The 72,089-nt window shown below is 44.5% G+C and overlaps 1 protein-coding gene across 1 annotated transcript; it reads left to right on the forward strand.

The window, feature by feature from the left end:
- The first annotated feature begins 23,501 nt into the window (after positions 1 to 23,501).
- On the forward strand, positions 23,502 to 51,668 carry LOC136573412 (vomeronasal type-2 receptor 26-like). The gene is made up of 5 exons (XM_066574704.1): positions 23,502 to 23,522; positions 23,630 to 24,409; positions 41,895 to 42,128; positions 45,119 to 45,242; positions 50,770 to 51,668. Exons 1-5 carry the CDS (start codon positions 23,502 to 23,504, stop codon positions 51,666 to 51,668), a joined length of 2,058 nt encoding a protein of 685 aa, XP_066430801.1.
- The last annotated feature ends 20,421 nt before the right edge of the window (positions 51,669 to 72,089 follow it).

Here is a 72,089-nt window from a genome sequence, read left to right on the forward strand (position 1 = left end):
CTAACCTCCAAGTTCGACTTCACAGTCCACAGTTGTTGGATGGTAGAGCTTTTTTCATCTCCCCCACAAGCAAGCGCCTTTTCGTGCTCCCCCGATCAGGCGAAAACCAACCTTACAGTCTACTTTGCTAATCTCAGATCCACCCCACCTTTACGGTTGAGTTCCGGAACTTTCCGCAGAACTCTCCCGTAAATATTCTAACACCAGACGTTACTGGTGCTACAGCCTATTTGTGTTTCAAGCAATTTTGTTTAACCCTTCTCTTTCCACATCCCATTTTACCTAACTTTTCCCTCCCTCCCTCTTTCCGCTCCCCCCTGTCTTTCATACCCACTCTGACAACAACCGTTGGTGAGACAGACCGGACCACAGTGACTGCACTGCTTTAGATACTGTATCTAGATATAGATCCGATAAGTGGTAATTTGTCTTACACTTTCTTCCTTTTGACATTAAGGTAGTATCTAACGACCGGATTCTGAGATGGATGTCCAGAGGGTCGCGGAGCCGCTGAGAGTCACGTCATTCAACGCCCGGAGCCTGAATACTCCTCAAAAAAGGTATAGTGTATCCCAGTTGGTCAAAAAATTTAATACAAAAATTCTACTTCTCCAGGAAACACACTTTAAAGCAGACAAACACTACCTCCTCCCAGGGAAGATTTTTTTTCCCAGGGTTACCATAGCACACATCCTGCCTCAGCTTCAAAGGGGGTGTCCACCATGTTCCATAGATCCGTAGCGTTTACCCTAAAAGCTAAATATTCAGACCAGATGGGCAGAGTGTTGTTCCTAAAGGGGTCTATTGAGAACCAAAAATTAACAATAGCGAACTTATACGCGCCCAACTCAAATCAGGTGGGCTGGTTAACTGACCAACTCAGTATCTTAAAGGAATTCGCCGAGGGGCCAATTGTATTAGGAGTAGACTTTAATGTTTTTCTCAATCCCCTAATCGACTCGTCGAAAGGCAGATCTTGGATCGCCCAGAGACAGGTCAAAAAATTAAATAAGGCACTCCAAGACGTGAAAGTCGTGGACGCGTGGCGAACAATCAACCCCTCGACAAAAGATTTCACATTTTTCTCCCAAGTACACAACTCGTACCAGAGACTAGATCACATTTTCGTTTCCCAAGACATCCTTTCCAGAGTTAAGGGGGCCAGAATAGAACCAATCACAATCTCTGATCATGCCCCTATACACCTAGACCTGAGCCTCATCATGGAAGGACACAGAGAATGGGTCTGGAAGCTTAACACATCCCTGTTAGATTTAGATCTGGATAGAGAGCGCCTCACTAGTATGCTAGAGGAATTCTTCCAACTTAATGACACGGGGGACCTAGAGTTCCCAGTGATCTGGGAGGCCCACAAGGCTTACATGAGGGGCCTGTTCATTTCGCTGGGATCTAAAATCAAGAAACAACAACAATCCGAAATAGATCGACTCCTAGCCAGGATCTCGAAAGTTGAACAGCTTTCTAAATTATCCCAAGTAATAAACAGCTCAGAGGAACTAGCGGACTTAAGACGAGAGCTTAAACGCCTGCTTGAATCAAGATTTAACAAAAAACACTTGTATTTGAAATATAGATTCTACGCACACGGTAATAAAGGGAGCAAATTGCTTTCCTCTATGATCAAAAAAGCTAAAACTAGGAACCATATCTCTTCTATCAAAAACCATACAGGGAAATCCGCAACCTCATCAAAAGAAATAGCAGAGGCCTTCCAAAGATATTACGCTGACCTTTACAACCTAAAAAACTCAGAGGCCCCCACAAACCCAAATGACACTAAGGATCAAATAGACCACTTCTTAAACACGATTAACCTGCCCAGGTTGGAGGAATCTGACGCCAGATCCTTAACACTCCCCATCTCCTTGCAAGAGGTGGAGGACATCATAACCAATAGCCCCACTGGTAAGAGCCCCGGGCCGGACGGCTATCCAGTACTCTACTACAAGACCTTCAAAGAGACACTGGCCCCAAAACTGAAAGATTTAATGAACGCCCTTATGCGATGAAAATCACTTCCCAAGCAAGCACAGGAGGCGCACATAACACTCATTCACAAAGACAACAAAAACCCAGAGTTATGTGGTAGTTCTAGGCCCATCTCTCATTAATACAGATGTTAAGTTCTGGGCGAAGTTACTAGCTAAAAGGCTTGAAAACCTAATCCCCAAGCTGATCGATAGAGAACAAGCAGGGTTCGTCAAAAATAGAGAGGGCAGAGACAATTGCTATAGATTGCTCCATGCTATAAGATATGCACAAAACAATGATATAGAGCTGGCGCTTGTCGGAACAGACGCCGAGAAGGCGTTCAATAGGGTGAGCTGGACCTACATGGAAAGAGTCCTGACCCACTTCAACCTCCCGCCTCCCTTCGTAGCGGCAGTATTTTCCCTCTATAAAGAACCGTACGCTAGGCTGAAAGTAAATAACTTGCTTTCCCCACCCTTCGATATCAGAAATGGTACACGACAGGGCTGCCCGCTTTCCCCGTCCCTTTTTATCCTCACACTGGAACCACTATTGAGGAGCGTCATGTTGGACCCTAATATTAAGGGTTTGAGAGTAGGTCCAGTCAACTTAAACACAGCTGCCTTTGCAGATGATATTATGTTTGTAATATCTGAACCAGCAATAGGCATTCCCAACCTGATTACCCTTTTAAATTATTTTGGAAAAATTTCAAACTTCAAGATTAACTACACTAAATCTACCATTCTAAATGTTTCCATCCCACCTAACCGATGCTCCCACCTGAGGTCCAGCTCACCCTTCGAATGGTCGGACACCTCTATAGAGTACCTCGGCATAAGGATCACAAAAAAACTGGAGGATCTTTACAGCACCAACTTTGTACCGCTGTTATCCCTAGTCAAAACTTTACTACTGAAATACGACATACCACACGCCTCCTGGTTCGGCAGGAAAAATATCTTAAAGACATACATCCTACCGCAAATTCTTTATAAATTAAGAATGCTGCCTATTCACCTCCCACAGTCCTTTTTTAAAGCCCTACGTTCAGCCTTCATTGGCTATACTTGGAGGCAGAAAAGACCCCGCCTAGCCTTTCGACTTATGATTAAAAGGAAAACTGAGGGGGGGATTGGGTTGCCATGCATCCACGACTTTTATCAGGCGGTCCAGCTAAGATATTGGATGGACCTAACAACCCCCTTCTGGAGATCAACTGTTGCGCGCCCTAACTATAGGCAGAGATGGAGACACCCTCCTGGAGGACCTATGGTACCCCTCCAAAAGAAGGTATAGAGACAAAAATTTCAATCCACTACTGCGCGGCCCTTGCGAAGTATGGGATAAGCTCAAGCCGACTTTGGCCCCTGACACATCCCCTGCGGCTCCATTGAGTGCCTTAAGCAAATACCTGGGCCGAGCATCTGATAAAGATATTAGACACCTCTGGAGGAGGTTCGACCCCCTGAGGATGAGAGAGCTACAGGCATTGGCACACAAGCCAGATGAGATTCTAAGCACACTGGCTCCGCAACCTCCCCTCTCCTTCCTGCAGAGGGCCCATATACTCCAAACCTTCAGGGAATTCCAGAGATCCTCGAGGTCCACCAGACCAGAAACTCCATTCGAAAAAATATTAGTCAGCGATCTCCCAAGAAACAAATCTATTTCTATTATCCGCAATAAAATTCTAAACCCTGAGACACTTTACAAGCCAGCCTTTCTGGCCTCATGGGAAAGAGAACATAAAATTTCCCTCACTACTACAGATATGAAGCTGATCCTGCAAACCGCCTTTGGGCTATCGCCATGTATATTGCTCCAAGAAAGCCATTATAAGATCCTGGTCAGGTGGTACAAGACCCTGCAATGGCTATTCACTCACAAACTAACTGACCAGGACAAATGCTGGAGGTGCAATGCGGAAACAGGATCATATTGCCATATCTGGTGGGAGTGCACGGGATTAACCACATATTGGAAGGAAATAGAAGCAATATTACGTCTACTAAAACCCAACTTCCACATTACAGCGGAAATATTGTTCCTCTGGAAACCCTCGGCGAATTTCCACCCTTTAAAAGACAAACTGCTAGCCTTCCTCTTAGACGCTGCCAAAGCTTTAATTCCCTCTTTCTGGCTCCAGAATACCCCTCCCACTCTGGCACTATGGAAATCAAAGGTCGACTCCATATATAACATGGAGGAACTACATAGCTGGAACACGGGTACACACGAAGGATTTATAAAAACATGGCACCCTTGGAGACAGGTCAATTCAGTTAATCTCGGAGATACCCAAACTAACAACTGACAGCTCAGAAGGACCAACTGGGATAGACGGGGGGAGACCCCACTGTAGCACATGCCTTGGAGAGCTACCCCCGTCCTCACTACAAACCTATTGACATGCCTTTCCCCCTGTGTGGCCGGTCTCGGGCGTTGGTGACCATCTCCTCAGACCCTGTTTACGACCAACCGGAGTGGCGAAGCGACCCCTTGGGCTAAAACATAGAGAGTCTACATAGGTGACAGCATTGGCTTCCTGCATCTGAGTCAGAACGGACAGGTAACCATACTCAATGACACACCACGCCTTGTTGTCTAATTTTGCTTCCATTACACCCTTTCCCCACCCCCTCTCCCCTATATCCTTCTCCTCACCCCCCCCCTTCCCCCTCCCATGTCTTATATTGTTTGACGGTTATTTTGCATGCATCTCCTATCTGTTGGAGTTAGGGGCTGTCCTTAAGGGGACACATAGCGGGTCGAGGATTATGTGACTTAGTCATGGGACCCTCCCCCCCTCAATTCACACCGGCTTTACTGCCAACAAGTATATACCCCACTCTGTACCGTATATTTATCTCCGGAGATGTAAGAATGCTGTGTATTATCTTATTTGAAAAATTTTCAATAAAAACTTGTTATAATAAAAAAAAAAAAAAAGAAATAAAAAATGCCTTTCTAACGAAATCTAGCAGTGATAATGGAGACATTAGAAAAATAATTTTAAAAATGGAGTATATTGGAAAATGACCCCTACTTGGGCAAAATAATTGGCAAGGAACCGAGAATAATCTATAGAAAAAACAAAACCATAGGTAACATAATAGCACCATCAAATCCACAAAATAAAAAAATGAAAAATGAGGAAAAATAAAAAGCAGCATAAAGTTATTTACTAGAGATGAGCGAGCATACTCGTCCGAGCTTGATACTCGTTCGAGTATTAGGGTGTTCGAGATGCTCGTTACTCGTAACAAGCACCACGTGATGTTCGAGTTACTTTCACTTTCTTCCCTGAGAAATTTGCGCGCTTTTCTGGCCAATAGAAAGACAGGGAAGGCATTACAACTTCCCCCTGCAACGTTCAAGCCCTATACCACCCCCCTGCAGTGAGTGGCTGGCGAGATTAGGTGTCACCCGAGTATTGAAATCTGCCCCTCCCGCGGCTCGCCACAGATGCATTCTGACATTAGTTCAGGGAAAGTGCTATCGTGTTGGAGCTGCTATAGGGAGAGTGTTAGGAGTATTTTAGGTTTCAAGAACCCCAACGGTCCTTCTTAAGGCCATAAATCTTCTCTATATGCGCTCAATGGGGCCGGCGGCAGCAGCGCCGGCCCCATTGAGAACATATAGAAGACAAATCCTTCTTCTCTGCCACAGCTGTAACAGCTGTGGCAGAGAAGAACGATGTTTGCCCATTGAATTCAATGGAGCCAGCAATACAGCAGGTTCCACTGAAAGCAATGGGCTGCCGGCGATCGCAGGATGAATTGTCGGGAAGGGGTTAAATATATAACCCCTTCCCTGCAATTCATCCAGAAATGTGTTACAATAAAAATATATACCGACGTATAAGGTGACCGGGCGTATAAGACGACCCCCCAACTGTCACCTTATACGCCGGCAATACAGTGGAGCAAAGAATAAAAATCATTACTTACTTCTTCTGACATTCTGCGGCGCTCCTACAGGCTGTTGCTCCCTCCTGGTTCCCGGCAGAGCATTGATTTCTCTACGAAGGGCTTTAAATCCCCGCCTCCAGAAACACACGTGCCTTCAGCCAATCACAGCCAATGACAATGATGTCATTGAATGGCTGTGATTGGCTGTGTTTCTGGAGGCGGGGATTTCAAGCCCTGCCTCCAGAAAGCAATACTCTGCCGTGGACCAGGAGGGAGCAACAGCCTGCAGGAGCGCCGCAGAACGTCAGAAGAAGTAAGTAATGATTTTTATTCTTTGCTCCACTGTATTGCCGGCGTGTAAGGTGACAGTTGGGGGGTCGTCTTATACGCCCCGTCACCTTATACGCCGGTATATATTTTTATTGTAACACATTTCTGGATGAATTGCAGGGAAGGGGTTATATATTTAACCCCTTCCCGACAATTCATCCTGCGATCGCCGGCAGCCCATTGCTTTCAGTGGAACCTGCTGTATTGCTGGCTCCATTGAATTCAATGGGCAAACATCGTTCTTCTCTGCCACAGCTGTTACAGCTATGGCAGAGGAGAACGATCTTTACGCTGACAGTGCGGGGGGGGGGGGCACTCTTGCCGCTATTGTGGCTTAATAGTGGGACCTGGGAACTTGAGATGCAGCCCACCATGTAGCCCCTCGCCTGCCCTATCCGTTGCTGTGTCGTTCCCATCACTTTGTAGAATTGCCCAGATTTTCACAAACGAAAACCTTAGCGAGCATCGGCGATATACAAAAATGCTCGGGTCGCCCATTGACTTCAATGGGGTTTGTTACTGGAAACGAACCCTCGAGCATTGCGAAAATTTCTTCCCGAGTAACGAGCACCCGAGCATTTTGGTGCTCGCTCATCTCTATTATTTACTCATAGCTCAAATCCCATAAAAAATACAGATGCCTTTAAATGTTACAAGAAAAAATGCAAATGTTCCAAACATATAGTAGACAAAAAGAACACAATAGACTTAGATAAAGAAATAATTCACATTAAACAAAAAGTGACGTGCAGCAGCAGTAATGTAATATACATGCTTGAATGTTGGTAGAACATCTAATAGACTCAATTTGAGAGTAAATCAACTTAGACACAACATAAAAAAGGGATATAAAACACAGTATTTCAAGATATTTTGCAGAAAAACACAGTAAAAATTATAAAGCTCTAAAATTAATCCCACTAGAAGAAGTTAAACAGAAATCCATAGGGATCCTCCGAAAAAAAGAGATGGACTGGATATATCGATTAAATACATTGACACCAAACGGCTGTAATGAAGTTTTAGAAAAAATATAAAAACATAAAGAAACCACAAAATATTTAAAGGGGTTGTCCCGCGCCGAAACGTTTTTGTTTTTTTTTCAATAGCCCCCCTCCCCCGTTCGGCGCGAGACAAACCCGATGCAGGGGTTAAAAAAGAAAACCGGATAGTGCTTACCTGAATCCCCGCGCTCCGGTGACTTCTTACTTACCTGGTGAAGATGGCCGCCGGGATCTTCACCCTCGGTGGACCGCAGGTCTTCTGTGCGGTCCATTGCCGATTCCAGCCTCCTGATTGGCTGGAATCGGCACGTGACGGGGCAGAGCTACGAGGAGCCGCTCTCCGGCACGAGCGGCCCCATTCAGAAAAGAAGAAGACCGGACTGCGCAAGCGCGTCTAATCCGGCGATTAGACGCTGAAAATTAGACGGCACCATGGAGACGAGGACGCTAGCAACGGAACAGGTAAGTGAATAACTTCTGTATGGCTCATAATTAATGCACAATGTACATTACAAAGTGCATTAATATGGCCATACAGAAGTGTATACCCCCACTTTGTTTCGCGTGACAACCCCTTTAAGTGTACAGTAACATAACATTTTTAAGATTTCCATAATTTATGGTTAATAGGTTATTCATATTTTATAATGTTTGTGTATAATACGATTTTACATGTTATATAGTCGTTTGCCGATACTTTATCTAGACAGTAATACACTATTAGATTGTTCTAGGAAAGGTTTTATGAATGAATTTATAACAATGATAGAAAGAATTCTACTTTTAGTGTACGACTGAGAGTGGAGCTCACAAAAGCGTAGAGAAACCCTGTTTAGATCACAGGATGGTTAATAAAGTTGATAGAGAAACTGAGACGCTCGTTGCGTTCCAAACTAAGTAAGATGATGGGTTACATTAGAGAGAAGGGAACCCCTCCCACATCGATTACGTCACAAATTAGAACGCGGAGACCCCAAAATGCACCTCGTTGTAAGTAATTCGAATGATAGTGTATATATACAACTAGCTGATATACCCGCCTTCGCCCGAGTTAATTTGGTACTGGTGTTTATCTGGTGTTCACACGGAAAATCTTATGATGTAGTGGTTACTTTAGAGATACTGAGGAAAAACATATGTTCACCATTTTGCATAGTTCTCTGCGTTACCCAGGAAACACCACGTGGAGGCAACCATGCGACGTTTCCTTTATATAAAATGACATCAGGAAGTGAGAGAATTAGATTACGTACAAAAAAATTTGGGCACTAATTCTTTTGCGCTTAGAATTGAATAATCTTGTTGGGACCCATTAGCTTTTCCTATTTATGACATAATCAATGCTCGTGCCAAATTTCATGTTTCTATGACACTGGAAAGTAAAGAAATTACATTCCGCACGTAAAATTTTGACGCCAATTCTTTTGCGCTAGAATTGAATAATGGAGTTGGGACCTATTAACTTTTCCTATTTATGACATAATCAATGCTCGTGCCAAATTTCATGTTTCAATGACAACAGAAAGTGAGAAAATTAGATTCCGTACGTATAATTTGGACGCTAATTCTTTTGGCATAGAATTGAATAATCGAGTTGGGACCCATTCGCTTTTCATATTTATGACATAATCAATGCTCGTGCCAAATTTCCCGTTTCTATGACACCGGAAAGTGAGAAAATTACATTCCGCACGTAAAATTTGGACGCTAATTCTTTTGGCATAGAATTGAATAATTGAGTTGGGACCCATTAGCTTTTCCTTTTCATGACATAATCAATTCTCCTGCCAAATTTCACGTTTCTAAGGCATTGGGAAGTGACAGATTTAGATTATGTACATAAAATTTCGATGCCAATTCTTTTGCGCTAGAATTGAATAATCAAGTTGGGACCCAATTACTTTTCCTATTTTGGAGATAATCTATGCTTGTGCCAAATTTCATGTTTCTACGACATCGGGAAGTTGGAGAACTTTTGGCCAGTCAGTCAGTGAGGGCTTTCAGCTTTATATCTATAGACTAGCTGATATACCCGGCTTCGCCCGAGTTAATTTGGTACTGGTGTTTATCTGGTGTTCACACGGAAAATCTTATGAAGTCGTGGTTACTTTAGAGATACTGAGGAAAAACATATGTTCACCATTTTGCATAGTTCTCTGCGTTACCCAGGAAACACCATGTGGAGGTAACCATGCGACGTTTCCTTCATATAAAATGACATCAGGAAGTGAGAGAATTAGATTATGTACATAAAATTTGGACACATTCTTTTGCGCTTAGAATTGAATAATCGAGTTGGGACCCATTAACTTTTCATATTTATGACACAATCAATGCTTGTGCCAAATTTCATGTTTCTATGACATTGGGAAGTGAGAGATTTAGATTATGTACGTAAAATTTGGACGCTAATTCTTTTGCGCATATAATTGAATAATGGAGTTGGGACCCATTAGCTTTTCCTATTTATGACATAATCAATGCTCGTGCAAAATTTCCTATTTCTATGACACCGGAAAGTGAGAAAATTACATTCCGCACGTAAAATTTCGCCAATTCTTTTGCGCTAGAATTGAATAATCGAGTTGGGACCCATTCGCTTTTCCTATTTATGACATAATCAATGCTCATGCCAAATTTCCCGTTTCTATGACATCGGCAAGTGAGAAAATTACATTCCGCACGTAAAATTTGGACGCTAAATCTTTTGCGCATAGAATTGAATAATGGAGTTGGGACCCATTAGCTTTTACTATTTATGACATAATCAATGCTCGTGTATAATTTCCCGTTTCTATGACACCGGAAAGTGAGAAAATAACATTCCGCACGTAAAATTTCGCCAATTCTTTTGCGCATAGAATTGAATAATCGAGTTGGGACCCATTCGCTTTTCCTATTTATGACATAATCAATGCTCATGCCAAATTTCCCGTTTCTATGACATCGGCAAGTAAGAAAATTACATTCCGCACGTAAAATTTGGACGCTAAATCTTTTGCGCATAGAATTGAATAATCGAGTTGGGACCCATTAGCTTTTCCTATTTATGACATAATCAATGCTCGTGCAAAATTTCCTATTTCTATGACACCGGAAAGTGAAGAAATTACATTCTGCATGTAAAATTTCGACGCCAATTGCTTTGCGCTAGAATTGAATAATGGAGTTGGGACCCATTCACTTTTCCTATTTATGACATAATCAATGCTCGTGCAAAATTTCCTATTTCTATGACACCGGAAAGTGAGAAAATTACATTCCGCACGTAAAATTTCGACACCAACTCTTTTGCGCTAGAATTGAATAATCGAGTTGGGACCCATTAGCTTTTCCTATTTATGACATAATCAATGCTCGTGGCAAATTTCCCGTTTCTATGACACCGGAAAGTGAGAAAATTTGATTCCGTACGTAAAATTTGGACGCTAATTCTTTTGCGCATAGAATTGAATAATGGAGTTGGGACCCATTAACTTTTCCTATTTACGACATAATCAATGCTCGTGCCAAATTTCCCGTTTTGTATGACATTGGGAAGTGAGTGATTTAGATTATGTACGTTAAATTTCGACGCCAATTCTTTTGCGCTAGAATTGAATAATCGAGTTGGGACCCAATTTCTTTTCCTATTTTGTAGATAATCTATGCTTGCGCCAAATTTCATGTTTCTACGACATTGGGAAGTTGGAGAACTTTTGGCGAGTCAGTCAGTGAGTCAGTGAGTCAGTGACGGCTTTCAGCTTTATATATATACTAGCTTATATACCCGGCTTCGCCCGAGCTAATTTGGTACTGGTGTTTATCTGGTGTTCACATGGAAAATCTTATGAAGTCGTGGTTACTTTAGAGATACTGAGGTAAAAGTTATGTTCACCATTTTGCATAGTTCTCTGCATTACCCAGAAAACACCACGTGGAGGTAACCATGCGACGCTTCCTTTATATAAAATGACATCAGGAAGTGAGAGAATTAGATTACATACATAAAATTTGGACACTAATTCTTTTGCGCATAGAATTGAATAATCGAGTTGGGACCCATTAACTTTTCATACTTAGGACACAATCAATGCTCGTGCCAAATTTCATGTTTCTATGACATTGGGAAGTGAGAGATTTAGATTATGTACGTAAAATTTGGACGCTAATTCTTTTGCGCATAGAATTGAATAATCGAGTTGGGACCCATTAGCTTTTCCTATTTATGACATAATCAATGTTCGTGCCAAATTTCCTGTTTCTATGACACCGGAAAGTGAAGAAATTACATTCTGCACGTAAAATTTGGATGCTAATTCTTTTGCGCATAGAATTGAATAATCGAGTTGGGACCCATTAGCTTTTCCTATTTATGACATAAATAATGCTCGTGCCAAATTTCCCGTTTCTATGACACCAGAAAGGGAGAAACTTACATTCTGCACGTAAAATTTGGACGCTAGTTCTTTTGCGCATAGAATTGAATAATGGAGTTGGGACCCATTAGCGTTTCCTATTAATGACATAATCAATGCTCGTGCCAAATTTCACGTTTCTAAAACACCGGAAAGTGAAAAAATTATATTCCGCACGTAAACGTTCGACGCCAATTCTTTTGCGCTAGAATTGAATAATCGAGTTAGGACCTATAAACTTTTCCTATTTATGACATATCCAATGCGCGTGCCAAATTTGAAGTTTTTATGACATTGGGAACTGAGAGATTTAGATTATGTACGTTAAATTTCGACGCCAATTCTTTTGCGCTAGAATTGAATAATCGAGTTGGGACCCAATTACTTTTCCTATTTTGGAGATAATCTATGCTTGCGCCAAAATTCATGTTTCTACGACATCGGAAAGTTGGAGAACTTTTGGCGAGTGAGTCAGTCAGTGAGTCAGTGAGGGCTTTCAGCTTTATATATATAGATAGACTAGCTGATATACCCGGCTTCGCCCGAGTTAATTTGGTACTGGTGTTTATCTGGTGTTCACACGGAAAATCTTATGAAGTCGTGGTTACTTTAGAGATACTGAGGAAAAACATATGTTCACCATTTTGCATCGTTCTCTGCGTTACCCAGGAAACACCACGTGGAGGTAACCATGCGACGTTTTCTTCATATAAAATGACATCAGGAAGTGAGAGAATTAGATTACGTACATAAAATTTGGACACTAATTCTTTTGCGCTTAGAATTGAATAATCGAGTTGGGACCCATTAGCTTTTACTATTTATGACATAATCAATGCTCGTGCCAAATTTCCCGTTTCTATGACATCGGCAAGTGAGAAAATTACATTCCGCACGTAAAATTTCGCCAATTCTTTTGCGCTAGAATTGAATAATCGAGTTGGGACCCATTCACTTTTCCTATTTATGACATGATCAATGCTCATGCCAAATTTCCCGTTTCTATGACATCGGCAAGTGAGAAAATTACATTCCGCACGTAAAATTTGGACGCTAAATCTTTTGCGCATAGAATTGAATTAATGGAGTTGGGACCCATTAGCTTTTACTATTTATGACATAATCAATGCTCGTGCATAATTTCCCGTTTCTATGACACCGGAAAGTGAGAAAATTACATTCCGCACGTAAAATTTCGCCAATTCTTTTGCGCATAGAATTGAATAATGGAGTTGGGACCCATTAGCTTTTCCTATTTATGACATAATCAATGCTCGTGCCAAATTTCACGTTTCTATGACACCGGAATGTGAGAAAATTAGATTCCGTACGTAAAATTTGGACGCTAAATCTTTTGCGCATAGAATTGAATAATGGAGTTGGGACCCATTAGCTTTTACTATTTATGACATAATCAATGCTTGTGCCAAATTTCCTGTTTCTATGACACTGGAAAGTAAAGAAATTACATTCCGCACGTAAAATTTTGACGCCAATTCTTTTGCGCTAGAATTGAATAATCGAGTTAGGACTCATTAGCTTTTCCTACTTATGACATAACCAATGCTCGTGCCAAATTTCCCGTTTCTATGACACCGGAAAGTGAGAAAATTACATTCCGCACGTAACATTTGGACGCTAATTCTTTTGCGCATAGAATTGAAAAATGGAGTTGGGACCCTTTAGCTTTTACTATTTATGACATAATTAATGCTCCTGCCAAATTTCACGTTTCTATGACATTGGGAAGTGAGAGATTTAGATTATGTACGTAAAATTTTGACGCCAATTCTTTTGCGCTAGAATTGAATCGAGTTGGGACCCAATTTCTTTTCCTATTTTGGAGATAATCTATGCTTGCGCCACATTTCTTGTTTCTACGACATCGGGAAGTTGGAGAACTTTTGGCAAGTGAGTGAGTGAGTGAGTCAGTCAGTCAGTCAGTGAGTCAGTGAGTCAGTGAGGGCTTTCAGCTTTATATATATAGATGTAATTGTGTAACTATGTATTAAGCTTGACAAAGGCACAGTAATAGTTCTGAAACGCGTAGCGAAATAAAAGATTTTATTAATAGAAGTTTATAGTCCATTATGGTGCCGGTATGTTTTAAATAGTATATAGTGATATTTACACACTTCTGGTATTTGTTATTTTGTAATGCCTTTTAACCCTTTATTGACAAAGCCTTTCATCAATATCCCCATATAAAGGCTTGGTTTTGCGGAATAAGCTGTATTTTTAAGATTTGTTTTGCAACATTCCAAAAGTCATATAATTTTTTGATGGAGCTTTATGGGGGCTTGCTTTTTGTGGGATTAACTCCAGTCTTCATTTATTTGATTTTTGGGAACATTTAACATTTTGAATGCTTTATATTCCATTTTATTCTACAGACAAGGTTAACAAAATCTGCAATTCTGGCCTGTTTTCAATTTTACTTTTAACAGCATAGTGTAGTATAAATAATATGTTAAAATAATTCTGCAAGCCAGTATGATTATGTCAATAATACATTTTTTATAGGTTTTTTTGCACCCTTTTTACAGTTGTTTTAAAAAAATGTATTGTCAAATATGCAGTGAAAGGTTTTTCTCGAGGATAAGTTTTACTATTTAAGGCCTCAGTCAGATAGGCGTTTTTATGTTTGCATGTTACCTGCATTTACGATCCACATGTATTAAGAACCAATGCTTTTAAATGGCAGCGGTTAGATGCCCGATATTTACCTGCACGCAAAAATGCGCAGCGGTAAATATAAGGCAGCGGATTTTAAAACACAGGTAATTGCGGCATTCATATTTTTTGGATGTGAAACCCTTAGATGCTGTCGCATCTAGGGGCTTTACCTTGTGCTCAATGAGGCCGGCGGCAGCAGAGCCATCACCATGGAGAACATACAGTGAAGATCGCTATCCTCTTGCATAATCCCAAATCCCAAAAAGCCTGAAGAAAAATCAAAATGGTGGTGGATTATGTCCAAGACATGATGGTGTTTGCAAATCTGCTGTATATAGTGGATATGGTGTATATTGTGTATAGTGGACATGGTGTATATAGTATATGGTGGACACAGTGAATGTGCTCATCTGTACCTCCCATTCATCTCTATTTACCTGTATGTGTAAGTGAAAGTCATTGCATGTCACCTCATCCAATACTGTAGTTACTCTGTTACATTTTTCTCATCCTGACTCTTATCCTGAAAATCTTTCTAGTGTTCGAACTGAAAAATATAGAAGCATCTTGTCCTTCATCTTTGCTGTTGATGAGATTAATAAGGATCCCGACCTTCTGCCCAATATTACTTTGGGGTATCATATAGTGGATACTTGTGGAGATCCACTGCAAACCGCACATGCTGTATTCAGAATCCTGTCCAGAAGACACAAGGAGGCTCCCAATTACTCCTGTATGGATCGTGGTGAAGTGGCCGCTCTTGTGGTGGATTCTAACTATCACACCACCCACACGATGCTTCCCATACTCAGCCTGTATAGGTACATACAGGTAAGTGACATCTACATGCCGTCAAACAGAACTATCTAGCAGAGATGAAGCATCACAATGACACCTAGCACTGCACATTCTGCTTTATATGTGTGTTCTGGCACATTCAGGGCCCTGGTGATAAAAGATGTAAGTGGCGGCCTAATTTCTCTTTGTGGAAAAAGATAATTTATAGATTGAAAATGTAAGGGACTCCCCTAAGGGGTTAAAAGGTTACTGTTGAGATGAACTGTAAGCTGCACCAAAATCACTGCATGTGCCAAAATTTGTGCTAAATATTTGGCCATAAAAGGGATAATTCTTGCTGTTCAGCAAGATCACAGGGGCTGGAAGCAAGCTTAGAGGAGCTGCTGCCTGACTGAGGAGAGAGAGGACACCAGATAGGGTGACAAGGGGCTGCTGGCTGACAAGACACAGGTGCTGGACTGCATCATTCTGGAGAGCAGGAGGCCAGAGTGCAGTGCTCCTCAAGCCTAGGCAACATTGAAAGATCAATGGGATTGGTAGAAGCTGCTGCTCTCGCATGACAAACTGTAAGTGAGGCTGGGCTCAACACAAACACTAGAGAGGGGAGGAGCTGCTCCAAGGAAATTAAACTAGCTCACAATTCATGCTACCTCTGTTGGACTGAAGTAATATTAAAAGAGGATCGGGGGCGAACAGAAGGTAAAAGAGACACTTCTGAGGAATTTCACATGTTGTATTTTTAATAGACCTTACTAGAGATGAGCGAGCGTACTCGGATAAGCACTACTCGCTCGAGTAATTGGCTTTATCCGAGTATCGCTGTGCTCGGGTCTAAAGATTCGGGTGCCGCTGCGGCTGACAGGTGAGTCGCAGCGGGGAGCAGGGGAGAGCGGGCGGGAGAGAAGGAGAGAAAGATCTTACCTCCGTTCCTCCCCGCTCTCCCCTGCAGCTCCCCGCTCCGTGCCGGCACCCGAATCTTTAGACCCGAGCACAGCGATACTCGGATAAAGCCAATTACTCGAGCGAGTAGTGCTTATCTGAGTACGCTCGCTCATCTCTAGACCTTACTAATAACAAAGTGTTAACCCCTAAAGAGGATCTATTTGCCATAATCTGTACTTCTATGAAATGGGACTGATATTTGCAGAATATTATTGACATTGTTCTCAAAGGATATTGCTGTTACTTCATATTGTGCAAAAAGTATCATTATTTCTAAATTCCAGTTAGCAGCAGCTGATGTCTAGATATTCTAAAAGTAAATGCTTAAATGGCATTATTCGATTGTTCCCTTTTCTTTCTGGGCTCTTAAATAAATATTGCATATTATGATTACACCTTCTGCTGCATCGTATCATGACTCCTCTGCCGCAATCCATCCACCTGCAATGAAAAATAAACCAAAAAATAATCATTGTGCTGCCTTTGAGAACATACATTGAGAACATACAGTGAAGATCTCGTTCATTATTGAATTCAATGAATGGGTGAGTGCTGCCTCTGATTGGCTGAGCGCAGGGACCAATCACAGGCAACTCTCAGCCGTCATTCAATAGCTGATTGGTCAAAGTGCTCAGCCAATCAGAGGCAGCCCTTTCAGCAGGCAGGGATATTTTAAATCCCCACCTGCTATAAGCACTTCAAACAGCTGTGGCAGAGGGTTTCTTCATCTCTGCAGTGAGTCTCATTGTCACTGGACACTGACAATTCTGTCACAGTGTTCACTGACAAGTGCAAAATAATGAAGTGTGCCAACAGCACCAGAAAAACCCTCTGGTTAGGGCCAACAAATGCAACAGCCAGTTAAGAGTCCAAACTGCATTCCCACAGACGTCCACATAAAGTAGAAGGAAATCCTGGCAGCATGTAGAGGTGCTATATGAAATACACTCTTTATTCTCCCATCACACAAAGACAGCAACGTTTCGTCCGTGAGGCCTTTCTCAAGCTTGGTGTGGGCACAGGCCGAGTTCCTGGGCGTGGTGAATCACATCCGGCTGCTGCCGGATTAGGAGAGAGGCAAGTTTCTGGGGTCCCCAGCTTCATATCACAATTTATGGGTCCACGTGGTATACCTTTATTGCAAACAGAGCAGTGTGAGCAGGTCCTGTCGTGGATGGCAGAAAATGCGTCCAGCAATGTATCGACCACCCAGTCTTCTACGCAGTCCACTACTCCTGGCCTAGGGACTGCAACTCTGAATCCTTTGGCTGCTGCTCCTCCTTCCTCCCAGCCTCCTCACTCCATGAAAATGACACATTCTGAGCAGGCAGACTCCCAGGAACTGTTCTCTGGTCCCTGCCATGAGTGGGGAAAAAACAGTTCCTCTCTCACCTCAGGAGTTTGTTGTGACCAATGCCCAACCTTTGGAAAGTTTCTGGAGTCTGGGTGATGAGGCTGGGGACTTCCGGCAACTATCTCAAGAGGTTTTTGTGGATGAGGATGATGAGACACAGTTGTCTGTCAGTGAGGTAGTAGTAAGGGCAGTAAGTCGCTGAGCCTCCAACCGGGCACGGTGACATGCCTGGCCCACAACTTCAATCTGGTAGTTCAGCGGTTTCTGAAAAACTACTCCCACTTGTCTGACCTGCTCGGCAAGATGCGCCGCATCTGCGCACATTTCTGCAAGTCCACTACGGACGCTGCCACCCTGAAAACCCTGCAACATCAGTTTCAGCTGCCAGAGCACCAACTGCTGTGTGACATACCCACATGCTGAAATTCTACGCTGCACATGTTGGCCAGGCTGTACGAGCAGCATAGAGCAATAGTGGAATACCATCTGCAACATGGGCGGCGAGTGGTAGTCAGCCTCTGGAGTTCTTTACAGAGGAGTGGGCATGGATGGCAGATATCTGCCAGGTCTTCGGAAACTTTGAGGAGTCTACCCAGATAGTGAGCGGTGATGTGGCAATCATTAATGTTACCATCCCACTGCTTTGCCTGCTGAGAAGTTCGCTGCTAAGCATAAAGGCCGACACTTTGCAGTTAGAACAGGAGACGGGGGATGACAGTATGTGGTTTGACAGCCAGACCACCCTCATGTGTATATCTCAGCGCATTTTGGAGGAGGAGGAGGGGGGGAAGGGGAGAAGGAGGAGGAGGGGGAAGAGACAGCTGGCCACACTGCAGAGGGTACCCATGCTGCTTGCCTCCGATCTTTTCAGCTTGTATGGGCTGAAGAGGAGGAGGAGGATCCTGAAAGTCATCCTCCTAGTGAGGACAGTGATGTGTTGCGTACTGGGACCCTTGCACACATGGCTGACTTCATGTTAGGCTGTCTTTCCCGTTACCCTCTTGACCCATGGTAAAAGCAGAACCTTTCCACTCTCATTGCCGAAGAGGAAAGGGGTACGAGAGGGAGGCAACTAGGGCCCTGGTGGAAAAAGTGATGCTAAAGTTCCCATCTGACAGGGCTAGTGGCAGAAGACTCAGTTCAGAAGGCCAAGTAGCAGGTAAGGAGCAGGGATCAGGCAGCATGTCCAGCACAGGCAGGGAAACACTCTCCAAGGCCTATACCAGCTTTTTCCTCCCCAGCAACACTGTGTCACCATTCCCCAGTCAAGGCTAAGTTGGAGGGAGCAATGTAAAAGATGGTGCTCCATACAACTATTGGGTGTCAAAGCAGGACACGTGGCACAAACTCGCGCTGTATGCCCTGGAGGTCCTGGCCTGCTCTGCTGCTAGCGTCTTGTCAGAGAGGGTGTTTAGTGCAGCTGGGGGAATCATCATGGATAAGTGTACCCGCCTGTCAACTGCCAGTGCCGACATGCTTACACTCATAAAGATGAACAAAAGCTGGGTTTCCCCAGACTTCTCTTCTCTACCGGCGTAAAGCACCAGAGCCTAAAGATTTTTTTTTGGTGCAACAGGAGAAAACTGTATCCTCTATCACCACAAAAAAGGGGGAATTAGCTTTGTCAATCACTCTCAGATATTATTACTCCTCTTCCTAAAACAGCATGTCATCACGCTGAACAGCCAATTTTTCTGCGGCCCAAAAGGCTCTGATTAAAAGTTTTTTTACAATTTTTCAAAGTTTCAAAAGTATTGATACTTTAACAGAAACCATTTTTTTACAGGGCTGCCTCAAGGCTCAGTTGAAAATTAAGCAACAGCAAGCTGTATCTTTAAAACATGTTTATGGGTTTCACCTGCCCTCGAGGTTGAGCAATTTTTCAGGGGTACCTTTGTACTTTTGGTACACCAATTTTTCTGGCCCTTGCCTATACTGTTCTCTAACTAATTTTTCCCGCCTTCGCCTACACTCATGGTTCGCCTATACTGTTGGTACAAAAATGTTTCAGGGGATCGCCTATACTCTTGCTACAGAAATGTTACTGGGGTCTGCCTATGCTTTTGCTACAGAAATGTTATTGCGGTCCGCCTATACTCTTGCAATAAAAAAGTTACTGGGGTCTGCCTATACCTTTTCAACTGAATGGTTTGAGGGGTTCGCCTGTACTCTTGCTACAGAAATATTACAGGGGTTCGCCTATACTTTTGCTACAGAAATGTTAATGGGGTTGGCCTATACTCTTGCTACAGAAATGTTGCAGGGGTCCGCTTATACTCTTGCAACAGACATGTTACAGGGGTCCGTCTATACTCTTGCTACATAAATGTTACAGGGGTCTGCTTATACTTTTGCTACAGAAATGTTACTGGGGTCCGCCAATACTCTTGCTACAGAAATGTTACAGTGATCTGCCTATACTTTTCCTACAGAAATGTTACTGGGGTCCACCTATGCAGTTTCTACTGAATGGTTTGAGGGGTTCGCCTATACTTTTGATACAGAAATGTTACTTGGGTGCGCCTATACTCTTGCTACAGAAATGTTACTGGGGCATCCCTATACTTTTGCTACAGAAATGTTACTGGGGTCCGCCTATATTCTTGCTACAGAAATGTTACAGTGGTCTGCTTATATCTTTTCTACTGAATGGTTTGAGGGGTCCGCATATACTTTTGCTGCAGAAATGTTACAGGGGTCTGCCTATACTTTTGCTACAGAAATGTCACTGGGGTCTGCCTATGCAGTTTCTACTGAATGGTTTGAGGGGTTCACCTATACTTTTGCTACAGAAATGTTACTGGGGTCTACATATACTCTTGCTATAAAAATGTTACTGGGGTCCGCCTACACTCTTGCTATAGAAATGTTACTGGGGTCTGCCTATGCTGTGGATGCACAAAGACTTCCCATTGCGGTGTTTTACCTATCTGGCACATATACACAGACTGATTAGCGCAGAAATGTGGGCCGAGGTCCTTGGCGGGGTGAAACTCTGCCATGTTTGAGCACTCTGATTTCTTCCTGTGTAATACCATCTTTGTGCACCCACAGCATAGGCGAGCCCAAGGAACTCAAAGACTTCCGATCACGTTCAGCTATCTGACACATACACAGAATGAAGTGTGTGGGGACACATAGATTTCCCATAGCTATTAAACTCACGGCACATTGGGTCACACAAGGTGGAGGCTGGGACCGAGCCTGACCCAGGGCCAGCTCACGTACTTCCCACACAGAGTATTGTGCGTCCTACCTCGGTCATGGTTTCTTGGCATTATCATGCCACCTCATCCTCCTGCTTGGGGTCTGGGGATCCGCGCTGGGCAACATATATTTTCTCTCGTGCTACCACAGTTTTCTGAGACAGTGGTTTGGGCCAAACAAAAGGAGCATTATTGCATTAATGGGACGTTCACAGCTGCACTAGCATCCGAGTCTTCTTTATACCCACGATTAATGAGGGCGTGAGCAGAGGCCAAGGTCCTTGGCAGGGTGAAACTGCCATGTTTGGGCGCTCTGATTTCTTTTTGTGTAATACTTTCCTTGGTTTCGAGGGGCTCGCCTATGCTGCGGGTGCACAAAGACCTCTGATTGGGGTGTTTTACCGGTCTGGCACAAATACACTGACTGACTAGGGTAGAAATGTGGGCCGAGGTCCTTGGCGGGGTGAAACTGTGCCATGTTTGGGCACTCTGATTTCCTCATGTGTAAAAGCATCTTTGTGCACCAACAGCATAGGCGAGCCCAAGGAACTCAAAGACTTCCCATTGCGATGTTGAGCTATCTGACACCTACACAGGATGAATTGTGTGGGGACACTTGGATTTCCCATTGCTATGTAACTCGCGGCACCTTGGGTCACACAAGGTGGAGACTGGGACCGAGCCTGACCCTGGGCCGGCTCATGTGCTTCCCACACAGAGTATTGCTGCATTGTGGAGATGTGTAGAAGTGCTGGCACCTAAGTCCCCTTTATGCCAACATTTGTGGCTCCTGACAATTTTGTGACGGAGGTGGCACGGGATTGGAATGATGATCGCACGTCAATTTATCATGAATTCTCAACAGCATTGTGGACTATTGTCCACATTTTCAAAGAGGGTCGCTGCCTGGCCTTGCCAACCCTCTGCAGTGTGTCCCTCCACTTCCTCCTTATCCAGTATGCACTTATAAATAGACATGAGGGTGGTGTGGCTATGAAGCGAGCGTGTAGCATGAGGGCAGCTGAACGCTGCACAATTAAACTTTTGTGTGCGTTGTGGATGCAGGGTCGTGCGGAAGGGGGGGGGGGTTGGACTGCAATGCCAGCATGTATCTTAGGAGAAGAGGCAGCGGTGTCACCCGCAAGCAGTGATTGTCCTTGGTTGCAGGTAGTGTGGTGCTTAGCTAAGGTGTGCCAGTGCGTGTGCCTTGCTAATGAGGATTCGTCCAAAGTAAAGTGTTAGGGGGGGTGACGCCAGACTCTTGCCCCCATTTTGACATAATAGTGGGATCTGGTAGCCTCAGATGCCGCCAGCATGCTGCTCCTGCCCTTCCCTATCCATTTATGTGGTGTTTACATGACTTTCTGATGTTTTCTGGTGTTTGACAAGTCATCACCTATGCGGAGCATCGGTCCCATACAAAAATGCTTGAGACGCCCATTGACTTCAATGGGGTTTGTGACTCGAAACGAGCTCTCAAGCATTATGGAAAGTTCGACTCGAGCAACGAGCACCCGAGCATATTGGTGTTCGCTCATCTCTAGAACCAATGCCAAAAATGCCAGCCACAGATATGTGTGCCATACCATACAGGAATTCCAACCCCTACTGGCAAAGTACTGAATCACCCTGTATCACCACAGTGGGTCACACTGGCTGACATCCCGCTGCTCCCCCCCAGCATCTATAGCAACTGCATACAAAAAACTGATAAATCCGGGTGTTAGTTTTGCATTTTGGCCAGGACACATAAGCTAACAGGCCGCGGCAAGACCACCATGCGTGCATCAGAACCTACGCTATCTCACTATTAACTAAATTAAAACCACTGAGGGGATGCAGTATATGAAGATGTGTCATTGGCACGTCTTGATAGGCATTTATTCATGGCAGCCCTGGGTATCTCCAGAATGCCCACAGATGCCATGGCAACTGAAGGATATCTTCAACATGGAGGTGCTGTGCGGGACCCTTGAATAATAGCGCTGCATAATATGTTCACGCTTTACAAATAAAGATTCTTATTATTAATGATTGAGGATCAACAACTGTGATCAGCGTCAGCTTTGGTCATTACTGTTACCGGTGGGTGTCTGCTGTCATAAACAGTTGGCCCCTGCAGCCCGGCTCTATATAAACCCTGCACACTGAGCACATAACTGTACATTCTGTAGTGTTAATGGGTCATGGAAGCTATAGAGGCAGCTGCTTAACTTTACATTAAAAAAGCAAATTTATAATAAAAAGAGAGCTCAGTGTAGAAATAGTCTTAGCCTTTAACCCCTTCCTGATATGTGTGGGGTGCTGCCCGGATGTTATGGCAGCCTGAAGCCTTCTGAAGGCAGCCAGCACTTTGCAGAGGGGGGCGCTGCCATCTTGGATTCTGAGCTGCAGCGCACACCACCCCACTGGTAGCAGCCACAGATGATAGCACAGCTCTGACAGCCCTACTAAGGCACCATAGCCACTCTCCATGGTAGGAAACATGGTGCTTAAGAGGCAGAAGGGGAGAAATACCATCCCAGCGCATATAGCTCCATAGCCATGCTAAGGAATAGCTACGCAGGTATCATGTGTATTCACTGCATAGTTACAGGAACCCATTGACGTTAAGAGGCAATTTCAGTTTGCAGTATAGACCAAAATAGGATATGATGGGTTTTTTAAGACCTATAAAATTAATGTGTGAAAAATACCTGCTTGAATACCCCAATGTAAATGAATGGGGTTTAAGTTTCCATATTGTGCAAAATACGGAACACAAATATATCCGTGTTAATAAGCCTGTATCAATAGTCATTTGAAGGCATCCATAATGCTGATGTGACCCTTATTGAAATGGAGTTTGACACCCGAGGTCTAAAGATTCAACAGGTTTATCATCCAGAATGAGCAACTGTGATAAACTGGTACATATTACGACTATCTAGTCTAGGCTTGCACTGTCTAATTATCAGATAGTATTACTAAATCTGCCTCTTTGTATCTCTAATACTGATTTGTCCTTTTTCTGCAGCTCATTTATGGAGTCACCGACCGCATCCTGTATGATAGAACCCTATACCCAACCATATATCAGTTTGGTCTTGATGACGGCGTTCGATTTATAATTATTGCTACATTTCTGTGCGACAGGGGGTGGAACTGGGTTGGACTCATTATAGCAAGTAAGGGATGTGATGAAGTGAGAGTAAAACAACTCTTAGACGACTATAAGATCTGCATTGAGTATATCATCAATCTGGGTGATAAAGAGAAAGCAAAGAGGGAAATATCTAAGATCGATAACTCGACTGCTGAAGTTGTGGTGATCTGTGGATCTTACTCAGTAGGTTATGTTAATATTATCAGAGAATCTAAAGTGCTTATTGACAACAAGACTCTGATCCTCGATGAATCCTGGGTTGATATATCATACGTAGAAGAATCCGACATGAATACATTTATAAACTGCAGCTTAGTTTTTATGATGCCAATACCACCAATAGAGAAGGTCCAGGAATATATTTATAATGTGAACCCATCAACCCGTCCAAATGACCGTCTGCTGGAAGAAATATTGTTCCAGGCATTTAAATGTCTAACTAAAGATAAAGTAAGAAATCACATTTACCAGTGGATCTACAAATGTCATGGAGTGAACTGCACCGAGACACATTCTATTCCACAAAGTTTGCACAAGATAAGAGATATAAGTTTATACTATACATATGTAACCGTGTATCTTGTGGCGCAGGCCATACACATGATGATGGAAACTGGTAATGAGTCAAGTACACACCAAATACAGCAACGGGTAACTATTAAGGCCTTAAGGACGCAACCCTTTTTTTCATTTTTGTCTTTGGTTTCTCCTTCCCACTTTCAAAAAATCATATTTTTTTTTTTACCCATCACTATAACTGTTTTCTTTCTTGTGGGATAAGTTGTATTTTTCTTTGATACTATTTAATGTACCAAATAATGTACTGAAAAACCTTTATGAATTTCTAAGTGGCGTGAAATGGGTAAAAAAAAGTTCCACCATCTGCGGGGTCTTGTTTGTACGGTGTACACACTACGGCAAAAATGGCAAGATAAACATATTATTTGAATTAGTATGATTAGGACAATATAAAACTTACATAGGCTTTGTTCTCTTGAAGAAACAAAATTATTCTGTGCCGCCATCTTATGACCACCATCATTCTTTAATTGTTCTCGGAAGAATTAGATGGAAAAGGCAGCACTCCAATACAGCAACTTATAGCAAATGTGCAATCTTTATTGGGCCCATGGTCCTGAGTGTCAGCGACTAGAGATGAGCGAGCACCAAAATGCTCGGGTGCTTATTACTCGGGATGAAATTTTCGCGATGCTCGAGGGTTCTTTTCGAGTAACGAACCCCATTGAAGTCAATGGGCGACCCGAGCATTTTTGTATATCGCCGATGCTCGCTAAAGTCTCCATTTGTGAAAATCTGGGCAATTCAAGAAAGTGATGGGAACGATACAGCAACGGATAGGGCAGGCGAGGGGCTACATGTTGGGCTGCATCTCAAGTTCACAGGTCCCACTATTAAGCCACAATAGCGGCAAGAGTGCCCCCCCCTCCCAACAATTTTTTACTTCTGAAAAGCCCTCATTAGCAATGCATACCTTAGCTAAGCACTACACTACCCCCAACAAAGCACAATCACTGCCTGCATGACACTCCGCTGCCACTTCTCCTGGGTAACATGCTGCCCAACCCCCCCCCCCCTGCACAACCCAGTGTCCACAGCGCACACCAAATTGTTCCTGCGCAGCCTTCAGCTGCCCTCATGCCACGCCACACTCATGTCTATTTATAAGTGCGTCTGCCATAAGGAGGAACCGCAGGCACACACTGCAGAGGGTTGGCACGGCTAGGCAGCGGCCCTCTTTAAAAGGGGAGGGGCGATAGCCCACAATGCTGTACAGAAGCAATGAGAAATATAATCCTGTGCCACCGCCATCAGGAGCTGCACACGTGTGCATAGCAATGGGGAACCTATGTGCCACACGCTATTCATTCTGTCAAGTTGCTGCATGCCCCAGTCAGACCGCGTTTTTTTATAAATAGTCACAGGCAGGTACAACTCGGAATCCCCAACTCCGCAATGGGAATTCCATGTGCACCCACAGCATGGGTGGCTCCCTGGAACCCACTCGCTGTACATAAATGTATCCCATTGCAGTGCCCTGGACAGCAGAGCTAACGTCAGATTAAATGCAGGTGGGCTTCGGCCCACACTGCATGCCCCAACCTGACCGGGCTTTTTAATTCATAGACACAGGCAGGTACAACTCCCTATTGTGAAGTCCCTGTGGACCGACAGCATGGGTGGGTGCCAGGAAGCCACCGGCGGCACATAAATATATCCCATAGCATTGCCCATCACAGCTGAGGTAATGTCATGTTTAATGCAGGTGGGCTTCGGCCCACACTGCATGCCCCAGTCAGACTGGGGTTCTTTAGAAGTGGACACAGGTAGTTACAACTCCGTGTGGACCGACCGCATGGGTGGCTCCCTGGAACCCACCGGCGGTACATTAATATATCCCATTGCAGTGCCCATCACAGCTGATATAACGTCAGCTGTAATGCAGGTGGGCAAAAAATTAATTGGATTACACTGTAGGCGAGGGACACAAAAAATTTGGTGTACCAACAGTACTAATGTACCTCAGAAAAATTGCCCATGCCCAACCAAGAGGGCAGGTGAAACCCATTAATCGCTTTGGTTAATGTGGCTTAATTGGTAACTAGGCCTGGAGGCAGCCCAGTTAAAATAAAAATTGGTTCAGGTGCTAGTTTCAACGCTTTAATGAGCATTGAAACGTATAAAAATTGTTTAGAAAAATTATATGACTGAGCCTTGTGGGCCTAAGAAAAATTGCCCGTTCTGCGTGATTATGTGAGGTTTCAGGAGGAGGAGCAGGAGGAGGAGGAGGAGGAATATTATACACAGATTGATGAAGCAAAAATGTCCCCGTTTTTGATGATGATAGAGAACGATGCTTCCATCTGCGGGTGCAGCCTACGTATTGCTTAGGTATCGCTGCTGTCCGCTGGTGGAGAAGAGAAGTCTGGGGAAATCCAGGCTTTGTTCATCTTGATGAGTGTAAGCCTGTCGGCACTGTCGGTTGACAGGTGGGTACGCTTATCTGTGATGATTCCCCCAGCCGCACTAAACACCCTCTCTGACAAGACGCTAGCCGCAGGACAAGCAAGCACCTCCAGGGCATACAGTGCGAGTTCAGGCCACGTGTCCAGCTTCGACACCCAGTAGTTGTAGGGGGCAGAGGCGTCACGGAGGACGGTCGTGCGATCGGCTACGTACTCCCTCACCATCCTTTTACAGTGCTCCCGCCAACTCAGCCTTGACTGGGGAGCGGTGACACAGTCTTGCTGGGGAGCCATAAAGCAGGCAAAGGCCTTGGAGAATGTTCCCCTGCCTGCGCTGTACATGCTGCCTGATCTCTGCGCCTCCCCTGCTACCTGGCCCTTGGAACTGCGCCTTCTGCCACTAGCGCTGTCGGATGTGACGTTTACCATCAGTTTGTCCACCAGCGCCCTGTTTGTCCACCATGCGCCCAGCGCATCATTCTCGAACCCCTTTCCTCTTCGGGAATGAGAGTGGAAAGGTTCTCCTTATACCGTAGGACGAGCAGTGTGTACACCCAGTAATCTGTAGTGGCCAGAATGCGTGTAACGCGAGGGTCACGAGAAAGGCATCCTAACATGAAGTCAGCCATGTGTGCCAGGGTACCTGTACGCAACACATGGCTGTCCTCACTAGGAAGATCACTTTCAGGATCCTCCTCCTCCTCCTCCGGCCATACACGCTGAAAGGATGACAGGCAAGCAGCATGGGTACCCTCAGCAGTGGGCCAAGCTGTCTCTTCCTCCTCCTCCTCCTCCTCAACGCGCTGAGATAGACATGAGGGTGCTCTGACTATCCAGCGACATACTGTCTTCCCCCGCCTCCATTTCCGAGTGCAAAGCGTCTGCCTTTATGCTTTGCAGGGAACTTCTCAAGAGGCATAGCAGAGGAATGGTGACGCTAATGATTGCAGCATCCCCGCTCAGCAACTGGGTAGACTCCTCAAAGTTTCCAAGGACCTGGCAGATGTCTGCCAACCAGTCCCACTCTTCTGTAAATAATTGAGGAGGCTGACTCCCACTACTCTGCCCATGTTGGAGTTGGTATTCCGCAATAGCTCTACGCTGCTCATAGACCCTGGCCAACATGTGGAGCGTAGAGTTCCACTGTGTGGGCACGTCGCACAGCAATCGGTGCACTGGCAGATGAAACCGATGTTGCAGGGTCCGCAGGGTGGCAGCGTCCGTCTTGGAGTTGCGGAAATGTGCGCAGAGCCGGCGCACCTTTCCGAGCAGGTCTGACAAGTGTGGGTAGCTTTTCAGAAAGCGCTGAACCACCAAATTAAAGACATGGGCCAGGCATGGCACGTGCGTGAGGCTGCCGAGCTGCAGAGCCGCCATCAGGTTACGGCCGTTGTCACACACGACCATGCCCGGTTGGAGGCTCAGCGGCGCAAGCCAGCGGTCGGTCTGCTCTGTCAGACCCTGCAGCAGTTCGTGGGCCGTCTGCCTCTTCTCTCCTAAGCTAAGTAGTTTAAGCACGGCCTGCTGACGCTTGCCCACCGCTGTGCTGCCATGCCGCGCGACACCGACTGCTGGCGACGTGCTGCTGCTGACACATGTTGATTGCGAGACAGAGGTTGCGTAGGAGGAGGAGGAGGGTGGTTTAGTGGAGGAAGCATACACCGCCGCAGATACCACCACCGAGCTGGGGCCCGCAATTCGGGGGGTGGGTAGAACGTGAGCGGTTCCAGGCTCTGACTCTGTCCCAGCCTCCACTAAATTCACCCAATGTGCTGTCAGGGAGATATAGTGGCCCTGCCCGCCTGTGCTTGTCCACGTGTCTGTTGTTAAGTGGACCTTGGCAGTAACCGCGTTGGTGAGGGCGTGTACAATGTTGCGGGAGACGTGGTCGTGCAGGGCTGGGATGGCACATCGGGAAAAGTTGTGGCGACTGGGAACTGAGTAGCGCGGGTCGCCGCCGCCATCATGCTTTTGAAAGCCTCCGTTTCCACAAGCCTATACGGCAGCATCACCAGGCTGATCAATTTGGCAATGTGCATGTTTAACGCTTGAGCGTGCGGGTGCGTGGCGGCGTACTTGCGCTTGCGCTCAAACAGTGGCGCTAGCGACGTCTGGACGCTGCGCTGAGAGACATTGCTGGATGGCGCCGAGGACAGCGGAGGTGAGGGTGTGGGTGCAGGCCAGGAGACAGTAGTGCCTGTGTCCTCAGAGGGGGGTTGGATCTCAGTGGCAGGTTGGGGCACAGGGGGAGAGGCAGTGGTGCAAACCGGAGGCGGTGAACGGCCTTCGTCCCACCTTGTGGGGTGCTTGGCCATCATATGCCTGCGCATGCTGGTAGTGGTGCCTCCCCAGCTGATCTTGGCACGACAAAGGTTGCACACCACTGTTCGTCGGTCGTCAGGCCTCTCTGTGAAAAACTGCCACACCGTAGAGCACCTTGACCTCTGCAGGGTGGCATGGCGCGAGGGGATGCTTTGGGAAACAGTTGGTGGATTATTCGGTCTGGCCCTGCCTCTACCCCTGGCCAACGCACTGGCTCGGCCTGTGCCCACACCCTGACTTAGGCCTCCGTGTCCTCGCCCGCGTCCACGTTCTCTAGGCCTACCCCTACCCCTCAGCATGGTGTATTACCAGTAGTGCAGAAACAGAACGCTGTAATTAAATGTGTCGCTTATTGGCCTGTGGTTGGAGGCTGACTTCGCTTACGGAACGCCAGGAAATAATTTTGCGCAAGCCTGCTGTAACACTTAGCTGGCTGCGTATGAATTTGGAGAACTACTACACCCAACAGAGAACCAGAACACTGAGGACAGTGACAGGCAGCCCAAATAGATTTTTTTCCCAAAATTTTTTTGTAAAGGCCCACTGCCTATATTCAATCAATATGTCTTCTGTCCCTGCTTAAGCGCTTCAGGCCCTGGAGTATTACTGCAGGGCGCAATGCTCTGCACGGCCGATATACCAAAAAAAAAAAAATGTGCAACACTGCAAAAAGCAGCCTCCACAGTACTGCACACAGTTAGATGTGGCCCTAAGAAGGACCGTTGGGGTTCTTGAAGCCTAAAATACTCCTGACACTCTCCCTATAGCAGCTCCACCAAGATAGCACTTTCCCTCCTCTATGTCAGAACGCATCTGTGGCGAGCCGTGGGAGGGGCCGATTTATATAATCGGGTGACACCTGATCTCCCCAGCCACTCACTGCAGGGGGGTGGTATAGGGCTTGAACGTCGCAGGAGGAAATTGTAATGCCTTCCCTGTCTTTCTATTGGCCAGAAAAGCGCGCTAACGTCTCAGAGATGAAAGTGAAAGTAACCCGAACATCGCGTGGTACTCGTCACGAGTAACGTGCATCTCGAACACGCTAATACTCGAACGAGTATCAAGCTCGGACGAGTACGTTCGCTCATCTCTAGTCCCAACTCGATTATTCAATTCTATGCGCAAAAGAATTAGCGTCCAAATTTTTCGTGTGGAATGTAATTTTCTCACTTTCCGGTGTCATAGAAACAGGAAATTTGGCACGAGCATTGATTATGTCATAAATATTAAAAGCTAATGGGTCCCAACTTGATTATTCAATTCTATGCGCAAAAGAATCAGCATCGAAATTTTACGTACGGAATCTAATTCTCTCACTTTCTAGTGTCATAGAAACGTGAAATTTGCCCCGAGCATTGATTATGACTAGAGATGAGCGAGCACCAAAATGCTCGGGTGCTCGTTACTCGAGACGAACTTTTCGCGATGCTCGAGGGTTCGTTTCGAATAACGAACCCCATTGAAGTCAATGGGCGACCCGAGCATTTTTGTATATCGCCGATGCTCGCTAAGGTTTTCGTTTGTGAAAATCTGGGCAATTCAAGAAAGTGATGGGAACGACACAGCAACGGATAGGGCAGGCGAGGGGCTACATGTTGGGCTGCATCTCAAGTTCCCAGGTCCCACTATTAAGCCACAATAGCGGCAAGAGTGGGCCCCCCCTCCCAACAACTTTTACTTCTGAAAAGCCCTCATTAGCAATGCATAACTTTGCTCAGCACCACACTACCTCCAACAAAGCACAATCACTGCCTGCATGACACTCCGCTGCCACTTCTCCAGGGTAACATGCTGCCCAACCCCCCCCCCCCACGACCCAGTGTCCACAGCGCACACCAAACTGTCCCTGCCCAGCCTTCAGCTGCCCTCATGCCACGCCACCCTCATGTTTATTTATAAGTGCGTCTGCCAGAGGAACCGCAGGCACACACTGCAGAGGGTTGGCATGGCTAGGCAGCGACCCTCTTTAAAAGGGGCAGGGCGATAGTCCACAATGCTGTACAGAAGCAATGAGAAATCCAATCCTGTGCCACCTCCATCTGGAGCTGCACACGTGGGCATAGCAATGGGGAACCTATGTGCCACACACTATTCATTCTGTCAAGGTGTCTGCATGCCCCAGTCAGACCGCGGTTTTTTATAAATAGTCACAGGCAGGTACAACTCCGCAATGGGAATTCCGTGTGCACCCACAGCATGGGTGGCTCCCTGGAACCCACCGGCTATACATAAATGTATCCCATTGCAGTGCCCTGGACAGCAGAGCTAACATCAGATTAAATGCAGGTGGGCTTCGGCCCACACTGCATGCCCCAACCGGAGCAGGGTTTTTAATTCATAGACACAGGCAGGTACAACTCCCTATTGTGAAGTCCCTGTGGACCGACAGCATGGGTGGGTGCCAGGAAGCCACCGGCGGTACATAAATATATCCCATTGCATTGCCCATCACAGCTGAGGTAATAAATTCATGTTTAATGCAGGTGGGCTTCGGCCCACACTGCATGCCCCAGTCAGACTGGGGTTCTTTAGAAGTGGACACATGCAGTTACAACTCCCTGTGGACCCACAGCATGGGTGGCTCCCTCGAACCCACCGGCGGTACATAAATATATCCCATTGCATTGCCCATCACAGCTGAGGTAATAATGTCATGTTTAATGCAGGTAGGCTTCGGCCCACACTGCATGCCCCAGTCAGACTGGGGTTCTTTAGAAGTGGACACATGTAGTTACAACTCCGTGTGGACTGACAGCATGGGTGGGTGCCAGGAAGCCACCGGCGGTACATAAATATATCCCATTGCATTGCCCATCACAGCTGAGGTAACAAAAAATTCATGTTTAATGCAGGTGGGCTTCGGCCCACACTGCATGCCCCAGTCAGACTGGGGTTCTTTAAAAGTGGACACATGTAGTTACAACTCCGTGTGGACCGACAGCATGGGTGGCTCCCTGGAACCCACCGGCGGTACATAAATATATCCCATTGCAGTGCCCAACACAGCTGATGTAACGTCAGCTGTAATGCAGGTGGGCTAAAAATTAATTTGATTACACTGTAGGTGAGGGCCCCAAAATTGGTGTACCAACAGTACTAATGTACCTCAGAAAAATTGCCCATGCCCAACCAAGAGGGCAGGTGAAACCCATTAATCGCTTTGGTTAATGTGGCTTAATTGGTAACTAGGCCAGGAGGCAGCCCAGTTAAAATAAAAATTGGTTGAGGTGAAAGTTTCAACGCTTTAATGAGCATTGAAACGTCTAAAAATTGTTTACAAAAATTATATGACTGAGCCTTGTGGGCGTAAGAAAAATTGCCCGTTCTGCGTGATTATGTGAGGTTTCAGGAGGAGGAGCAGGAGGAGGAGAAGGAATATTATACACAGATTGATGAAGCAAAAAGGTCCCCGTTTTTGATGGGGATAGAGAACGATGCTTCCATCCGCGGGTGCAGCCTACGTATTGCTTAGGTATCGCTGCTGTCCGCTGGTGGAGAAGAGAAGTCTGGGGAAATCCAGGCTTTGTTCATCTTGAGGAGTGTTAGGCTGTCGGCACTGTCGGTTGACAGGCGGGTACGCTTATCTGTGACGATTCCCCAAGCCGCACTAAACACCCTCTCTGACAAGACGCTAGCCGCAGGACAAGCAAGCACCTCCAGGGCATACAGCGCGAGTTAAGGCTACGTGTCCAGCTTTGACACCCAGTAGTTGTAGGGGGCAGAGGCGTCACGGAGGACGGTCGTGCGATCGGCTACGTACTCCCTCACCATCCTTTTACAGTGCTCCCGCCGACTCAGCCGTGACTGGGGAGCGGTGACACAGTCTTGCTGGGGAGCCATAAAGCTGTCAAGGGCCTTAGAGAGTGTTGTCCTGCCTGTGCTGTACATGCTGCCTGATCTCCGCGCCTCCCCTGCTACCTGGCCCTCGGAACTGCGCCTTCAGCCACTAGCGCTGTCGTAGGGGAATTTTACTATCAGTTTGTCCACCAGGGTCCTGTGGTATAGCAACACTCTTGAACCCCTTTCCTCTTCGGGTATGAGAGTGGAAAGGTTCTCCTTATACCGTGGGTCAAGCAGTGTGTACACCCAGTAATCCGTAGTGGCCAGAATGCGTGTAACGCGAGGGTCACGAGAAAGGCATCCTAACATGAAGTCAGCCATGTGTGCCAGGGTACCTGTACGCAACACATGGCTGTCCTCACTAGGAAGATCACTTTCAGGATCCTCCTCCTCCTCCGGCCATACACGCTGAAAGGATGACAGGCAAGCAGCATGTGTACCCTCAGCAGTGGGCCAAGCTGTCTCTTCCCCCTCCTCCTCATCTTCCTCCTCCTCCTCCTCACCGCGCTGAGATATAGACAGGAGGGTGCTCTGACTATCCAGCGACCTACTGTCTTCCCCCGGCTCTGTTTCCGAGCGCAAAGCGTCTGCCTTTATGCTTTGCAGGGAACTTCTCAAGAGGCATAGCAGAGGAATGGTGACGCTAATGATTGCAGCATCGCCGCTCACCACCTGGGTAGACTCCTCAAACTTTCCAAGGACCTGGCAGATGGCTGCCAACCAGGCCCACTCTTCTGAAAAGAATTGAGGAGGCTGACTCCCACTGCGCCGCCCATGTTGGAGTTGGTATTCCACTATAGCTCTACGCTGCTCATAGAGCCTGGCCAACATGTGGAGCGTAGAGTTCCACCGTGTGGGCACGTCGCACAGCTGTCGGTGCACTGGCAGATTAAACCGATGTTGCAGGGTGGCAGCGTCCGTGTTGGACTTGCGGAAATGTGCGCAGAGCCGACGCACCTTTCCGAGCAGGTCTGACAAGCGTGGGTAGTTTTTCAGAAAGCGCTGAACCACCAAATTAAAGACGTGGGCCAGGCATGGCACGTGCGTGAGGCTGCCGAGCTGCAGAGCCGCCACCAGGTTACGGCCGTTGTCACACACGACCATGCCCGGTTGGAGGCTCAGTGGCGCAAGCCAGCGGTCGGTCTGCTCTGTCAGACCCTGCAGCAGTTCGTGGGCCGTGTGCCTCTTATCTCCTAAGCTGAGTAGTTTCAGCACGGCCTGCTGCCGCTTGCCCACCGCTGTGCTGCCACGCCGCGCGACACCGACTGCTGGAGCCGTGCGGCTGCTGCTGACACATCTTGATTGCGAGACAGAGGTTGCGTTGGAGGGGGAGGAGGAGGAGGGTGCTTTAGTGGAGGAAGCATACACCGCCGCAGATACCACCACCGAGCTGGCGCCCGCAATTCTGGGGGTGGGTAGGACGTGAGTGGTCCCAGGCTCTGACTCTGTCCCAGCCTACACTAAATTCACCCAATGTGCCGTCAGGGAGATATAGTGGCCCTGCCCACCTGTGCTTGCCCACGTGTCCGTTGTTAAGTGGACCTTGGCAGTAACCGCGTTGGTGAGGGCGCGTACAATGTTGCGGGAGACATGGTCGTGCAGGGCTGGGACGGCACATCGGGAAAAGTAGTGGCAACTGGGAACTGAGTAGCGCAGGGCCGCCGTCGCCACCATACTTTTGAAGGACTCCGTTTCCACAACCCTATACGGCAGCATCGCCAGGCTGATAAATTTGGCAATGTGCACGTTTAACGCTTGAGCGCGCGGGTGCGTGGCGGCGTACTTGCGCTTGCGACGTCTGGACGCTGCGCTGACAGACATTGCTGGATGGGGCCGAGGACAGCGGAGGTGAGGGTGTGGATGCAGGCCAGGAGACGGTAGTGCCTGTGTCCTCAGAGCGGGGTTGGATCTCAGTGGCAGGTTGGGGCACAGGGGGAGAGGCAGCGGTGCAAACCGGAGGCGGTGAACGGCCTTCGTCCCACCTTGTGGGGTGCTTGGCCATCATATGTCTGCGCATGCTGGTGGTGGTGAGGCTGGTGGTGGTGGCTCTTCGGCTGATCTTGGCGCGACAAAGGTTGCACACCACTGTTCGTCGGTCGTCTGCACTCTCAGTGAAAAACTGCCAGACCTTTGAGCACCTCGGCCTCTGCAGGGTGGCATGGCGCGAGGGGGCGCTTTGGGAATCAGTTGGTGGATTATTCGGTCTGGCCCGGCCTCTACCCATGGCCACCGCACTGCCTCTGGCAACCTGCCCTGCTGCTGCCCTTGCCTCCCCCTCTGAAGACCTGTCCTCAGTAGGCGTAGCAAACCAGGTGGGGTCAGTCACCTCATCGTCCTGCTGCTCTTCCTCTGAATCCTCTGTGCGCTCCTCCCTCGGACTTACTGCCCTTACTACTACCTCACTGATAGACAACTGTGTCTCATCGTCATCGGCCTCCTCACCCACTGAAAGGTCTTGAGACAGTTGCCGGAAGTCCCCAGCCTCATTCCCCGGACCCCGGGAACTTTCCAATGGTTGGGCATCAGTCACGATAAACTCCTCTGGTGGGAGAGGAACCACTGCTGCCCAATCTGAGCAGGGGCCCGAGAACAGTTCCTGGGAGTCTGCCCGCTCCTCAGAATGTGTCATTTTCATGGAGTGAGGAGGCTGGGAGGAAGGAGGAGCAGCAGCCAGAGGATTCTGAGTTGCAGCAGTGGACGACGCAGAACTGTGGGTGGACGATAGATTGCTGGAAGCACTTTCTGCCATCCACGACAAGACCTGCTCACACTGCTCATTTTCTAATAAAGGTCTACCGCGTGGACCCATTAAATGTGCGATGAATGTGGGGACGCCAGAAACGTGCCTCTCTCCTAATCCCGCAGCAGTCGGCTGCGATACACCTGGATCAGGAGCTCGGCCTGTGCCCACAGCCGGACTTGGGCCTCCGCGTCCTCGGCCGCGCCCACGTCCTCTAGGCCTACCCCTACCCCTCAGCATGCTGTATTACCAGTAATGCAGAAACAGAACGCTGTAATTAAATGTGCCGCTTATTGGCCTGTGGTTGGAGGCTGACTTCGCTTACGGAACGCCAGGAAATAATTTGGCGCAAGCCTGCTGTAACACTTAGCTGGCTGCGTATGATTTTATAGAACTACTACACCCAGCACAGACAGACCCAGAACACTGAGCACAGTGACAGGCAGGCCAAATAGACTTTTTGCCCAAATTTTTTTAGCAAAGGCCCACTGCCTATATTCAATCAATAATATGTCTTCTGTCCCTGCCTAAGCACTTCTGTCCCTGGAGTATGTCACAGAACTGCACAGTGTTGCACTGTGAACTGCAACACAGCGGTGATTTCAGAGCCCAGACAGAGCCAGGAAATAATTTGGCGCAAGCCTGCTGTAACACTTAGCTGGCTGCGTATGATTTTGTAGAACTACTACACCCAGCACAGACAGACCCAGAACACTGAGCACAGTTGCAGGCAGGCCAAATAGATTTTTTGCCCAAATTTTTTTAGCAAAGGCCCACTGCCTACATTCAATCAATAATATGTCTTCTGTCCCTGCCTAAGCACTTCTGTCCCTGGAGTATTACTGCAGGGCGCAATGCTCTGCACGGCCGATATACCAAAAAAAAAAAAAGTGCAACACTGCAAAAAGCAGCCTCCACAGTACTGCACACGGTTAGATGTGGCCCTAAGAAGGACCGTTGGGGTTCTTGAAGCCTAAAATACTCCTGACACTCTCCCTATAGCAGCTCCACCAAGATAGCACTTTCCCTCCTCTATGTCAGAACGCATCTGTGGCGAGCCGCGGGAGGGGCCGATTTATATACTCGGGTGACACCTGATCTCGCCAGCCACTCCCTGCAGGGGGGTGGTATAGGGCTTGAACGTCGCAGGGGGAAGTTGTAATGCCTTCCCTGTCTTTCTATTGGCCAGAAAAGTGCACTAATGTCTCAGAGATGAAAGTGAAAGTAACCCGAACATCGCGTGGTACTCGTTACGAGTAACGAGCATCTCGAACACGCTAATACTCGAACGAGCATCAAGCTCGGACGAGTACGTTCGCTCATCTCTAATTATGACATAAATAGGAAAAGCTAATGGGTTCCAACTCCATTATTCAATTACATGCGCAAAAGAATTAGCGTCCAAATTTTACGTGCGGAATGTAATTTTCTCACTTTCCGGTGTCATAGAAACAGGAAATTTGGCACGAGCATTGATTATGTCATAAATAGGAAAAGCTAATGGGTCCCAACTCCATTATTCAATTCTATGCGCAAAAGAATTAGCGTCCAAATTTTACGTACATACTCTAAATCTCTCACTTCCCAATGTCATAGAATCATGAAATTTGGCAAGAGCATTGATTATGTCATAAATAGGAAAAGTTAATAGGTCCCAACTCCATTATTCAATTCTATGCGCAAAAGAATTAGCGTCCAAATTTTACGTACGGAATGTAATTTTTTCACTTTTCGGTGTCATAGAAACGGGAAATTTGGCAGGAGCATTGATTATGTCATAAGTAGGAAAAGCTAATGGGTCCCAACTCGATTATTCAATTCTATGCGCAAAAGAATTAGCGTCCAAATTTTACGTGCGGAATGTAATTTTTTCACTTTCCGGTGTCATAGAAACGGGAAATTTGGCAGGAGCATTGATTATGTCATAAATAGGAAAAGCTAATGGGTCCCAACTCCATTATTCAATTCTATGCGCAAAAGAATTAGCGTTGAAATTTTACATGCGGAATGTAATTTCTTCACTTTCCGGTGTCATAGAAACGGGAAATTTGGCACGAGCATTGATTATGTCATAAATATTAAAGCTAATGGGTCCCAACTCAATTATTCAATTCTATGCGCAAAAGCATCAGCGTCGAAATTTTACGTACGGAATCTAATTCTCTCACTTTCTGGTGTCATAGAAACGTGAAATTTGCCCCGAGCATTGATTATGACATAAACAGGAAAAGCTAATGGGTTCCAACTCCATTATTCAATTCCATGCGCAAAAGAATTAGCGTCCAAATTTTACGTGCAGAATGTACTTTTCTCACTTTCCGGTGTCATAGAAACAGGAAATTTGGCACGAGCATTGATTATGTCATAAATAGGAAAAGCTAATGGGTCCCAACTCCATTATTCAATTCTATGTGCAAAAGAATTAGCGTCCAAATTTTACGTACATAATCTAAATCTCTCACTTCCCAATGTCATAGAAACATGAAATTTGGCACGGGCATTGATTATGTCATAAATAGGAAAAGAATTGGCGTCGAAATTTTACATGTGGAATGTAATTTTTTCACTTTCCGGTGTCATAGAAACGGGAAATTTGGCAGGAGCATTGATTATGTCATAAGTAGGAAAAGCGAATGGGTCCCAACTCGATTATTCAATTCTATGCGCAAAAGAATTAGCGTCCAAATTTTACGTGCAGAATCTAATTTTTTCACTTTCCGGTGTCATAGAAATGGGAAATTTGGCAGGCGCATTGATTATGTCATAAATAGGAAAAGCTAATGGGTCCCAACTCGATTATTCAATTCTAAGCGTAAAATAATTAGTGTCCAAATTTTATGTACGTAATCAAATTATCTCACTTCCTGATGTCATTTTATATAAAGGAAACGTCGCATGGTTACCTCACCGTGGTGTTTTCTGGGTAACGCAGAGAACTATGCAAAATGGTGAACATATGTTTTTCCTCGGTATATCAGCTAGTATATATATATATATATATATATATATATATATATATATATATATATATATATATATATATATATATATAGAGAGAGAGACACTGAAGGGGTTAATAATGGACGGTCAGTATGTTCCACCTCGATTCAGATGTTACGCACAATGGTTATGAAGGGAGTTTGTGTCTCACTGTATGGGACACGAGAAAAAAACAGGATGCAATATGATCTCCCGCAAGAGTAGTTGCTGGAGATGTTTTAAAACATGTTCGGGCCTGGTTTTTTTTGGAATGGATGGCAGGCTTGGTACTGAGGCTGTCCGTTCCACTCCATGCACTCCAGGTCTGATTAGGGTGAGGCAAGATCCTCAGGTGCAGAGGTTGGGTAATTAACCTAGTCCATAAAGTCTGCAGCTTTGCAGACAGGGAAGAGGCCAGGTGCAGTTAGATACTGGAAGCTGCCCCAAGGGACAAACTGGTCTTGTGTACAAACGTGTGGTTTTCGGGCGGCTGCAGCGAGCCGTCCATATAGTCAGGGACGGACTCTGTATAGAAAGTGCTGGATAAGCAGGATTTTGTTTTATGCCTGAAATTAAGGGCTTATTTAGACGACCGTATATCGGCTCGGTTTTTAGGCCGAGCCAATATACGGTGTCCTTGTCTTTTTTTAGTAGAACCTATTTTATCTGATAACAAATGCATAGCTCAGTAATTTGAGCTTAAAGTTGTACTGTGCCGTATGTAAATGAGGCAGAGTAGTTTCCTGGTGTGCCGTATGTAAATGAGGCAGAGTAGTCTGGTGGTGTGCCAACCCTGCTAGCTAACTATTCGTCCCCCCAGGTCCACCTCTCTTGCCTTCTCAGACACATGTAGCTCTGCCATGTCTTGCACGAGTGCCGTGCGGTCATCAGCTGCACATATGTAGATGAACTGTCCCTTATGTGGGCAGATTTAAGTTGCTCGTCTATGCATACGCCGGTTGATGGCTGCACACTTCTTTATATATGTTTTTTACATTTTACAATAAGACTGAATGCAAACAGCCAGTTCAGATTCAGACTGCAAAATCTCTCAGCGGAATCAGACCCTATGCCCGGCATTGACCCCTGCGTACCTGTTTTGAAGTCTTCTTTCTGCTCTGCGGATGTTCCAGCTGATGTACTGCCACATATGCGTGGTTCAGAGAGTCACGTTGGTGACCACAAGGATCCGCTGTGACTCATTTTGGGACAGACGGCTTCCATTGACTGCAATGGATGTCCATGCGAGGCTCGCACTACAATAGGACCTGCTATCTTTTCCCCCGCGAGTGGAAAATTGCAGTTAATTTCCGCTATTGAAAAGCATTTTTATAGCATGTCCTATGGGGAGTACTGGCTGCGGGATCCAGAGGCAAACACTTGCTCCGGATCCCACAGTGCGAATACAGCTGTGGGCATTGGGCCTAAGGGTGCCTTCACACTCGTGACCGCAATTTTGCTGTTTTTTTTTCTCATGACAATGTCAATAAGACTTTCAAGTGTTAAAAATGCATCACACAAAAATCGCAAAGCACGAACTTGCGATTTTTTTGCAATGTGTTTTTAACATTAGAACTTCCTATTGACACTTGCAAAAAATAATGCAGTGATATCGCGATCACAAGTGTGACGGTACCCTAAAGGGAACAAACAGAGAATGAAGCACATTGTAGATGAGCTGTATATCAAAATAATGCGTAAAGCAGTAAAATAAACATACAACAGGTGACCCTCCAGCACATACATTCACTATACTGGATACCCTATAGATACTGGAAGGGTTATAAATAAAGTACATTTCAACTATTATATACATATATTGATAGTAATCTTCAGAGCCATAAAGGGTTTTTCCACTTCTCATATTGATGATCTATCCTGGGACCCCCTCAACCCAACATCAGCCTAACTCAGTAAGATACGACCCTCATGTTTAGTATCAATAGATTGGTAAAACTGTGCGCCAAAACATGATGATCATAATCTCTCCCTAGGAGCTTCTGACAAGAAAATAGGACCACAATAAGAATTAGATCTTGATCTATGTGATCTTGGATGTAGTTAGCCCACCCTATCACATGGTTAGGGCTCGTTCACATGAGTGCTGTCTGCACGGCGTATAGGTGCATGAAAAGATTTGTCTATACTGCACTAAAGATCACATGAATGGGTGGATCCCAGCTATTTGAATTAGCCTGTCCGCACGATCCGAGGTGCGTGGTGCAAGATTTCCAGCTCCCATAAAAGTCTACGGAAAGCACACAGAGATGTCCCTGATAAAGATCACTCTGACTGCTGGAGTGCATTGAGGCCTGTATTCCTTGGTATGTTACTGAAACGTACCCATCTGGCCTTTCTTACAGTAAAACAGTGTTCAGTTATAAGGGGACTCCCCGCGGGTATGAAGGAATCCCCTGCCACAGCTGTAATGGCTGTGACAAAGGAGCGTGATGCTGTCCCATTGCTTTCAATGGGGCTTGTGCTGTTGACGCCCCATTAAAAGAAATGGGATGAAGGCAACCCCCTTCACGAGGAGTATCAGCAAGCAGGGGGCTTGAAATATAAGCCCTACAATGAAAATAATCTCTTGCTGCAGAAAAAAACAAACATAATACATGAACTTAGAAACGCTGTCATCTCAGGTGCGTCTTCTTCCAGGTCCCTGGCAGTCTTCTTCAGCATCTCTTCTGGCCAGGAATTGAAAATTAACTGCCCCCTGAAAGCGCTGCATTTGATTGGCTGAGCACTGTGATCAATCAGAGGCAGTGCTCAACAATTCAATGAATGTAACAGCATCCAGGGGGGTCACATCAAAGGAATCCCCTGCTGCAGCTGTCATAGCTGCAGCAGGGCATACTGATAGCACTATTTATGTGCGATTTTATTTTATTTATTTTTTTTGCGATGGTCACGTGTTTTTTACCCATGCGATGTGCGATTTTAAACGCTGTCCTATCTCTTCCAGGTGCAATTTTTTTCCCACATGTATAAATCGGACATGTGACCACTTTCATTGGAAAGCATTGGTTCAAATAGAGCCAATTTTTAATCCCACCTATACATGTGCTAAAAAAAAAATTACTCATCTGACCACGGCCTAATTCAAATCCAACAGTGATGTTGTGGGTTCATTCTTAGCCCAGAGGTCTGTCTGTGATAATAACTATAGTCAGTCCTATAGTAAATGGGGTTCTACAATGTGGGAATGCAGATAATAATCCGTGATGATGTGACGCCGCTTCATTCTCACATCTTTATCCCTTTTTTGCAGTTGAACAAATACATGAAATACGTCAATTACACTGATCCTGGTGGAGAGGAGATTACCTTTACTGATGAAGGTCAAGTACCCTTTCATTGCTACTTAGCAAATTGGATTCTGCACAAAACCAAGAACAGCCGTGAGTTTTTCTTAATAAGCAAACAAAAAGCCACCTTTTATGCATCATCAGAAGGGAAACTGCAGATGACATTCACAGATTCCATCACATGGAAAAAAGGCCAAGTAAGTGGAACCGGCCACCACAGCTCATACTAAGCTCCTCTGTAAGGGCCATTTTACATAGGCCGATATATCGTCAGATATACCTCAGGTCCTTGGGAATGGTCAGGGCCTGGCAAACTTTACTTGAAGAAAACTTGGTACGAGGCACAAATGTAAAATACAGCCGTGAAGGCAAAACAGCAGATTATAGGTCAGGGAGGAAGCACAGGATGACACCGATCCTGCTGCACAAGTTTTCTGTCAGGAACCGCTCATGGCAGGGGAACTCTCCAGAGGAGGAAAAGGGGTAGGGTCACTCCACAGGCACTCAAGTAAGATAGTACCTCTGCAAGGTGATCACAGCCTTTTCTTATTCCCACTCACTCTTGAAGTCTCTTTCTCTCTTAGACGGTTCCTGGCATATTTTCCTTAGGAAACTGCTCTTCTTCCATCTTCACCACATGAGGTTTGAAGGTACCCTCATGTGGATGGCACTCTCAGGAACTCAGAGAAATAGACTTTAATCACACCTAAATCACACACATTTATAATCTCACTCATACCACGTGACAGGACATTAAATTATACATTTACAGACATCTCCCAGCTCATGCAAACATTAATGTCTCACTTGCTGCAGCTGTGCAATACACATAACAAAGACAAGACAGTTTGCACAGTGCATACACACTATATATGGCACTAATGGAGGGGACCAGGAATAGATGTTTTGGGCCACTACAGTTCCCCCCCCTACTTAAAATAAGCTAACCTCAGCACCTCTAAAACAGAGTGTATGATCCGGAGAAAGGATATCTCAGTGTTCTATTCCAATTCACCTTTAGGACTCTGCAGAGTCTTGGAGTGTGTAAGGTGAAACCTGTAAACACAGCTGCTGCCCCCCCCCCCACCTCCTGGTTACTTTACTAAAATTATAAACCCATTCCTGGTGTTCTGAGACCACCTAATAAATGTCACTTTCTGAGTACTGAGTATAGCCTTCGTTTATGATAGGATGGATGAAACTGGTTTGACCTAACCAGGAGAAATTTTACTAGGCTGAACAGAATCCAGGATGCACTAGTATAGCTATGGAGCACATACATAACTCTTCTCTCCACAGACAAAAGGTGAGGCAAGTGGAATCAACATTACTTCCTCGTGTAAAAGAGCAAATACAACAATGTAACTACACTTCAAAATAGAGAAGGGTGACTGGCAGGAAAAATAAAGAGATGAGTGGAAAGATCATCACACAATCCGAAAAAAGTAATAGTCTATGGTACAGACAATAGCTAAAGTCAATACTGTGACTAAAGAAAGGTGAAAGGAATGCCCCGCCTACTGAGACAGACTAGGGCGGAGGACTGATACTAGAAAGAGACAAGGAAAAACAAAAACCCCCAGCCATACATATAAATCATGCACACCAGTCACACAGACCCACTTAAACAGAAGGCTTTTTCTTTTGTAAATTACCACCACCTAACTATAGGCCCATTTATAAACTACTTCCTCCGGCACGACACTTCAACTATAACAGCAAAAATAGACATAATATTTACGATATGAACATTATTATAAGCAGGCTATGAAAAAGGGGACATAACTTGTGAGTCCTTTATAAGAAGGGGACAACATTCATTTATTTTTCTAAGTGTATGCACACGCTCTATTGAGATAGCCGCCCCTGTTCTGCACTGGGCATGCTCTGGTAAAACATTATAATTGGTGGAGCCACCGATATGGGATTGGTCAAACTATAGCACCATTCGCTGTCTGTAAAGATTTTCTCACATCATTATTTGCTGCTGCCTTGTCTCTGGTCTAGATTGGCTACTCAAAAGATTGTTCCGCCTCTTTTCTATTTAAGAGTTATCAGTTCAGCGCTCGGCCCACTACAGCGCTGGTTGTTGTTCCCCCTGAGGACTCCGCAAGGTGAAACATGTCGGGGAGGCTATAGATTAGGTTTTAATAGGGTTTTGGTGGTGCTGATTAACTAATCTTTACATAGGCTTTTGGAAGTTGGTCATCCAGGCCTATGTTTGGGTGTGTACATGCACAGTTACACACATGATACTAACTGATGACTACTAGTCACATCTCATTTACCCCTGTATTTTAAATATTATTTGAGGTTTTCTGTGTCTTTTTACATAATAAAGTATTTTGGTTATATTTTAGGTGACAATACTTACGGGTATTTTTAGCCTTTGGCAATTAGAATTATCTAACCTAAAGCCAGTGCTGGATAGGATTCTTTTCTTATATTAACTTTTCATTTACACCCGAATCAATAGAAAATGGTGGTTGGGAATGCCATCCTGTGTGTGGTATGGGGGGGGGGGGGGGTCCAACACAGCAGCTATTTTCAAAGCCGACGTCCAGTAATCAAATTGATATTTTCAAATAGGAACGGATGCTTGTGACATATGTATCTGGTAGAGAATTTCATGAGGGATCCAAATTTAATGTGACGGAGCTTTATTCCTGGCAAAGTTATTACTAATTTTCTCTTTGCTACAGATAGATATGGCTGTGAGATCCGAGCAGAGGACAAAGATTGTGTTAATATCTGGGGAGCACAGTACCCCAATCCTGAATGACTGTCCAAGCATTTCTGCTGAAGTGTTGCTCTTAGTGCATCGTGAATGGGAGAAAAGGCACCTTAATGATTCGATACAACCCTGAGCACATCGAGCATGGAAAAATGTATAACTTCATCAGGAATAAAGATACATGGCACTTAAATATGGATTTGGGTTCCTCAAAAAATATCAGATACATATATCACATGCACTACTTTCCATTTGAAAATATTGACTTGGTTCTGAGATGGCTGCTTTCAAAATGGTGATTATGTTTGTCATCGCCCCTCTCAGATTTATCCCCTGGCCCTTAGCAATATGGCACACACTGGATGGCATTCCCATCCACTGTTTTCTATTAATTCAGGTCTCTCCATACGTTTGGTCCACCCTGTATTTCAGTTCATATTTCTTCTCTTCAAGGAGCCGCAGTCTCGCTGTAATGATCGATGTTCTCCAGGATACAGAAAACGTTCTAATGGAGGATATCACGTCTGCTGCTATGACTGTGTCCCATGTTCTGAGGGTGAAGTGTCCAATATAACAGGTAGGAATATTGCATACCATGGATATACTAACCTGCAGGCAGGAACAGGGGCTGAAAATTATCGGATATAGGTAAAAATAAATCCTCCACAAGTAGCGGTGGGATTTCACAGTACGGTGTGATGGAAATGGACAGTTGTGTTAATGCTCATGCAAAGTGCTACTCTACGCCTGCTCATATCAGATGAGGAGTTCAGTTCTCACTGTCTGCCAGTCAGGTAAAAACATGACAGAACTGTGCGCCTTTTAGTACATTTGGTGTAAATCATTCCATCTGCTTCCTTTTTCTAACCAATTTTCTAACCATTTGGGCCAAATTCACTAAAACAAATGTTTCTCACATCAGTCTTAGTAAACAGGAAGGTGGAATAGAAGATGCGCCAAACTTTTTAAGAGGCCTTAATAGCTTATTTTAGTAAGTCTCTTCGTCGTGTATCCAATGGTGAGGAGTTTTCTTAGCCCGGATAACCTTTTAAATAAATTTTACCACACCGTAAATGTATGTACAGCAGACTGCACAGCAAGAGGTTAACATAAAGGGAATGTAGACAGGAAACACTTGGCATCAAACTAATGGCCCTTATAGACACAAGGAGAACCTCACGAGCCTCGTCTGCTCGAGTGAATGAGCTGGTGATGTCATCATCAGCTTGTCTGCATTCGGACGGCCGGTTCAGACTGCAAGATTCTCTTATTATTTAGGGTTTCACTTTCATCTGTGAACGATCAGTATATAAATTGCCCGACAAGGGCACGAGCCGACGCTGATTTTTATGTCGGCTGAAACTGAACAACGAACCTCATGATTCTGGTTCGCCGTTCAGTCGTTGGCTCGATTATCATTCAGTTTTGCTTGTTTGAATGATTTTGTGAATGAAATTCATTCAGTCTAAACACACATTTAGAGTGGGCACCATTCTCCACAATGGCTTTAATTGCATTTAACATTTTTCTGTTTTTTTATACTTTGTCTGGTGGAGCTTGATTAATTGTAGAACTCTTAACCCCTTAGTGACGACCCCTGTTTGCATCTTTATTACCAACTCATTTTTCAGTTCTTTTTCATCATTGCATTCCTAGAGCCATAACTTTTAACTTTTCCATCCACACACCCATATGAGGGATTGTTTTAGACTGAAAAGTTCTGTTTTGAATTATATCATTTTGGGGCACATTTCATGTATTGTATAACTTTTGTTAATTTTTTAGGGGGATTGGGGAAATAAAAAGAAATTCCTCCATTTTGTTTTTGGGATTTCATTTTTACGGCGTTCAGTGTGCAAAATAAATAACATGATAAAATTATTCTTTAGATCAGCACTGTTCTGTCTCCTTACCCGTTCACACGGTGTGCAGTCTGACATTCAGTTTAACCATCTCTGTCTTCCAAATAAACAAACTGTCCTTCTTAATCTGACCAGTTTATTGGTTAACAGTTTCTGGCTTAGGTCAGTCTGTATAATACCGGTCGATGCAAAAGTCGTCTCTTTAAGCCGGAGCGAGGGTTGTAGCTTCCTTTATGTTGGGCGGTAGTCGTGGTCAGCATCGTTTTGGCGTATAGTGTCTTGTTCGGGGAACTGTGCTTCAAAGTGGGATTTTTGACACTGTTTGCGCTGTTTGATATACTGGATCATAGTTGTCTTCTGCCTTGGGATGCTGATGGACGTATTCTGAGACGTGCAGTGCTGGATCGTGATCTAGGTTTAGCCCGAGTACTTGGCTGTGTTTCTCTAATTCGGGGAACTCTGTGGCTTCTAGGAACTCTGCCTTGGCTAATGCGGCTGCCGCTTCTTTCTCTGTGGCGAGTTTTTCCAGTGACACCTGCAGGCAGACTCTCTCTTTTTCTTGATCCGCTTGCCTTAGCTTCAGTTGCTTCTCTTGTGCTGCAAAGGTGGACCTTACTTTTGCTGTGTCAGCTACTGTGTGAGCGAGAACAGCCATTTCTTTTATTGAGGACTTCCTAGAGCAGCTTGCTCATGACCTGGTCTTATATGAGGATGCCTGGCTAGTGGACATTGTGTGCCTGTTTCCTGGCTGCCTAATGTCTCTGTGCAGACTCAGTCCAGGTAGGAACAGACTTCAGCTTGGCTTAGATTGTGCTGCGTTTACTGGGGGCTGCACTCTTGTTTCTTGTGACTGAATGGCAGCAGCTGCAATCTTGTACGTAAGACCGCGTGGCTGATGGCGGCTCCGTCTACTCCGATCCGCTATAGCTGGTGACTAGCATCTGTTTCACTGGTCTGTCTTCTTACACGTTCACACGGTGTGCAGTCCGACATTCAGCTTAACCATCCCTGTCTTCCAAATAAACAAACTGTCCTTCTTAATCTGACCAGTTTATTGGTTAACAGATCATAGAATACGTGTGCGGTAAAAGTATAAGAATACAAATAATCCACATCAGTATGATGCATAGGAAGCACACACTAACATTACATAACAGGGACATGAAGGCACATGGTAAAATGGCCGCTACACATAGTGCTGCATGGCTAACTAAACAGTAATAACCTCCTGAGTAACAACACAACTGACCACTGAACGGCTCTGTATAACATACTGTCTCTGAAACAAAGGTAGCTTTCTTACCAGATATACTTTTACAAGGATAGTAGGATTTGAAGAGGAGAATGCAGGAGGCAGCTCTGACTCTCTTAAAGGCAGGACGTTTCTCCTTCCCACAATGCCTTGCAAACTACCCATAATGCATTAGTCTTTACGACAGAAAAACAAGGTTATACATTTTTAACACTGCTAGATGGTGCTGTAACCACACTACTCCTAAAATGAACTATTATAATGCTTCTAACTCTGCTGGGCAGAACAAGCACGATTCTGGCGATGCTACATTTATACAGGTTTTTTGTTTTGCTATTTTTGTGCACAAAAACCACATTTTTTTTAAAATAAAGATTTGCTTTTGTGTCATCTCATTCCAAGAGCCAGAACATTTTATTTTGCCATCAACGAAGCTCAATGAGGGCTTCTTTTCTGCAGGATGAGCTCTAGTCTTCATTTACCCCATTTTTGGGAACATCTAATATTCTAATTGCCTTTAATTCCAATTTTTTCCAGACGAAAGATTTACAAAAATTGCATTTACTTTTATTTTTAACTGTATTCACATTCAGGATAAATGGAATGTTCAATTACTGCTGCAGCTCGCTACAATTACCTCAATATCAAATTTATATCAATTTTTTTTGCAAGTCTTTCACATGGTCTTGAAAAGTTTTTTTTTAAATCTCTGTATTCGAAGACCTTTAACATTTATCTTATTTTGTCAATGTTGCTGTACAAGGGATATTTTTTGCAGGATGTGTTGTAATTTTAAGGTTACTGTTTTTTGAGCCATACAACGCTTGGATCGCTTTCCATTCCGATTTTTGTAAGGTGAGATAGACAACATTTTGTGTTATTTTATGGTGAGCACTAGAGATGAGCGAGCATACTCGCTAAGGACAAATACTCAAGCAAGTATTGTCCTTTTCGAGTACCTGCCCGCTCGTGAGAAAAGATTCGGGTGCTGGTTGGGGTGAGCGGTGTGTTGCGGGAGTGAGCAGGAGGGAGGGTGGAAGAGAGAGAGAGATCTCCCCCCGTTCCTCCCCGCTCTCCCCCGCCACCCCCCGCTGGCACCCGAATCTTTTCTCACGAGCAGGCAGGTACTCGAAAAGGACAATACTCCCTTGAGTATTTGTCCTTAGTGAGTATGCTCATCTCTAGTGAGCACCATGCAGGTTTAAAAAATGCACAAACTTTTTTCTCTGGGTTTCGAATGTGGCAATATTAGATTTGTATTTTTTTATTTACATAGTAAAGGGGAAAAGGTAGGGTTTTGACATTTTTTTTCTTTATCTTTTTAATTTGGTCATTTTGTCTCACTGGGAGACATGAATATCAAGATATTTCATCATTCTTATATTTAGCAGTGTTACAAAAGAGCTGGTAGGCCACCGTAATTGGCAGACTCTCAGGCCATATTCAAGCCTTCTAGAGCCATAGCGGGGAGCGGTGGTTTCACCAATCTCCTTTGTTTGAGCAAGTGCCAAGCTGTTATCCAAGATAACAGCTTGGCAACTGGGGTTGCTACAGCTAATTCTAAGCATGATAAGGTTAGGTTCACATATGATACACTCCTCAACATTGAAACTGCAACACCAAGATGGACAAGTCGTAAAGTTATGCAAATTGAGCAAGTTAGAGGTGTCCCCAAGATAAGCAAATGCTCATATTTTCAAGTACCTAGCTTCAATCTGTGGCATGTGGGAGGGGCTTCAATGGTATCAAAGCCAGATTGAAAGCAAGTTTTTTCTGCCATGTAAATCTTGATATATCAGATAAAGTATAACTGTGTGATGCCTCCTGTCTGTCAACATGCCAGTTATCGCCAATTGTTGCAAACTGAGATGAACAGAATACTTGAACTGAGAGACCTTGGTTTATCACGTCAGCAGATTTCTACACACGTAGGCTGAGATGTCCTCATTGCTCAATGTTTTGTGTCCCAGTGATGGGACAATACCTTTGCAGGACCACATATTAAATGGCAGCATTCCTGCAAGTCAATGTCAGACTCTTTATACAAGTCTTTATAATAATGATTGGGAATTGATGAAAAGCCAGAAAACCATACACAGACAGCTCTTTCTGGGAGTTTGCCCCTCATCAGTGTGCAGTAGGTTTCTTGCTCGGTTAGTGGGAGACCAATGACATAAGTCAGGTAGGGTATCATCTCTCCTTAATGAGAGCACCTAGAAGGTGTGTGAGGAGACACCTAGGAGCTGAGTGAGGAGACTTATAAGGCCATACAAGCTCTTATAGGAAATATATGCAAATCATGTCAATTAAGAATGATTGTTATAAAAACTAATATAAAAGGTCTGATATTAATCTGCAGGAATGCTGCCATCCAATAGGTGCCACTGAAGAGGTATTCTTCAATTTTCCTTATTTGCATATCTTTCCCAGAGGAGCTTACTTGGCCTTATAAGTATCCTCACTCAACTCATAGGGCTCTCCTTAAGGGGAGATGATACCTTTCTTGACCCACATTATAAGCCTCTAACTAGCTAAAGGAAGTCAATGCACTTTCATTGATCCCTGACCAGAACACACTGTGTGTCGATACGCACAATAGAGAGAATGCAGCATGCTCTATATGTTTATGCAGCAGGCAGCACAGGAAAAACTAACCATACGCAATACATTACATATGGGAGCATTTTCATATGTAATCCCATTCTGAAACAGAGCAGGGAATTTGAAAAAAATAGAGTCACACTGCTCTGGTCCGTGTGCGTGTGATATGCATCCATGCGCAGTACACTTGCAGCCATACATGGACCCATTGTTTATAAAATCAGTACACCACTGCGGGGAATTGGCAATGGCTCCTTTTTCCGGTCTGGAGACATCTGGTAGCTGAGGTCTGCATTCAGCCCCTGCTTCGCCTGTTGAGTACCTTTGGTATATATGGGAATAAATCAATACATCATGCTGAATCTACTATTTTCTGTGTACTATTATAGATAGTGAGATCTGTCATAAATGTCCCGAAGAAGAGTGGCCTGATGAGAAGAAAGTGAAATGTGTCCCCAAATTATATGATTTTCTATCTTATGAGGACATTTTGGTTCATGTTTTTTCAGCACTTACTTTATTTCTTTCTGCTGTAACATTATTTATATCAGGACTCTTCATTTATTACTGGGACACTCCAATTGTGAAAGCCAATAACCGGACTGTGAGCTTCATCCTCCTGGTCTCCATTTTCCTGAGCTTTCTCTGTATCTTCTTCTTCCTTGGTTGCCCAGTGCACATAACCTGCTTACTGAGACAAACATCATTTGGCATCCTCTTTTCCATCGGTGTTTCTTCTGTTTTGGCCAAGACTATCACAGTCTGCATCGCCTTCAAAGCCACCAAACCTGGCAGCTCCTTGCTGAAGTTCGTTCAAGTATCTAATTATGTGGTCTTCATTTGTTCCTCTGTACAAGTTCTCATTTGTGCTATTTGGTTGTTAGCTTCACCACCATATGTAGAGTTTGATCATCACACTTATCCTGGGAAGATCATCATACAGTGTAATGAAGGCTCAGATATCTGGTTCTACTCCATGTTGGGTTACATGGGCCTCCTGGCATCCGTGAGCTTTGTTCTGGCTTTTATTGTGAGGAAATTGCCGGACAGTTTTAATGAGGCCAAGTACATCACCTTCAGCATGCTGCTGTTCTGCAGTGTCTGGATCGCCATGATCCCAGTTTATCTGAGCACCAGAGGGAAATACATGGTGGTGGTAGAGATATTTGCCATATTGACCTCATGTGCTGGAGTTCTTGGCTGTATATTTTTTCCAAAAATGTATATTATTCTACTAAAATCTGATCTAAACTCAAAAAATATAATAATGCAGAAAATCAAGTTATAACTTATAAATATCACATTACAAGAATATGGCTTATGAGCATTAATTGTGCTTTGTTCGAGTTACATGATAATCAGAGGATTTCCAATATTCTGATATGGCTCATTGCTTCTCTCCTCCTAAAGAATTTAAAGTGATATAACTTTCAGCAATTTCAGATTTTACAGTGTCCATCAGATAAGCATTTATTCTGGATCATTATATTAATATAATTATGTTAATAAAATACTGCTAAGTACACATGTCGGTACTGGTCCTGTGAACTTAGAAACTCAGTAACCCTCCTGCACCAACCAAAATGGTCACATAGCTTCTCTGACTCCACAGTTTTTTTATTGAGATGAAAGACTACAACAGCATGATTCTGGCACAATGTGTTTTTTTCTGACCACTTTCACCATCTAGGATAAATAATGCAATATATTTATGTATTAATATGGGCTTGTAATGAACAAATATGATTTGTAACCAGAAAACTCGGCGCTGATCCCGAAACACAAACATTGCCAAAAGCACTTTAAAACTTAACAGCATTTTCCTATTACACAAGAGATAAACATAGCTGCATGTTTGAACCTTAAGTGGGGGTCTTCTTCAGGCTTGAGGAAGACCCCAATCCAGGCTAGAAACATGTAGCCTTTTAGGTGCAGCACCAAGTTCTGTCATTTTCTGGTTTCCATTCTTGACCCATTTTTGGAGCTCTGAGAACGGCTCTTACGGTGCATCAGTACAAGAGCTTGCAGTTCTCAGAGTGAAAAATATGCATCATCTCCCCGATCTGTTGTTTTGAGGTGATTTAGTGTGGTTGTGCTCATGTTTAGGACAACTTTTCCCACTGAGAGGGTCAACCATACTTTTCCCATTTTTGGTTGTTTTACACTATCATAGCATTTTTCTTTTTCCTTTCCTGTATTTTTTCCCTAAGGTTTGCTGAAATATACTTTTGGTGAATGTTTGTTTTTACGTTAAAAATAGGAAAAGAGTTTTTTTTTAAACTTTTAATCTTTTTAAATTTTGTTATAATTATTTTTTCTTTTTTTAAATTACTTTTTTGTCTCTATGGGGGATTTGAATTTGCGATTGAATGATTGCTTGTACAATATAGTATAATATTTCAGTATTTCAGTACAGTGTACTTTTAATGACAGCCTAGTAAGTTCTGCCAGTTTCAGGGTTTATAGAGATAAACAAATATATGAGGAAAGGTGCTGGAGACCATACAGTATACTGTAAAATAAGATAGCAATAGCATAAGATATTAAAAAATTTACATATGCGGAGGAGAGGGACTGGTAGATATCTTTCACCCCTGTTAGCCTAAGCATGCCTGGAGGACCACCAGCATCTCCGGTCAAGAGATGAACACCTTATTCAGAAACATCCAGCTCAATGCATTTCAAGGCCATAACTTACCTGTCGGCTTCATCAGGGATTATGTCCCCGAAATGTGTTGCACTGGATTTTTCTGAATAAAGTGTTCACCTCCGGACGGGAGTCTCTGGTGGTCCTCCAGCCAGCTGTACTCAGGCTTATAGAGGATGAAAGGTTCTATAAATTCCTCTCTCCACACATATGTGAGTTCTTTCAATACCTTATACTATTGCTACCTTATTTTACACTATATGGTCTCTAGTGTCTATCTTCTCATATACTTTACGATGGTTGGATCTGTGTGCATGGAGGCGGCTGCTCTGATATCAAATTACTGCAGGTTATTAAGAAAGGAGTTCCTAGAAGAGTTTGAATATTCTGAGAGTCTGCTTGGATTGCAGCATGCTATCATCATATGCAACACTCCTGGAAACTTCTACATAATTTTTTTGTATCCATTTTGCTGTTGAGCTCTTCTGGGTCTTGTATTTCTGTTGGTTTCTTGTGTCAGGACTTAAGTGGCTGAAATTCATGCTAGGCTTAGAATCCTTCATTAGGCCCCAGGCTGTCATGACAACAAAGTTCCTGATAAACTCCATGACACCTGTGTAGGAAGGGACTGCATGACATCGAAAGCAAAAGTTTCTGCATGAAATAATCAAATCTTTAAAAACCAATCTGGAGAAAATATTTCAAACACTTCTGAGACAGTGGAGCGGCATCGATAGTGGACACAGGATAGGACAATCTTAATATCTTTAAACTCATGCGATTGACTGCTTAGATATAAATTAAATTAACTCCAGCTCCATAATCCAGAAATACCTAAATTGGAAAATTCTCAGCAGCACATAGGATTTCAGTGAGAAGGAGCAGCCTGGAGGATGACATCCAAGCGATCTGCGGACCTAAAGGAAACTTCCCTCTAACCTCAAGGCCACCTAGTTTTCTCACTGAGATCCTTGGTGAGGACAAACTTGAACAAAATGCCCAGTTTGGCCCCAAAGGAAACAACAACCTCTAAACTGAATTCTGTACCCCTGAGTTTGAGGAAAGCTCGCTACACTGTTTCTTTAATTGCCACCCAATTCAGATAGCCAAAGACAGGGTGTTGTTTAAACTGCAAGGAACAGGATACAAAACCAGCAGATCTTTAATTTTGTCACTTAATCTGACAAAAAGCTGACTTCATAATAGAGGATCATTCCACTGAGTCTCAGTCATCCAGTATCAAATCTCTGCACAAAGGCACTCCCTTCATATGTTAAGGACTCAGGACATCTTCTAGACATCCTTAAAGGGATGAATTGGAATCCATCCTTTTTATGGTGTACCCTTGATGTAGAAGTATTGTATTCTAATATGTGCCATGTAAAAGGGATCGAAACAGTGGACCCTATCCTCAGCAAGGATCCCCTTATGCCACCAAGCCAATAAGAATTTATTCTGAGATCCATTTATTTTATACTTTGTAATAATTACTTTACATACAACTCTGTATCTTACAAACAACTACTTGGGATGTCTATGGGGACAAAGTGCGCCCCAAGTTTCACAAATTTAGTTATGGAGATTTGAGAAAAACAGATTTCAAGATCCACGTATCATCTATATATATAGAATTTAATGTATGTGTGTGTATGTCTGTCTGTCTGTTTGACCTTTATGCGCTACTACACCATTCATCCAATCGCCATGAAACTTTGGGAAGTTGTTGAGAAAACTCCTGGGAAGATTACTGGCATAGTACATCTATCCTATGATAAATGGCGCACGTGCAAACGTCGTCGACAGTTACGCCCCCCCCCCCCACAAAGATCGTTAGATTTCCATCATTGCCACTAATTCTCTCACTTCCCGATATCGTAGAAACATGAAATTTGGCACGAGCATTTATTATTTCATAAATAGGAAAAGCTAATGGGTCCCAACTTAATTATTCAATTCTAAGCGCAAAAGAATTAGCGCCCACATTTTAAGTACGGAATCTAATTCTTTCACTTCCTGATGTCATCTATATATATATAAAAATGAATGTCTGTCTGTTTGTCCTTTATGCGCTACTACACCATTCTTTCAATCGCCATGAAACTTTGGGAAGTTGTTGAGTACACTCCTAGGAAGATTATAGGCATAGTACAACTATCCTATGATAAATAGTGCGTGTGCGAGCGTCGTCGATAGTTACGCCCCCCACCACGTAGATAGTTCGATTTCCATCATTGCCACTAATTCTCTCACTTCCCGATGTCGTAGAAACATGAAATTTGGCACGAGCATTGATTATGTCATAAACAGGAAAAGCTAATGGGTCCCAACTCGATTATTCAATTATAAGCGCCAAAGAATTAGCGTCCAAATTTTACGTACGGAATCTAATTTTCTCACTTCACGATGTCATAGAAGCATGAAATTTGGCATGAGCATTGATTATGTCATAAATAGGAAAACCTAATGGGTCCCAACTCAATTATTTAATTCTAAGCACAAAAGAATTAGCGTCCAAATTTTACGTACGGAATCTAATTCTCTAACTTTCCAATGTCATAGAAACTTGAAATTTGGCACAAGCATTGATTATATCATATATAGGAAAAGTTATTTGGTCCCAACTTGATTATTCAATTCTAAGCGCAAAAGAATAAGCATACAAATTTTACGTAGTATGGAATCTAATTCTCTCACTTCCTGATGTAATTTGGCATGAGCATTGATTATGTCATAAATAGGAAAACCTAATGGGTCCCAACTAGAGATGAGCGAACGTGCTCGGCCACGCCCCTTTTTCGCCCGAATACCGCGAATTCCGAGTACTTCCGTACTCGGGCGAAAAAATTCGGGCGGCGCCGTGGCGGCACGGGGGGTAGCAGTGGGGAGTGGGGGGGAGAGGGAGAGAGAGAGGGCTCCCCCCTGTTCCCCGCTGCTACCCCCCGCACCGCCACGCCTCTCCCCGCCCCCCAGCGCCCCCCGAATATTTGCGCGCGAGTACTGAAGTACTCGAAAATGGCGGTACTCGGGTGCGTAAGTACTCGTAACGAGTACGTTCGCTCATCTCTAGTCCCAACTCAATTATTAATTCTAAGCACAAAAGAATTAGCGTCCAAATTTTATGTACGGAATCTAATTCTCTAACTTTCCAATGTCATAGAAACTTGAAATTTGGCACAAGCATTGATTATATCATATATAGGAAAAGTTAATTGGTCTCAACTCGATTATTCAATTTTAAGCGCCCAAAAAATTAGCATCTAAATTATACGAATGGAATCTAATTCTCGCACTTCCCGATGTCATAGAAACATGAAATTTGGCATGAGCATTGATTATGTCATAAGTAGGAAAAGTTAATGGGTCCCAACTCTATTATTCAATTCTAAGCGCAAAAGAATTAGTGTCCAAATTGTACGTACGGAATCTAATTCTCTCACTTCCTGATGTCATATATATAAATGAATGACTGTCTGTCTGTCTGTCCGTCCTTTATGCATTACTACACCATTCATCCAATCACCATGAAACTCTGGGAAGTTGTTGAGTACACTCCTGGGAAGATTGCTGGCATAGTACAACTATCCTATGATAGGTGGCGTGCATGCGAGCATCGTCGGCAGTTATGCCCCCCCAGACAAAGATCATTTAATTTCCATCTCAAGCACGAAAGCGAAAGGCATTACGAGCAAGCGTGTTCAACTACAAAATGATGCATCCGACGAACGTTTCGCAAGACAATTGCTGGATATTGAGAATGCTGAGGTAAAATGAAAGCTGCGCTGTGATTGGTTGCTATTTCTTATACTGCTGAGGTAACATGAAAGCTGTGCTGTGATTGGTTGCTATATATATACTGCTGAGGCAACATGAAAGCTGTGCTTTGATTGGTTGTTATATGTTATATCGCTGAGGTAACATGAAAGCTGTGCTGTGATTGGTTGTTACATATTGTACTGCTGAGGCAACATGAAAGCTGTGCTGTGATTGGTTGCTATATATTATACTGCTGAGGCAACATGAAAGCTGTGCAGTGATTGGTTGCTACTTATACTACTGAGGTAACTTGAAAGCTGCGCTGTGATTGGTTGTTATATATTATACTGAGGGAACATGAAAGCTGCACTGTGATTGGTTGTTATCTAGATGTATAAAAACGAATGTATGTATGTCTGTCTTCGCAGCAACGCGCGACGGGTAAGCTAGTATTATATATATCATCCTGTCTCCTATGAACACCTTTGATATACACTTGTACATTCATATGTTGTTTGCACAGCAAGATGGCATTGTTACAGGAATTAGAAATAGAGAATAGTACTTAGCAAAAGTATATATAACTTACATTCTTCATTATCTTCTGTTACACTGTTCAAAGGTCAGTGTGCAACAGTGTCCAGTAAAGACAAGGCCTTAACGATTAACTGCTATTTATGTAAAAGCATATGATCGATTGAAATGTATACATATTGACAATAGACCACTCTCCTATGAAATACTATATAAAGGAAGATGTTTTGTAATAAAGGTAGATTGTTTTTAGACACGGTCATGATGTCTGTGTCCATTGCTTTCTCATGGAAGCTGCCATAACCACCTCTAATTTGGAGCCTTACAGCATATTGACGGAAAGCTTGAATTTCCATAACATTAATTGTCACCCAAGAAACGTGGGGCTTGAAGGAACAAGAGGACCATCTACACTTCAAAACCCCCAGACCCAGATGGGATAAAGAGCCACTCGGAAACACGGATTGACAAAACTGCGCAGTAAGGTAAGGCTTTACCTTGCCACAATCTATCCGTGTTTCCTGGCTGCTCCTTTCCTGTCCGAGGGGTAAGAAGTGCATGCCTCATAAATCTTCAAGCTTTTAAAAGAATCCATAGTGTGGGCTTAATATGCTGTGCAGGCATTCTTTACGTGGTCAGCTTACAGAATATGAAACCGTCTTGCCGATCTCTGAAAGGCATGGTATAAGTTTTACCAGGGAAGCCTAAAGTATTCAGGGGATAAAATCCCTGATGAGATCCTCTTATAGGTATAAGAGAAGTAGTAGAGACGGGGGGAAATAAGCAGGATGAGGAAGTACTGACACTTAAAAGAAGGAACTGACATGCAAATGTTTTTGTCTTTATGTGTGCCTGTCTATACATGAGTGAGTGATTGAGATGAGCTGACCTGATCTACGGAACCTGACCATAATTGGTCTAGAACATTGGGCAAATGAAAAAATTGAGAGAACCCTCCTTGTCTCTTTCTAATATCACACAAAGAGAAGGAAGAAAGTGTAGAACAATTCTATGCCCGCCTTCAACAATGTTGGTCAGATCTAGGGTATAGTGGTATACAAAAAATGGGCGAACATGTACTTAGTGTGGCCTTTGTAGAAGGTTTATCGTCATGTGACCTCCGGCGTCGTCAGCGGAATCACGCCCCCCGCGCTGACGTCGCTATGCCATCTACTATACCTCCGGGTTACGGAGCTAGTAGCGACGGTATAGCGCGATCGGTTGATACATCAGTCACACATTACAGCAGCGGTTGCTGGCCCCCTTCCTTGCACCTGTTATCCTTTTTTTTTTTTTTTTTTCTCTTTCTTCAGTATGAAACATATGTTTACCTGTTACCTAGGTTACATAGCATGAGTGGTACGCCTCCCACTTTGCCTCTCATTGGCTCAGGGGATACACACCCATCAAAAGGTGTTCCCTAATGAACCCTATTTAAAGCTCCTTGGACTAGCTCACCATTATGCTGTCACTCCACCACAAGGACTGACATGCCGCCGTTTTGTCTTTATTTTCTTTGATTTTAAGTTTTGTCCTGACCTAGGGGCTAGTCCCCTTCAGCTACTCACTCGAGTTGCATTATCAGTCTATTTAGCAACTTCAGATAGTTTCTTATCAGTTAGGTAGCTGCAAATCTATCTTGAGGACTTTAAGGGCTTAAGTTATTGATAGCATCTGACGGCTTATATATCTCTTTTTGATCTCATCTTGTACTTTGAGGATAATTTTGTCCTCTTAATGACCATTACCGTGACCATCATTGCCACGTCATAGGTCATTCTTTTCTGACTTTTGTAAATTGCGGTGCACTGGAATTCTTCGCTGCATTGCATTTATATTTAGAGACAGATCATTTTGGCGACCACTGGTCCATGATTATCAGTCCTGGACTATGTGTGGCTTCCACACTTTATAAAAATTTAGCCACAACCCAACCTTTTGGTTGGAACTAGCGCATTGTAACCCCTGAGGAACCCACCTGTTGGGAGAAACGCGTTGGGTAACGCGCATTTTTGCTTTAAGAGCAAACTCCTTATGTGCAAGTCCTTCCCACTATACGACGCACATTAGGATACCAGATTTAGAGTGATTCTACTTTATTTGATCACTTTTCTGGATCTATGATCAATGTTGTACATCAATTGAGCTTCATCACATGACTCGATTTCCCATTGTTCATATTTCAGAAGTGGCGGTTGCTGTCGTTTTTTAAGGTTGAGTCCTATTATACGACTCCAACCTGTTTGGTCACTAGTCACTAGTGGCCTTCTTAATCCTAATCTTCCCCTTATTTGTTTGTATTTGTTTTGTTCTTCTTTTAAAGGAATTTAATAAAAGGTATTTTTTAATTTTATTAGTTTGGAAGGTCCTAGCAGTAAATTTCCCATAGACGATAAGCCAGAGTGGAGACAGTCTGAATCTTCGGCCCTTTTACAGACGGCATAGGGCATTGAGTTAAACTTAAAGAAATGAAAAAAGGATGCTTGGACAGTCCTGCCACAAGGTGTGCAGAATTCTCCAAACATGTACACACAGGCAATCCAGTCTGTCTTGCAGGCGTGGACTCCGCCTGATGAGACTGTGCAGTTACAATATGTTGATGACCTTCTGCTTTGTGCTGAGGATCTGAAAACATGTCAATCTGCATCCATTTCTTTTCTAAAAATTTTAGCAGATAATGGCTGCAAGGCTTCAAAGGAAAAATTACAGCTTTGTAAACAAAAGGTTGTGTTTCTAGGCGATTGTCTAGCTTAAGGAACCAAACATCTCACAGAAGAACGCAAGGCTGCAGTTCAAGCCATTTCTGTACCTGCCAAACTCCGCACCTTTTTGGGACTTGTCTCATACTGCCGTCCTTGGCCGGTCATGCGACGGCAGTATTGACGCAAAAACATGGAGGACGTCCACGGCCACTTGGGTATTACTCCATGAGAATCGATCTGGTGGCCTGAGGAGCCCCCCTCCTGTGTTTGTGCGATGATAGCAGTACAAGTAATGGTTGTAGACTGGGCCTTTATTTTCCACAGGAGTTGCAGGCCCAGTATGGTGCGCTAACTGATATGATAAGGATGTATACTAAATGGATGTATTAACGCTTTTTAATCTGAGTTTTGCGGTTCAAAATGATTTGTTTGTAAATATGAGTAAATTCATAAACTATACACAATGTAGCCTGCAATATGTATATATGATTCACAAGAAGGACAAAACACAATCAGATTTGATGACAAATAATGACAAATTCTCAGGAATGTAATTCCAGTAGCATCTTGGATACAGCCCAGGGCTGATAGTGTAGAATGCTCTGATGCGTATTGCACTGGAAAAATGACCCTTTATAAGGTAAAGGACACAAACCTGATGTGTAAGTTTGTAGGACTACCTGTGGTGTTTGGACCGCCTCTATATGCTTTCTAATATTGGTTGCCCAAGTTCACAGGTACGATGATTAATAGTGAAAACAAAAACCCATGACATAGAAAACTGTGAAGAAACACTGGATGGCCTAGTATGAGGACAGAGTACAGCCGCATATCAGCCATGTTTCCTGCAGCCTTCAGTCAGCATATGTAACATAGTAACATAGTTCATAAGGCCGAATAGAGGCAATGTCCATCTATTTCAGCCTGTCTTTTCTCCTGTGTTGATCCAGAGGAAGGCAAAAAACCCCAAGAGCAGAAGCCAAATAGCCCTTTTGGGGAAAAAATTCCTTCCCGACTCATTAATGGCAATCAGACTGTTCCCTGGATCAACCCCTAATAGTTCCTACCTGCCTGTATACCTGGATTAACAGTTAACCCAAGATTTATAACCTATAATATCCTTTTGTCTCCAGAAAGACATCAAGTCCCTTTTAAAGTCCTCTATGGATTCTGCCATTACACTTCCTCAGGCAGAGAGTTCCACAGTCTAACAGCTCTTACAGTAAAGAACCCCTTTCTATGTGGGTGATGAAACCTGCTTTCCTCTAAACGTAGCGGATGCCCTCTTGTTACCGTCGTAGTCCTGGGTATAAACAGATCATGGGAGATATCCTTGTATTGTCCCCTCATGTATTTATACATAGTTATTTGATCACCCCTTAGCCGCCTTTTTTCTAGAGTAAATAATCCCAATTTTGATAGCTTCTCTGGGTATTCCAATCCCTTCATTTTGTTTATTAGTTTAGTTGCTCTTCTTTGAACCCCCTCCAGTACTGTGATTGGATGGTGCTACTTGCTTCTTTCCATATGCTAATAGTAGTTGGCCCCCAATATATATGCTTTGTTACCAAACCAAACTAACACCACCAGTATGTATAATCTCACCACTCCATTTTCTGGATGTTTACAAAACATATTGGTGATACATTGGTTTACAGAAACTTACACCTTTTTGCCAGATGCTGAAGCTGCATTAAAGTACTACTTGAACCCGATGCTATCCCTATGTGGAATCTGACTGTACCCTTGGGTAGAATTGTGATACTAATGAAAGATACTGAACACCTTCAAAAGCATTTGGATGTTACTAACCTCTGCCTTATGGAATTAGAAAAACAAACTGTATGAGTAGGACATAAGTTGGTCAGAATAGGTACTAAGATCCAGGTAGACCCAGAGTATCACTGGTATGATATTTTTACTGGATGGTCACCTACTGCCGGAAAGATGATGGATTTTGTGTTTCATCCATTACTAATACTATTTCTTTTGTTCATTCTTTTTTAGTGTTTGCAATTTCTGGACATTCTGTGGAATACGTAGACACAAGCAAATTATCTGGAATCGCTCCCTCTACGATATCGTTGAAACAGTCATACGTAAAAGAGCAACAACAGTGGGGATCCGGCAAAGAAGACAATAAAGAAAGGCCGGCAGGGCTGGCTTAGAACCCTTGATAGCACCACTACAAAGGCTCTTTTCAAGGTGGACTCTTTCAAATGGGGGATTGTAAAGGCTATGAGCCTAAAACTTTATTTTATATATATATATATATATGTGTATATATATATATATATATATATATATATATATATATATATATATATAATTATCATCCTGTCTCCTATGAACATTTTTGATATACACTTGTACATTCATGTGTTGTTTGCACAGCAACATTGCATTGTTACGGGAATTAGAAATAGAGAATGGTACTTAGCAAATTATATACAACTTACATTCTTCCTTAAAGTAAAACAATAGTTCAGAAAGCGCCTTAGGGATTGTTAGTGGGTTGTTAGCTTCCACATTTCAAATCCTCTGAAAACAGGGAGAGCTGCAAAGACAATTGAGGTTTTTTCTCAAATGTTTGTGTGCACGCAGGCACCTTCCTCAGGCCAATATTTCCATAACGCACATGTATCTATATATATAAAAAATATTAAAACTTCTCTTACTATTCGTTTAGTCTCGTTAGCGTCCTCCGGTTCTAGTGTGGGCGGAGCGCGCGCGTGCGGGGGGGGGGGGGGGGGCGTATCACATCACGGTATCACTTCGGCGATCATGTGACGCTGTGGCGTCATTACGACAGTCACGTGATGGTAAAGCGTCATCACATTTTGGTCACGTGGTATCACAGCATCATCACGTTTAATCACGTGTCGCTTTGGTACGCTGAAAGGTCATCTGATACCATAGCATCATCACATTTTGATAACGTGGTATCTCGTCATTATTACGCTAAGTCACGTTACATTCCGGCGTCATTCCAGTAATGGTCATGTGATATTGTAATACTGTAGATCATGTGACGTCCTAGCGTCACTCTGGTGGTTAGTGTAATTTTTATCATGTAGTATCCTATTAATTTAAAGGGGTTCTCCTGCGAAAGCAAGTGGGGTTATACACTTCTCTATGGCCATATTAATGCACTTTGTAATATACATCGTGCATTAAATATGAGCCATACAGAAGTTATTCACTTACCCACTCCGTTGCTGGCATCCCCTTCTCCATGGTTCCATCTAATTTCAGCGTCTGATCGCCCGATTAGACGCGCTTGCGCAGAAGGGTCTTCTCCCTTCTGGTCGGTCCGGGCACGAGCGGCGTTCTGGCTCCGCCCCCTTCTACTCGTCATCGCGTAGCTCCACCCCGTCACATGTGCCGATTCCAGCCAATCAGGAGGCTGGAATCGACAATGGAACGCACAGAGCCCATGGTGCACCATGGGAGAAGACCCATGGTGCACCATGGGAGAAAACCCGTGGTGCACCATGGGAGAAAACCGTGGTGCATCATTGGGAAAGGACCGGCGGCCATCTTTAAAAGAAGAAAAGAAGATGCTGCGTGAACTGGGAAGGAGGTAAGCGATTTTTTTTTTAAATTACAAACGGTATTGATTTTAACAGGGCAGAATGCTGGGGTAGGTTTAAAAAAAAATTGCATTTCGCCGTGGGACAACCCCTCTAATGGGGTACCTGTTATGAATTATGATACCCAGAGTGCAGATTATATCAATATAATGCATGTTCACCTGCCTTCATCTGGTAACACAGTTCAAAGTTCGTGATCTGAAGAGAAAAGACTAAAAGCATAAGTTTAAAATAGTTGGTTTCTCAATAAAAGGTTTTCTATTCTAAAAAAATTGTCTAAGCTTTGACAATTGACTATGCATAAAAAATCTGTGCAGGTGTGGGAGAACACTTATTAATGATGTATAATATTTCTTATAGGGTACATATATATTTTACTTTATCGTGACAATCAGTTATTTTATGATATATATATATATATATATATATATATATATATATATAATGTCCTTTATTAGTAATGTGCGAAACATATTTTCATTGCTCTACTTTTTGTTGCAAATTTTTCCCATTAATAGTATGTAGGACATGGCCCAATAATGGGATGTGCGGCATATTCCCTTTGTTCTCATTTTAATTAAAAGCTTTTCTCTAAGACCTCATAGGGAGTTAATGTTTGCATTTTGAATATCCAAAACATTTCTCTCCTTTTTAGTAAGGAGAAAAAACCTGGTTTAACTTTTTCCAGAGGTGTTATTTTTAATCCCGCTGCATCCATGTTATGTATTTTTTTGAAATGTCGTGAGACACTGTGATGATCAAATCCCTTGATGATGTTATTTCGATGCTTATTCAGACGTATCCTCAATGGATTAATTGTGCGGCCTATATATTTCAATCCGCAAGGGCCTTCTAGCAAGTAGATAACGTATCTTGTGTTACAGGTCATTGGGGAATTAATTTTATGTTTTTTTTTGGTTTGGGGTAAAGGGACTTCTTTTCTGTCATTTGCAATTGAAGTGCAGCACTTGCATCTTGGCAACCCACATTTATACGAGCCTTGCACAGGTTTTTAAAAAAAATTTCTTTCAATATTTTTAGCACTCAGGTTCCTCTTGGAATTATGGGGACAGGAAGGAGCTACTAAATCTTCTTTTTTTTTGTTTTGTTCCTTCGAAAAATTAAGGAAGGTTTTTCAGGGATCGCATTCTGTAAAAAAAGGATCTTTTAAGATGTCCAAGTGTTGTTGTAGTACTTTTTGGATCTTGCCATGTTGTGTATAAGGCCAGAAAAATTACTTGTATTACAGTGTAGGCGAGGGCCCAAAAAAATTGCTGTACCAACAGTACAAATGTACCCCAGAAAAATTGCTCAACCCAGAGGGCAGGTGAAACCCATTAATCTTTTAGCTTACTGTGGCTTAATTTGTAACAGAGCCTGGAGGCAGCCCTGTTAAAAAAATTGGTTCATGTTGAAGTTTCAATGCTTTAGTTATAAACGTAGAAATATTGTTTGACAAAAGTTATATGAGCCTTTTGGGCCGCAGAAAAATTGGCACTTCAGCGTGATGACAGGATGTTTCAGGAGGGGGAGCAGGAGGAGGAGGACTAATATCATACACAGATTGACAAAGGAAAATGTCCCTTTTTTTACAGTGATAGAGAACAATGCTTCCATCCGCGGTTGCAGTGAAAAGAATCTTTAGGTAACGCTGGTGGAGAAGAGAAATCCAGGCTTTGTTCATCTTTATGAGTGTAAGCATGTTGGCACTGTCGTTTGACAGGCGAGTACGCTTATCCATGATGTTTCCCCCAGCTGCACTAAACACCCTCTCTGACAAGACGCTAGCGGCAGGGCAGGCCAGCACCTCCAGGGCGTACAGCACAAGTTCGTGCCACGTGTCCAGCTTTGAAACCCAAAAGTTGTATGGAGCCGAGGTATCACGGAGGACGGTGGTACGATCGGCTACATACTCCCTTACCATCTTTTTACAGTGCTCCCTCCGACTCAGCCTTGACTGGGGAGTGGTGACACAGTCTTGCTGGGGAGCCATAAAGCTGGCAAAGGCCTTGGAGAGTGTTCCCCTGCCTGCGCTGAACATGCTGCCTGATCTCCGCGCCTCCCCTGTTACTTGGCCCTCGGAACTAAGCCTTCTGCCACTAGCGCTGTCAGATGGGAAGTTTACCATCAGTTTGTCCCCCAGGGCCCTGTGGTATTGCATCACTCTCGAACCCCTTTCCTCTTCGAGAATGAGAGTCGAAAGGTTCTCCTTATACCGTGGGTCGAGCAGTGTGTACACCCAGTAATCCGTAGTGGTCAGAATGCGTGTAACGCGAGGGTCACGAGAAAGGCATGAAGTCAGCCATGTGTGCCAGGGTTCCTGTACGCAACACATCGCTGTCCTCATTAGGAAGATCACTTTCTGGATCCTCCTCCTCCACAGGCCATACACGCTGAACAGATGAGAGGCAAGCAGGATGGATACCCTCTGCAGTGGGCCCAGCTGTCTCTTCCATCTCCTCCTCCTCCTCTGGCTCCTCCCCGTCCTCCTTCACGTTCTCCAAAACGCGCTGAGATATAGACATGAGGGTGCCCTGACTATCCAGCGACATACTGTCTTCCCCGTCTCCTGTTCCGACCGCAAAGCGTCAGCCTTTATGCTTTGCAGTGAACTTCTCAACAGGCATAGCAGAGGAATAGTGACACAAATGATTGCAGCATCGCCGCTCACCATCTGGGTAGACTCCTCAAAGTTTCCAAGGACCTGGCAGATGTCTGCCATCCAAGCTCACTCCTCTGTAAAGAATTGAGGAGGCTGACTCCCACTACGCCGCCCATGTTGGAGTTGGTATTCCACTATAGCTCTACGCTGCTCATACAGCCTGGCCAACATGTGCAGCCAAGATTTCCACTGTGTGGGCATGTCGCACAGCAGTCGGTGCACTGGCAGATAAAACCGATGTTGCAGGGTCCGCAGGGTAGCAGCGTCCATGTTGGACTTGCAGAAATGTGCGCTGAACCGGCGCACCTTGCCGAGGGTGTCTGACAAGTGTGGGTAGTTTTTCAGAAACTGCTGAACCACCAAATTAAAGATATGGGCCAGGCATGGCATGTGCGTGAGGCTACTGAGCCGCCACCAGGTTATGGCCGTTGTGACACACGACCATGCCCAGTTGGAGGCTCAGCGGCGAAAGCCAGCGGTCGGTCTGCTCTGTCAGACCATGTAACAGTTCGTGGGCTGTGTGCTTCTTCTCTCCTAAGCTGATTAGTTTCAGCACGGCCTGCTGACGCTTGCCCACTGCTGTGCTGCCACGCCGCGCGACACCAACTGCTGAAGACGTGCTGCTGACACATATTGATTGCGAGGTAGAGGTTGCGTAGGAGGAGGGGGAAGGTTTAGTGGAGGTGGCATACACCGTCGCAGATACCTGCACCGAGCTGAGGCCCGCTATTCTGGGGGTGGGTAGAACGTGAGCGGTCCCAGGCTCTGACTAGGTCCCAGCCTCCACTAAATTCACCCAATGTGCCGTCAGGAAGATATAGTGACCCTGCCCGCCTGTGCTTGTCCACGTGTCCATTGTTTAGTGGACCTTCCCAGTAACGGCGTTGGTGAGGGCACGTACAATGTTGTGTGAGACGTGGTCGTGCAGGGCTGGGACGGCACACCGTGAAAAATAGTGGTGACTGGGGACCAAGTAGCGCAGGGCCGCTGCCACCATCATGTTTTTGAAAGCGTCCGTTTCCACAAGCCTGTACGGCAGCATCTCCAGGCTGATCAATTTGGCAATGTGCACGTTTAAAGCTTGAGCGTGCGAGTGCGTGGCGGCGTATTTGCGCTTTCACTCCAACGCTTGTGCTAGCGACAGCTGGACGCTGCGCTGAGAGACATTGCTAGATGGGGCCAAGGACAGCGGAGGTGAGGGTGTGGGTGCAGGCTGGGAGACGCTCATGCCTGTGTCCTGAGAGGGGGGTTGGATCTGAGTGGCAGGTTGGGGCACAGGGGGAGAGGCAGTGGTGCAACCCGGAGGCGGTGAACGGCATTTGTCCCACCTTGTGGGGTGCTTGGCCATCATATGCCTGCGCATGCTGGTGGTGGTGAGGATGGTAGTGGTGGCTCCCCGGCTGATCTTGGCGCAACAAAGTTTGCGCACCACTGTTCGTCAGTCGTCCGCGCTCTCACTGAAAAACATCCACACCTTTGAACACGTAGCCCTCTGCACGGAGACTTGGCGCAAGGGTGTGCTTTAGGAAATAGTTGGGGGATTCTTCGCTCTGGCCCTGCCTCTACCCCTGACCCCCCCCCCCCCCCCACTGCCTCTTCCAACCTGTCCTGCTTCTGCTGTTGTGTCCCCCTCTGAAGACCTGTCCTTAGTTGGCTTATCAAACCAGGTGGGGTCAGTCACCTTATTCTCCAGCGGCTCTTCCTCCAAATCCTCTGTGCGCTCCTCCCTCAGACTGACTGCCCTTACTACTGCCTCACTGATAGACAACTGTGTCTCATCATCATCGATCTCGTCATCCTCTGAAAGCTCTTGAGACAGTTGCCGGAAGTCCACAGCCTCAGCACCCGGACCCCGGGAACTTTCCAAAGGTTGGGCATCGGTCACGACAAATTCCTCAGGTGGGAGAGATACCATTTTTTTCCAATCATGGCAGGGGCCCGAGAACAGTTCCTGGGAGTCTGCCTGCTCATCAGAATGTGTCATTTTCATGACGTGAGGAGGCTGGGAGGAAGGAGGAGCAGCAGCAAGAGGATTCAGAGTTGCAGCAGTGGACGGCGTAGAAGACTGGGTGGTCGATACATTTCTGGATGCACTTTCTGTTATCCACGACAGGACCTGCTCATACTGCTCATTTTGTAGTAAAGGTCTACAACGTGGTTCCAAAAATTGTGATATGAAGCTGGGAACCCCAGAAATTTTCCTCTCTCCTAATCATGCAGCAGCCGGCTGCGATTCACCTGGACCACGAACTCGGCCTATGCCCACACCCTCACTTGGAAATCCGCGCCCGTGCCCGCATCCACGTCCATGTCCTCTAGCTCTACCCCTCCCCCTCAGCATGGTGGATTACAGATAGAGCAGACACACAGCTGTGTGAAATTTTTTTGAATTATTGGCGTGCAGATGGAGGGAATCAGCGCTTTTATTACGCAAACTGCACCCAGTGAAAAAATAATACAGAAGCCTGCAATCAGGCCTAGCTGTGCAATATGCAATACTGATACACCTGAACTGACAGCAGCCACGCAGTGAAATGCAGACAGTTACAGCTAGCCGTAAGAAGTTTTTTTTTTTTAATTTTTGGGAAATGCAATGCAGGCTATATAGCGTCTATATGAGTTTCCCTCTATCGGGGGCTGTCGCCGTCCGCTGTGCGTGAAATTGACTGCAGACACACAGCGGTGAAAAATATTTTTTGAATTATTGGCGTGCAGTTGGAGGGAATCAGCGCTTATGTTTCACAAACTGCAGCCAGGAAAAAAATAATACAAAAGCCTGCAAGCAAGCCTAGCTGTGCAATAGTGAGGTACTACAACTGCGAGCAGCCACGGAGTTAACTGCACACGGTCCCAGATAGCCCTAAATCCTTGTTGACAGGATTCTATACTACCACTGTCCCTGCCTCACCAATACTTCCCCTATACTCTGTATAATTGGCTGCAGACTGAGAAGGCAATAGTCTGCAGAGCCCAAGATGAAGAAAGAAAAAATTGGTGCAAAACTGCTCCTAGCAGCCACAACAGTAATGCACACGGTCACAGATAGCCGTAAACAGGAGATTTTGGGGGGTACTTGTTGACAGGATTCTACAGTAGCACTGCCCCTGCCTCACCGATACTTCCCCTATACTCTGTATAATTGGCTGCAGACTGAGAACGCAATAGTCTGCAGAGCCCAAGATGGAAAAAAAAATGGTGCAAAACTGCTCCTAGCAGCCACTACAGTAATGCACACGGTAAGATGTGGCCATAAGAATGATCGTTGGGGTTCTTGGTCACAGGATTCCACACTACCACTGTCCCTACATGACCAATACTGCCTCTATACTACGTAATACAGACTGCAGCCTGAGAACGCTATAGCCTGCATGCCCGATATAAAAAAAAAATGTGCAAAACTGCTCCCAGCAGCCACAACAGTAATGCACACGGTCAGATGTGGCCCTAAGAAGGACCCTTGGGGTTCTTGAAGACGCCAACACTCTAACTATAGCAGCAGCACCCTCCCTAATCTCTGCCAGCATGTGTCTGAGGCGAGCAGAGGGCGGGAAAGCTTTAAATACCCGGCGGTCACTTGATCTCGCCAGCCACTCACTGCAGGGGGGTGGGATAGGGCTGGAACGTCACAGGAGGAAATTGTAATGCCTTCCCTGCATGTCTATTGGCCAGAAAATGGCGCAAAACTTTCATGGAAGGAAATGTAATTGACTCGAGTAACGCATGGTGCTCGTCTCGAGTAACGAGTATCTCGAACACCCTAATACTCGAACGAGCAACAAGCTCGGACGAGTATGCTCGCTCATCTCTATTAGAGAGCCAAATGTTATGTTTATATAAACGTATGAATGTTTAATAAACAGTGATTGAACCATAACAGACGTCTGCTCCCGCCGCCTGTCTGACTTGAAACCTGGTCATATTGGCTCACTGGGTGTGTTCTACTTGTGGGCACCCTGGGCAGTAGTCATAGATATTTACAAAATTTCCTCTGCCTTGGGGTCATTATGGTTTACTGAAAATACACATTTTAGTACTGAAATTGAGGTACGTACTGTTAACAGCCAGGTACGCAGTGTGCCCTCACTGTTCCTGAGATTTGCCATACACATATTAGTAATATTTAATACATCCCGGGCCAGGTATTCCCACATATTAGCATGCCCTTCTGCCCATTGCATCCACCTCTTTCCATGTCTTAGCTGCTCTGTTTCCTGCAGGCCGTGAGGGATACAGGCCTCATTGCCCCAGGGATTTGGTTTTCTTTTTGCATTGTGAGGCCTAGATCCAATTTGGTTTTCCCTCCAATTAGACTAAAACGCTGGTGGTCAACAGAACCTGGTAGAGACTATCAAATCTGGGTTCCAGCACTCTCCTCACATGTCTCTGAATGACAACCCAATCTCCAGGCTGCAGGTCATATGTACCTTCAAAAGAATTAGGATGTGCAATAGAAGAGAACACTTGGTCATGCGTTTCTTTTAGACGTTTGCTTAGAGTTTGTACATAGTCAGTCAGTGTCCCAAACTCTGCCTGCAGTTGTTAAGGGAAACACAGGCCCAGTCTTGGCACACTGCCAAACTAAATTTCATAGGAAGACAATCCTGTCTTTCTATTAGGTATGCACCTAATTGAGAAAAGGGCAATTAAGGAAGGGCTGCGGATCGGACAGCTTCTTTTGACTTAAATGGAAGCCGTCCCTGCAAAAATAGAGCATGCTGCAAACTTTCGCCCGCTAGCGGAAACCGCAATTGGTTTCCGCTTATGTGCTGGAAGAATCACTTTTCCATAACATGCTATGGACTGTATTGGCTGCAGAACCCGGAGGCGGAAGCCCGCCCCAGATTCCACAATGCAAATCTGCCAGTGTGCAGGCGGCCTAAAGTTGATCTATCTGTTATATTAGGGCATCTAAGATTCTTTATCAGTATAATAGCAATTGCTCCGTTACAAGAATGGGCTTTTTATTACTCTCCAACTAGCTCATAATATTCTGTAATTGATAATGATTTACATATTAGAGGCAGAAGTCAGGCAGCGTATTGATTTTATGAGCTTTGCATACAAGCTATGTCTGTTTCTACTTTCATTAACAGATTGTGTGCATTTTGGTTGCACGTTTTTAATGGATTTTGGGGATTTAAAGGTTTAATTCTCATCTTGTAAAGTGATCACTTTAACTGGTGGGGTCTGGCTATCCTGAGAATGAAAGGATCTCTGTACTAAACCCCCTCTAAGCTTTGCTTAAAAGGGAACTTCTTCTGGATGATGGAGCGTCCCCTTCTGCTGCCAGCAATGACAAGTTACCCCTGTTGTAGAAATTGTTGGGGTTCCTGTGATTGGCACATCAACTGGATATGGCATAAAGTCCTTCAAAATCCATCCGTCTAAGAAAAATGTTGTATAATGGCAGTAGAGGACAGCAGGGGTAATGATTTACCATAGAGCTACACTATATTTTACTTTTTGCAATAGTCTGAATTTATTAAGATTACACTAATTTTTCTAAAAAATTATTTTGTTGTGCAAAACTATATTGTTGCTCTTATTGATTACATATATTAAAGTTTTTCATATAAAAAAAAAAAATAATAATAATAATTGAGAAAAGGGCTAATGGAAGGCACTCAGACCAAGGTTTGCCATTTTCTCCATTGCCTTTTGTATCTTTAATTTCAGGGTACCGTTCATCCTTTCTACTTTCCCCCTACTCTGTGGATTGTAAATTATGTGAAAGGCCTGGGATACACCCAGAGCAGACATGATGTATTGCATTATTTCACCTGTGAAGTGTGTACCTCTGTCTGACTCAATAACTTCT

Source organism: Eleutherodactylus coqui, chromosome 7, assembly GCF_035609145.1.
Source record: "Eleutherodactylus coqui strain aEleCoq1 chromosome 7, aEleCoq1.hap1, whole genome shotgun sequence".
Taxonomy (NCBI): domain Eukaryota; kingdom Metazoa; phylum Chordata; class Amphibia; order Anura; family Eleutherodactylidae; genus Eleutherodactylus; species Eleutherodactylus coqui.

Excerpts from the sequence above, each read along its gene's own strand:
- LOC136573412 (XM_066574704.1), top strand. The coding sequence starts at position 23,502 with ATGAGCAACTGTGATAAACTG. Across the intron at positions 23,523-23,629 it reads TGAGCAACTGTGATAAACTG|CTCATTTATGGAGTCACCGA; the intron begins GTACATATTACG and ends CTTTTTCTGCAG. Across the intron at positions 42,129-45,118 it reads TCACATGGAAAAAAGGCCAA|GAGCCGCAGTCTCGCTGTAA; the intron begins GTAAGTGGAACC and ends CTTCTCTTCAAG.